Source organism: Trichoplusia ni, chromosome 17 (genome assembly GCF_003590095.1).
Source record: "Trichoplusia ni isolate ovarian cell line Hi5 chromosome 17, tn1, whole genome shotgun sequence".
Lineage (NCBI taxonomy): Eukaryota > Metazoa > Arthropoda > Insecta > Lepidoptera > Noctuidae > Trichoplusia > Trichoplusia ni.
The window spans coordinates 3,638,121-3,694,049 of NC_039494.1; the positions used below are offsets into that span (position 1 = coordinate 3,638,121).

Below are 55,929 nucleotides of genomic sequence, written 5' to 3' on the forward strand. Positions count from 1 at the left end.
TGGGAAATTATAAATATAATTACAATTTTACGAAATATTTTTTATTTATGCTAATTCGATGCAATGCTGACTACATAAGGCAGATGGACTAGGTAGCTAATGACATATTTGACATTTATTTGAATTGAGAAACAGTGTGTAGTGTCTTTGAAGTAAATTACGAGACTCTACTAGAAATTACTAGCGATTTGATGAACATAAATTGGATAGCATGGAAGGCAAACACAGATATTTAAACAAAATCTTTAAATAAAGTCAGAAAATGATATTAAAATACTGTTTATCCACTACCACAAGACAGCTATTTACTGTCTAGTAGACAATGCAATGTATTCGGCGGGAATTAACACCGAGATTATCGATTAAAAAGAACTAAAGAACAAGAGATTATTCTATCGTTTTTTTTTATCAACAAATATGTCATGTAAACTTTAAATCAAAAACGTCTGAGAAACACTTTATAGTTTTCATGGGACCAAATTACAGCTATTTAGCGGAAAAAAGAATCAACAAAATCGGTTTATTCTCATTTTACAAACATAAAAAACAGATTCAGAACCTCCACCGTTTTCAATTCGATTGAGAAAATTAAAAATAGTATTTATTATCATCGGAAAAAAGCTAATCGTAGTATCGAACTTGACAATAACGATGCTTAAACATAAATATAACTAAAAACGCTAAAATAACATAAGTTCTCAAGCTTTAAACGCTTTCAGACTGGCATTCATTAAACACTCAAAGCATGTTAACAATGAGCATTATTAACATTTTGTTAATTACACACACACACAAATAATATAATCACATGTGCTTAAATGCATGTATGGTGTACTGATCTCACGTCTAAGTATCATGCTGTCCCTGTCTTTCTGAAGTGGTTATTGGAGATACATGATATATAAATCTATACTCTATATACTAATATATAAAGCTGAAGAGTTTGTTTGTTTGTTTGAACGCGCTAATCTCAGGAACTACTGGTCCAAATTGAAAAATTCTTTTTGTGTTGAATAGATCATTAATCGAGGAAGGCTTTAGGCTATAAACCATCAAGCTACGACTAATAGGAGCGAAGATACAGTGGAAAATGTGGGAAAAACAGGGCATGTATAAATCAAAACTTATATCTTCTACCCACGGGGACGAAGTCGCGGGCAACAGCTAGTTTAATAATAAATCAGGAGTTATGGTTCTTACAACAAGTCATCGAATGACTATAATATAAGTTCATTTTTCTTTTTCGATTTCCATGATGAGGTACATATTTTAATCTGTGCAAAAAGGTATCTATAGTTGAGTGTTTTCATATAAGGAACGTGAATATGTAAGCTTTTTATCCTACTACTATTATAAAGGCGAAAGTTTGTAAGTATCCATACTTACAAACTTTCGCCTTGTATGGATGTATGGATTTTTGTTACTCTTTCACGTAAAAACTACTGAATGGATTTGAATGAAACTTTACCACAATATAGCTTATACATCAGAATAACACATAGGCTACAATTTTTGAGGTTTCTAATGTGAGGTCGTAAAAAAACACATTTTTTGCGCTTACATTGCAAACGCTGACTGAATCCTACAAGATAGATAGAAGGCAGGTATAAATTATAACTTATATCTTCTAACCACGCGGACGAAGTCGCGGGCAACAGCTAGTAAGTTATATATAAAAGAAAATAGTTTTGTAACCAATTGCTTAGACTGTTCATAAATCTTTGTGACAACGTTACACTAAGATCAAAAATAGACGAATATTTTATTTGCAAGTTATTCACAAATATTACTTAAAGTTTTTTTTATGAATTTCTTGCTGTAAGCCTCGCTTATTATGAAAAAAATATATTTTTTGTGAATTTTACGCTTTTAGTTACACCTATTATAAAAAAATAACTTTCAATTATGATTTTCTTCTGCTCCTATACCCAAGGACTCAGTCCCATCGCCATTGGTCTCCATTCATTATCGACTTAATTAATATAAGCGTCCGGCGTTTGTTTCACTTCCCTGTTCAACAAGCCTTGTGGATGCAGCACAATGCTGTAATAAATGTCTAATTCTGATGAGAGACCTTTGTTGAGAGCGTTTCCATGGTAACGCGGTGTTATTGTAGCGAGGAAAATTAAGAAAATACGTAAATAAAATGTTAAACTGTTTTTTATTTGAGTTCATTTTCTGATTTTTTAGATATTTACTAGCTTTTTCATTAAAAAATTGAGCCTTTATTTATATACTGAGACAACAAAATTTTAGTAGATAGCTAGGTTATTTTCCTATGACAAAAAATATGACTAAGGTTCGATTTTTCAATCATCAGTTAACTTCTATCTGAGGAATAAATTTGACATATTTTCTATACAAAAGCTGTCAGAACGTCAAACATATTCGTCAGATACAGTTATTTGGCGATTGAAAAATCGGCCTTTAAAAATATACGAAGAATTTCAACTTGACGTAAGACAATGGAAACATACAGTCTGATGCTCGTTCCGGTGCGATCATCTCGTATTATAGTGTCGAATTGTACTCGCTGACTTGTGAAGCGAACATGTAACTTGACCTCAGATGCTACACCTAATTGTTCTAACAATTTTTAATGGCAGAGCTCTAGGTATATTGGACCTTAGGTCCTGATTTGCATGTGTCCTTCCACCCGTGCTATTGTTTACTGCGATATATAAGTTTGGCTCGCTTCGGAGATTTATAATGATGGGTAGTATACAATAGCGAATTGCTGGTCAGTAGCGATAATTAAGGGGAAGCTTTGACGGTTCGGCGGTCACTCGGAGATTGGGCTGAAATAAAAACCAGTTAAGTGCGAGTCGGAATCGCAACTTTGGGGTTCCGTACAAAAGGTTTAAAAAGAAACAAGTTTCAAAAAAATCCATCACTTACTATATCTGTGCTCTGAACCCCTGCCAACCGTTGTTTGACTGTAATTATTTTTGGTTATAGCGGCCAAAATACGTATATATATCATCTGTGAAAATTTTCACTATCACGGTTCCGTCTGTACCCGTTGGTTGCGGATCCCTAAATGTAGTGTTCTTACTACGGATATGTCGATACAATAAAGTCATTATGCATGCTAGTATACCATCTGTTTGTGTGCATATGTGAAGTATTTCAATTACCTAACATAATTTTTACTACAAGCTTGTCGGACGATTATCTATTTGACCCCTATTTTCCTGGCTAATATCTATTTAACAAATTCTTAGTTAGCAGAACTTTACTTTTAATGTTCTGTTATCTGTTCGTCGGTCGCCAGGCCGTAACTCACGCGCCGGGATAGCCAGACAGTTGGAATTTTCTCCGATGATGTATTTTTGCCGTCGTTATATCAATAAATAATAAAAAAATATCGAGTTTAAATAAAGTGCGCTAGGTCATCATTTAGTTTATAACCAATTGATGTTAATTTTAATTTATTTTTACGAAACCGTCTGTGTCTTAACTCCGACTCTCACTTGACCGATATTTGCGAAACGTCATTTACGTACACGGCTACTGAAAACACTTTTTATTAATAAGTTAATTGTTCCGGAATTCCAATGGGAAATTCCTTAACGAAAAACCCAGTACAATGTCTGAGATAAACATATTCTTAAAGTCACAGATTCATTGTTAAACTGTTCTTATAGTTTTAATCCTATTTTATTCGTTGCTGGTTAGCTTTATTCTTATTAATTCTTACTTGGGAGTTCAGTTTGAAATTGAAAATAACACAGCATCAACAAATTTACTAGCCTTCCATTCTTGACAAGAGTTGTTCTCTACCTGCTTAAAGCTGATCAAAGCCTGAAATGCATAAAAGCGACAATTCCGCGGGAACATAAACTCGGGATAAAAACTATCCTATGAGTTTATTCTGGTTATAAACTATCTGTGTACCAAGCTTCGTCTAAATCCGTCCAGTGGTTTTTGCGTGAAAGAAGAACAAACATCCATACATACAAACTGTCACGTTTCTAATATTAACAGGATTAATGTCCAAATACCCAAATTTTGTTTACCTACGCCTATAGAAAACAATCTGTAAGAGATGTACGTTGAGTTTGATTCCCACAAAGGACAAGCATTTGCAGTACATTAATACTCGTTAGATTTCACATTATTCGCAGGTTTTTTTAAACTGTAAATCAATTTCCTAATTATTGAGGTACATGTACCACACGTCCAAAATTCCTCACAATTATTATAAGCAGCTCCTGTTACATTGTAAAGAAACAATGCGTGACTTTATACAATGGGAGCCAGTTTCAATTTATCATGAAGCTATCTGCCTCATATTCGGCGTTTGGCAACATCCTTTTGTAACTACCCTCTATTCAATGTTAAATCAACTGCTTAACGGTTGGATGCATTACTTACATATACTAAGTGACTTACCACGAAATTCTAATGTTAGGTTACAGAAAATGTTGAAGAGAGATAGCACGCTATAATATGTAGAGCGTTGTCTCTTTTCCACGCCTGATATTGTTTTGTTGTATGAGGTGATGGTAAGTACCCTGATATTGAAATTCGTTCGGATAACCTTCTGACCTGGATTCTCTTTGTATTGTTTGTAAGTTATCTGTTTATTTATTTACTTATTATACTTTTTCAAACTGTGACGCAGGATAATTTCTTTTATAGGGTTTTTTTTGAGTCAAGCTTTGTATTGAGTAAGCGATAAAGGAAAGTTATGAAATCTGTCCTATGTAAAAATGTCATTTTTGTTTTACTTATGAAAACCAACTGCGGTAGCCATTTAATTAGTTTTTTTTTAAGCTTAATTCTCTGTCAAGACTCACTTGATTATCGGACAAGTTAAAAACCCAATTTTTTCCTATTCTTCTTCTTTATTTCTATTATTTTTATAATGCAAAAAAACTCGAACAGGTTAGGAGTTTAACTATGTTATACTTGTCCAGATTTCTCTCAACCAACCTTCAAGTTACACCAAGAATTTCCCAACATGATGATGCAGTATCGGTTCTAAGGACGGAGGTCTTAGGGCACAATGGCCAGTCTCGAAGGGCATCTCCCATCTTCACAGTGCGTGCACACTGCGCAGGCGCCACTTCTAACGAACACCGGTAGCTGTCAAAACGAAGACTGATTTAAAAGAAACTTTGTGGATTTTGAATGTTTTGTAGAGAACTTTTTGCAGTTAGTTGTTTAAGTTTTCTGATAATATTGCTTTAACAATATAAACATACAATCGAGTTATACTCCTGCGAAAAAATTTGATGATTTTTTTATAGGACCAAATGACAACTTTTCAACTTTAAATGAAAAAACGAATCAACAAACTCCGTTCACTCAGTCCAGAGCTTCGAGGTAACAAATATAAAAAAGTATTTTCTGCATCTTAATATAACGAATTACGTAACATAGTGTAGTAAAATACATATTACTAAGACCATGCATAATTTTAATCAGTTCTCACAAAACAGGAAGTTTACTTATACCAGTTTAAATAAAATACCAGGTATATAATCATTTTATTATGTCCTTAATTCAGTAACTTGTGGACTGTACCTAACTTAGCGTGATTCAGTGGACGTCTTCATAACATCCGCGATTGATGCTTGTATAGATAAGTAGCGGATATGAAAAATCTCAGAATGCAAAAAACTGGACTTATCTTAGTTTTGAAATGAAACTACTTTTACGGATTTTATCGCGGTTTAATTTTAGATTTTAGTTCCCGACGTTTCGAAACCTTTGCAGGTATCATGGTCACGGGCAGACTGAGATGGCGTTCGTCTTGACAGAAGATGTTGCTCGTTCTACCTTCATATTTTAATTAATTATTTGTGGTCCGACCTACGCAGTATGAGCTCACTGTGTCTTGATGTCTTATTTTCCTTCTATCTTAGTTTCCTGAGTTTCTGATGAATTAAGTATTTATGGCTGTATTTCATTGTAATGGCCATAATTAATAAGCAGAAGTTAATGTTCGTAGTTGATAAGATAACAGGCTTTGATTATTTTATATCTAATTTAAATTTTCATACTCTTGTATATGAATGCATGATCTTAAGATTTCTATTACAATTGCTCAAGACTATAAGTTATTTAAAACTGTTTGAAAGCAAGAAATAAACTGAGAATTCATTTATTTTTAATGCCGTTTTTTATGCCTGACAAAGTTAAAAATAAACTCCTGAAAAAATATAATAATTAAAACATTCCATTGCCAGTATGTCGTTACGAAATCTACATATGGTTCTAAAAAAAAGTAAACTGAACAAATTACGGATCTTAAACACTACAAATAAAAATCTATACTTAGTGCTTAACACACAAGAGGCATTAACCACTTAAATACACCACCAACAATCACGAAAAACAAAAGGATTCGTGTAACCAAACAAGCATTGACATACGATCACTAATTAGCGAACACCACAAACTTACGTAGCCATTATTATTTCCCCCAAAATAAAACGAATTCCTGTTTGAAGCATTAGAGTTCAATCAACATAATACACGTTTCCTAGTCATTTATACTAATATATAAGGCTGAAGAGTATGTTTGTTTGAACACATTAATCTCAGGTTGAAATTGAAAAAATATTTTTTTGTTGAATAGACCATTCATCGAGGAAGGTTTTAGGATATATACCATTACGCTGCGACTAATAGGAGCGAAGATACAATGTAAAATGTGAAAAAAACAGAGAAAATTATTCATCTTCGAGGGCTTCCTTTCAATAATTCCTAATTTATACCTTCTAACCAGGCGGACGAAGTCGCGAACAGCTAGTAATATATAAATGCAAAGCTTAAGCAAAATTGATGATTTGTATCTCTTATTGTGTTCATTTTTGGTCACACGTCCTCGAGCGATTCTGCTTAACTACAAAATTCAATTGTACAGATGTGATAAGGTTCACCTTTTGCGTTTGTTAATTATCATAAATGTAGGTTTTTCCTATGTTGTGTTTGTGGGACTGTTTAAGGGTGTTGGGTTGGTATTTCAGACGTTTTCTGTGGGATAATTGATTAAGTTTCAATATGGAAGGTTGGTGATCGTTAAAAATTATATTTATTCTTATTGTAACTAACTTGAAAGACTGCACTCGCTGTGATATTGAGTTTTTTCTTCAAGTGCTCTACACTTTTGGAGCGATAAACGGTGGTCAAATCCGGGTGCCTTCCAAAGTCGAAACTAAAACATGCTGAAATAAATACTTACTAACTAAGTGTCATGTCCGCAACCAAACCAAGAAAAGTTTCACCTGCGAAATTCAATAACGAAACCTTAATGTATTATTTTATTTATTTTACATAGTCTCTGTAGCCAATCAATTCATTAAGCCCTTTCGTAATCTAGCAAAGCATTAGGACTCAATTGTCATTGTTTAAAATTGGCTACATCACCGCTTCTAGCTAATTGGACAGATCTCTCACGATCTCCGTTCGTAGTCCAACAATAAATTATATTTTTAACACGCTATTGATATTTCGAAACAGATAAAGTCAGATTTTATTGAATCAGGAAACAAAAACCTCGTGGGAGACAGATTATGGTTATTAGTAACTTGTTTTGAAATTATCTTAATTCGTTAAATGTGATATACTACTCAGACCTTAATATTTACCTTCCGTATGAGTTGTTCTGTGTAATTACGGAACTAATAATGCAAGTTATACTAAGTACGTAAGTTAAGGTAATCGTGATTAAATTGTAAAAAGCTTAGATGCGTCACAAGAGCCAGAGTTTTTAATATGGTTTGGTGCTTTGGCAAATTAAAATAAATTGCACATGCTGGTCGTAGACTTCAATTTTAATCAATGTTGATATTTTTAAAGATAATCTGTTATTCCCAAAATCGAATTTTATGCATTCATTTGAAACAACTTTTGCTTGTTTTCGTTACCAAAAAGAAGCGAATATCGCACTCATTATTAAATTTTAGAACGCCGGAGCTTCCATAATTATTCAAGTCACATGCACATGACATCCAGACTCATAACAAGTATTCGTGGATCATACAAATGCTAGCAGGGTGCCGAACCCGCGACACTTCGTACCCAGTATGTTTGGAGTTGTGACCTATACTTGGCTATATACTAACATTTCATTTTCATTGTTTATTTTGAACTAAAGTCCAAACAAAATTCACAATGACGCCTCACAATATTTTCATAGCAATAAGTTGATGTTAAGTGTTAAGCAAAACAAGGCAGTATAGAGAACGACCAATTGATTACGTGCTAAGACAGTACCTATCTTATTTATGACTAGCTGTTGCCCGCGACTTCGTCCGCGTGGTTAGAAGATATAAGTTATGTTTTATACCTGCCCTATTTTTTCCACATTTTCCTTTGTATCTTCGCTCCTATTAGTCGGAGCGTGATGGTATATAGCTTATAACCTTCCTTGATGAATGGTCTATTCAACAAAAAAAGAATTTTTCAATTTGGACCAGTAGTTCCTGAGATTAGCGCATTCAAACAAACAAACTCTTCAGCTTTATATATTAGTATCGATTGGACGCCTAAGATAAATGTAGGTTAATTTGGCGAGATGAGTTCAATATCTCCAGCCTATATCAGGCAGGGCATAGGTATATGAGCGATCCCGTGGCTCGGTTGAGGCAGTTCAAAGGGTGTTTTTAGTCGGTGAGAGTTCGACATACGCACTGCCCTCGGCGTGGGTTGAAAAAATAGCTTTTCCCGTGATAAGATCAAGGGATAAGATCAATATTTCTACCATGCAATTATTAATAATGTGTATAAAAATGAGTATAATAATATTTTTGGTATAAATGTTTGGTAAAAAAGATTTAATTCAGGGTTTCTGTCTTCGGATTTAAACAAGAACTATGTGTACAAAAATTCTTCACCACATTTTGCTTAAAAAGAAACACAATTTTAATTAGCATTTGATGTGTTCAGTAATAAAACTACGAGAAGACGTTGTTTGGTTGGTGTGGACGGTATGCAGGAGCGAGGACTATGGTTCAAATACTGAGTCGATATGTCTTTAAAGCGTAGTCGATATCGACTTCTGTTGATGCTTGGAATTTCATTCCTTGGTTGAACCACAGTTTTTCTATAGATAAAGATAAGTTTTAGTTTTTTCTGATAGGTCAAGTAGACAGACCAAGAATTGAAAGTACAATTTAACTTACCTGATCTAAATAAAGGTTTAGACCTAACCTTGAACCCCAGGCATGTTGTCAGTGATTGGTTTTATTCACACGTGTTGTATCTTTTACATCAACGAGTTAAGCTCTTAATAAATTGTATTTATGGTGTTCATTTTTGGTTCATCAGTTTGGTATGAAGGATCTTCAAACATGGGACAGACAATTTGTTTGAAACATCATGAATATTTGAATTAAATAATAAAACAACATATAGTTATATACACCTTTATTACATAAAACTTATGCTATGTTAAGTCTATCAGTTCGTTAAGGATCAGCTAATTTAAGGTATAAAAATAGTCCATATGAAGAAAACCTAGATTTCCTTAAATCTTTTTAATTTTGGATTACATTAAAAGATGGCAATAAGAAAAGTTGTAATTTTCAATATAAAAATGTTCTCATGTTATGGAGAGGGTAACATAAAAGTGTTTTTGAGAATAAAAATCTATGGAGCTACCTTACAACTAAAATTATTGAGCATCACATTTTAGTAAGAATAGTTAATTACAATCTATGTACATCTTATAACTAATGGTTTGTCTCGTATTGGTAACTAATTAAATTTTAAGTTTAACATTAAAATTGAAAAGTAATTTAGTAAAAGGGAAGCCAAGTTAAGAAAATATGAGTATTTTTAAATTTGTCAAATTATTCACAAATTCACAATGAAAGCTAAAAATAAAAAATACATTTGGAATAAAAAGACAAAGACATAATTTTTGACGTTAAAGACGATTTTCAGCTTCTCAAGCCAAGTTCGGTTTAATTTTCATTACAATTTAAACAAATATATAATCTATACAAATGTTTAACATTTACTATCGTGTTACAAACATCGTCGGTTACTCAAGGATAACGTTAAAGCAAATGACCGTTACCTAAACGAAAATCAAATTTAAGACACCCTTAAGACACTCTTAAGGCACCCTTGAGACACTCTTAAGGCACCCTTGAGACACCCTTAAGACATCCGTAAGACACTCTTGAGACATGACTGTCTCCTTTTTGATGTTGCGACGAATAGTCTTCCTTTATATAATTTATTTTTATAAACCTTGCTATGAAAATCCAGTCTGTATCTCAAAGTATGGTTCTATCATTTGTGAACCCATAGATTATAACTATAATTGCTTTATTGGGATTTAGCCTATAGCATGTCAAAGATTTAAACAATAACTCGACACGGCTTAAGACTCGATTCATTATCCAATCAAGTATTTAGGATGTAAGAGTGTCTTAAATTTGAGTATCGTTTAAGTGTAGTCTTATTGTCTGTGCATCGTTAAAGTCCGGCGTTCCCGCAGTACTCGCCGATGCGGTCTGAGATGCACTCGAATATGTCGAATGACACGTCACAGTTGCGACCGTTATCTGAAAAGATAACATTAATATTAATAATGGTGGTTTCCTAGGTTTACGCGAATGTTAGACATTGAAATAAATAGGTATTTTGTTTTAATTAAACCGCGATAAAATCCGTAAAAGTAGTTTTATTTCAATATGAATAATGATTTATTAAAAACAGATAAGTATAGAATAGAATATATACATTTGCTTAGAATGCAGGTCAATGAGGTGGTTATAATAAAATTGAAGTGAAGAGCCTTTATATTCTACGATTTTGGCAACGTCTACACCTTTTACATCTGAACATTTATTATTGTTATTTAACAATTTATGTGTCACACCTGGGCAAAGCCACCCCATTTTGAAAGCAACATAATTAAGTAAATAGCACCCGTATGAACAACTTGTTTTGGAAAATTCTGACAATTATTTCCAAAAACCAAAATTGGACTTACAAAATCAGTCTTTTAAAGGAGGAATTAACGTTACTTCTACCTAATCAGAGTGATGCGAACTCACGTCACACATACTGGGTTGGTTAGACCACCTTAGTACACCCAAAATAATTTATTTTCAAATGCGTGTATGTATGAATTTACTTTATAACCAGGGGAAAGTTTACCGAATCCTATCATTGTTTATTAAGTTACTTTAATTAAAAACGAATAACAATGTTGGTGCTGGGTGGTTGCGGGTTACGGCAATTAAGGAATACAACCGACAAGACTCCATATTCTTGCTTTTAATTGATACGAGGAATTTAGTTGCGTTAAGTAAGTCCAGGTCAATGGACATTTTTGATTTTGTATTAAAAATAACGAGTGTAATGAATCATTGGAGAAATACAATTAAAACGTGAAGTGTCAGGAGAAAAAGTAGAAATACGTGTTGTGAAAGAAGCGAAACAATACTTTGGGGTTTTTGTTATTAAGACTATGTCTTGCCAACATAGTTGGCAAAGGCTTGGACGATAATGATGATGAGTCTATGTATATACGACCTCCGTGGTCGAGTGGCGTACGGACCGGTTTCAAGGTGTCGCTAGCTCTGAGGTAACGGGTTCGATCCCCGGTCGGGTCAATGTAAAAAAAAATATTTCTACATTGTCTCAGGTTTGGGTGTTTGTGGTACCTTCGTTGTATCTGAATTCCATAACACAAGTGCATTAGCAACTTACTTTGGGTTCAGAACAATGTATGTGATGTTGTCCGCATTTATTTATTATAAGTTCCTCACCCATAGGCACACTCCTAGAGAACTTGTCGTGGTTCTTCATAAGGCACTCGCGGGAGGCCTCGAGCACGGCCATGAAGTACCCGCGCTCGTTGACGCCGTCAGAGTACAGCCCCACCAGACCCTCCAGCGTGGGGAACCCGAAGCCGTCCACCTGGAAAACAAATCATTTATTTATTTAAAATAGTTGTAGCCCCTTGGAGTAGATATGCCGTTGCGCATGTAGTAGGCTTTATGCTCTTAGATCTTTATTAGGACTCATGACTCATAACAATAATAGTGTGCTTGTTTTTATAAGCGAATTCCTGCTAATACATTGTCTTTTTGACTATGATAAGTCAATTAATCAATTGGAAAGGTGTTAGCTCACAATTATCAATTTATGGTACCTAACTGGTAATAACTATGGACAGTTTTATGATACTGCCGCACACGTAATAAAGTTAGAGTTAATGCTCATATCGTAATACTGGTGGTTGCATAATATGTTAATGTTTATCCTTATCAAGCTAGGTAACGGGTTTTTTAAATAAAAATACTCTTAACGAAAACATTTGAGTGTTCATCCCCATTTTCAATCGCTAAGTATTATAGTTTAACTGAGTTCACTAAACACATCTAATTACCATCTTAAAGTAACTCGCCTTCACGCTTGACAGTTAAATCTCTATCGAAATCAGTTCATTTTATTCGTGAGTTACAATTACACAGACCAGAACATAGAAAGGCAAGTCAGGCTTAAAGCTTATAGCAGAATGTCATTCGGAATGCCGACAATCGCTTCAGTAATCCTGTCACAAACGCAAATCCCGCACGTAGGACGAACAAATTTATTTCTCATAATAACGCATCCCATTATTATCTTATGGAATCGAAATCGAAAAATCCCCTCGAAAACCTAGTCCACTTAAGTAATAAAATTACGATGATGACCGCCAGGATAAAAATACCATTTATTGAGTTCAATTCATAGCGAGTCGTTTTGTAATTTTATTGTACCGCGCTCCTAACTAGTGTTATACTTGCAATAAAATATTTCATACAAAAGAAATTTATATAGAAAAACGGCCACTACAAGCACATACTGATGGGGTCCGACTATTAAATTGAATACCGCTTTTTGAATATAACACAAATAAAATACAAATTACTGCGTGTACCGAAGGGCTTTTATGGCCGTAATATACTTGTTCAAAAGGATTTCAAGTATAATAAATAAGCAACGAATTTTTCTTTTTCAGATTTACGGCTTTACCCCTCATGTTTTATAGTTAACAAATTGGAGCAATCAGTTCGTGACAGAACTATAAAGCATTAAAACTCGGATTTTAAATTATTTTATTTTTCGTTCAAGCATAGGGCTGACCTCGGCGGTAATGAGAATAGCCACCTAACTTTAAGCGGAGGCTTTTGATCCTTTTAGTGTATTCTCGTTAATGTTACAGCGTTTAAAATGAATTTATTTCTCAGATGAGTTTAAAATGAACATGTAAGTAGAGTTTACTCTGTGTGTTACGTAAATTACTGGTTGGCAAAAGTTCACTTTAGCGTAAATGCAAGCAATTTAAAAGCTAATTTACCAATCATTTTCAACAAAGTAATTTACTTGGTATGTGAAAAAAGTCTTGGTTACCTACATTTGTAATTATAATTATTGGTTTTGCATAAAGTGGTGTGCTTCCAAATATACTTGTACTTTACAAAATTACTTACAATTTTGCTCTTTTTTACATAATTTAAGTTCTCTTACACATGATCTTATTCAAAATAACCGTGCCAAATGCTAATGTCACACGTGAAGCGATCTAAGACACATGCTCTCCAAACCCAGTACCCACGGCCCAGACAATATGGTACACATACACGACACAAACAAAAAACAATCAAGATATTCTCTCCATACATTGTTGCGTACAGAAGTGCTTTATTACGAGTCCGATGCTATAGAGTTGAGTCGTCGCACTAGTAAAGACACTGTTGGTGATTGTAGGGTTGAGAACATTTTGATTTATTTTATAACTAGCTGTTGCCCGCGACTTCGTCCCCGTGGGTAGAAGATATAAGTTATGATTAATACCTTCCCTGTCTTTTCATATTTTCCATTCTACCTATCTGATGGTTTATAGCCTAAAGCCTTCCTCGATGAATGGTCTATTCAACACAAAAAGAATTTTTCAATTTGGACCAATAGTTCCTGAGATTAACGCGTTCAAACAAACAAACAAACTCTTATTATTAGCTTTATATATTAGTATAGAAGTATAGATATAGATTCACTTGGGTATCATGACATCACGTATTAATATTGATTGGTAGGCTTCGGTATATATCAAAAGACATTTGATTGGATTCTTACGACAACGTTTTGATAAAGTTATAGGTGAAATTTAGATCTATCTGCTTTTTTAGGGTTTTATTAAAAAAAAAACATGATTAATATCAGAATGCAATTGGACTGGTTTATAAATAGTTTCGTAATTCCTTTTTCAGTAGCATTTACATATTTCTATAAATTGTGAATCTTGTGTAAGTGAATTTTTTCATGAATATTTAAAACCCCCTTAAATATTCATGAAATCAAAAAAATATAATTGATTGATATAATTGATTCATACCAATAAATAAAGTTTAGATCGACGATAAAAACATACACAAAATAAATTCTATAATATTTACGAATCAATTTAAGTAATTAGAATCATAAATATTAAAATTCGTTAAACCGTAACTATCTAAACCTTGTCAACCCTACAGCTTATCCGTTGAATCGTTGAAGAAGCAACTACTAAGATAAGACAGATGGGAATAGAACTCAGTGGGTTAACACTTACAGCTTTCACTTTCCGGTACACACACTGCAGCAGACACTGGAAGATAGAAAAATGTACTTGTAGTTGATGAAATTAACAGATTAAGGGCAATGTGTAAGAAAGCGTGTGTTTTGTTTGTAATCTTGGTAATGGGAAGCGGAATTGAGGTAGTGAGATATTTAATATGCGTCTAAAACTATGCAAACTTTACGTTAAATCGTTTCTTAGATAACAACTTGATTTCTATAAGCTTTTATTTATATTATTGTAGGCGATATTTTTAACACTATTTACCTACTTTAAATTTAATGAACACACTCGTTCTATGTTAAAAAAAATGATGTCCTTGAAGTTGATATTGAGATATAGAATCTGACAAGAATTTACACTATTATTTTCAAATTAATACTAAACTTAAAAAACTGATTTTCTCTTTAAATTTACATGTTTTGATTATTTTAGAGTAATGTATAACTTACCCCAGCGATTCTCTTCTCGTCGTGTGTGAAGGGCACCTCTCTCTTGTCTCGCCGCCTCTGTGCAGGCATCGTGTGCTCCTCTTTAATCACATCTAGCGCCTCTGAAACGTAATAAAATAAAGATTCATTAGAAAACAAAGATTGACTATTTACGTACTCAAGAATAAAGAAGTAACACCTAAATATATAGGATTTCGTTAATGATATTGCGACACAGAATTGCGACACTGACTCACATTAAGGACAGATAGTATTATAGTAAGGCTTTAACTTAAATTATTGATAATTTTACGACATTATTGTAACAATAAAACAAGAAATCCAATACTGTCGTGCTGACCAGATTTCCACAAAGTACTTAATGAATAACACGAAAACACTTAATCTTAAATGAATTGTAGAGTGAAACTAACATAAAAAGCACATTAACAATATTAAAAACTAATAAACTAAAGATAAATGTTATTTTATTAGTCTAATCTTGCTGTACGTAGTCAGTATTTGCAGTAATTCAATTCAAATTAGTAGGTAACCATGGCTACTAAGATTAATAAGACCAGAAACTCAATAATGTATATTGCTGATAGTAGCAGTAAGTGGCATACAATAATTTTCCATAATAAATAATCGCTTTGAAGAATAAAACGGTTCGTATTATTTGTTTATTTAAATTAATTGCACTAATTGTAACGTTTGAGGCAGCTGACGTCGACGGATTGCTGCTTTTTAATGGGTATTTTATGTGCGATTTTTAATTGAATTTAAGAGTTTTATAAGAGACGCTTTTGAGCGTTGTTCAATTAATAAAATTGGTTTATTCGGTTCGAGGATCATAAAACTAATTAAAGGTGTTCCTTTTCGAAGAAATCATTCTTCGCTCAGTTTGGAATTAAATTGCATTTATACTTTTGCATGTTTTTTTATACTAGTATTACTTCTTGGGTAAATATATATTTACTTGAAACATTCGAAGCAAATCGGAATACTATGCAATTAAAAATAATTCTAGTACAAAAAGCCTACTTCTAGCAAGCACTTGAAGAAAGATTATTGAAGTTGTGGAAGGGTGACACCGCTATACAAAGTGTATTGCGCTATCTCCCTCTTTTAACTGCAAGTCGTCGATGGTAGGCTTTCGGTTAGGCAAAGATTTCGCAAAATGTCCAATGTGTTATGTGCTTAGGTACTTTTGACTAAGTAGGCCAGGCCGGTCACGATCCAGTCGGAGACAACACTCACTTTCAATATCGAGTTACGAGATGTTTCTGGATACCAATTATTTAAATTAAATAGGCTTCAATTTGCGATAGTGATAGCAATCCATTAAAATTGCAAACAAGAGGTTTTTTTGGTAGGTATGAGAAATAATACTATTTTTTAAACGACTCTCGTTTACTGAACAATTCAGGAATTTAACCCTTGTGTTACGGGGGGTTTCACACACATTTAAGCCACATGCATAAAGACACCCAGTCCAGATAAGAAATGACAATGATGAAATGCTTGTCTTACGCGGGGATCGAACCCGCGATACGTCGCGCTCAGTAGGTTTGGTGTGGTGACCTCAACCACTCGGCTATCCGTGCAGTCAGAGTCGAATTACAGTCATTATGCAAAAATATACTCATACAAAGTGTATTGGGGTCATATTAAGGTCATTCCAGATAATGAGCAGCAATCCTTCATTACAAATTCGCATTAAGAACTTTTACAAAACAAAACTAAAAATTGTGATTAGTTCATATTCTTTGTGCAAAGATACATGTTCCGCATAAAGCAAAGTGCGTAAAGTAATTGGCTGGTAATCTATCAGACGCTGTTGCAATCGTTAACTGGAAACATGAATACCTAATTAAAATCTCGTAAGGGAGCGGTATGGGGGCCACAGTCTATAGATAGGAATAGGTATCTACATAGATTGCGTGATTAGCATTTTAGTTCTGTAGTTTTATCATGGCTGCTGCCCGCGACTTCGTTCCCGTGGGTAGAAGATATAAGTTATGATTTATACCTGCCCTGTTTTTTTTCCCATTTTACATTGTACCTATCTTCGCTCCTATTAGTCGCAGCGTGATAGTTTATAGCCTAAAGCCTTCCTCGATGAATGGTCTATTCAACACAAAAATAATGTTTCAATTTGGTCCAGTAGTTCCTTTAGAGATTAGCGCGTTCAAACAAACAAACAAACTCTTCAGCTTTATATATTAGTATATAGATATATAGATAACTAAGGTATTAGATAAGAAACTTGGAAGCATACTGTAGCCACCTGAAGTAATTAAGATTGTAGCAGTTGCAGGATAGAGACGGCGTATTACAATATGTAGAGCGGCATCACTTTCACACAACTGTGACTGTCTTTCTTAAAGATATCGTGGTAGACCCCGTGGCTATGTGGTTTCTCCTCTTGCCAAGTATCATTTCTAAAATCGTAAACATCAATAGAAATACGATAGTGTGGAGACAGATCAAGGTCACGTGACTTATCGCTATTTACATACATTATTCCTGCAACACAGGTTACAACCTAACGTAAGAGTCAGGGACTCCAATTAATAATGTAATATACTTTTATGTAAATAAAGATTATTATTATGTAAGTTAATAAAGGAAAGAGAAAGCGAGACAGCACAATACATGGCGCATTAAGTCGACTCGTGCTTTTACAGCACATAGTAAACCCGCAGAGACTTCTTTGAAATACTCATGCTTGGCAATAACGAAGAGTTAATTGATGACATTTAACTCTAGATCTGTTCAGTCGTGTGATTTGTTAGTTCAGAGTGCAAATCTGTTCAAAAGTTCATGAGAATGTGATATTTTATCTTGCAAACACATTAACATTACTACTAGTAATGATAGCGAAATCTCTGGTACAGGCTGTTTAAAAGTAAGAAAAACACTTCAAATTATTCTACATCATTTAGTAAGGCATCAATTTATTAATTTCTTCTTTACATCAAAAACAAAAAGTTTCACAGCTGATTTAATATATCACCTCGAAAGTTAGCATCACTACTGATAAAATAGCAATTAGCTAGTTAAAAATAATTATGATAAACCAATCTATCAGTCGGAGTTATTAACCAATTAAGTATGTTACAACATCCTTTTGCATAAATCGAAGGAAATATGATTACCACAAGTTTCCTTTACGCCTCTGTAACTAGAAACTTGTGATATATCTGTCTGGAAATATGTGCTGGAGCCATGCTTTCAAGCCACCTCGGAAGAAGGACACCGAGTTGTGAGCTATATCGTTTACACAATGGCAAAATGCGAATGAGCGGGTAACCGAGTTTCTTCTTCAAAATATACGAAAAAGGCAGCATCGGAATTAATTGGGAGGATTATAACCCATCTAAAACGTTTGAAGTAGAAGATCGCGATATTCTACATGAAACGTTGATAATATTCATGACTTGAATCGTTGCTTAATATTAAGGAATAAAAAACGTCACCAAACGGAAAATGTTACAATTTTAGAATATTCCAATGTAAATTTTACACTTGTTGCGAATGCAGTCTGATTGGTTTCACATTCCAATATGGAGCAAGGCAATTTCGTATCAAAAAGTGAAGCTAATATGATTAACTAGACAAGTAGGTACTACGCAATGTTTAATTTCCATATTTTAACTTTAAGTCTAGTCTCGATAAATTTTAAGCAATCGGCACGAATAAATTACTAGCTAAAACTGTTAGGCTTGGACAAACTATGCATAATATATTCGTAAACAACAAATCATGAGTCAAGGAATGGGAAGAATTTGAAACTGGGGCCCGAATTCACTTTCTAAAGTAAGTCTGTAGGAGCTCCAGCGGGATTGTCTGAAGGAGTATCCGCGACATCGGTACACAATGGCAAAATAAGAAATATGGGTGGGTTTAGCAAAGGGCAAAAGAAGGAACATTGTGGACATTGTTTTAATCAATAAAGTCTGCCACTCCTTTCCGCTCAACCCAAAGCGGGTAGTCACAAAAACACTTTTGTACTTGTAAAGACAGCCAAAATCAGCTAACTTACCAAGCGGTAGTAGAGCCCTTTGATGCAGTATCAAGAGATTTTAAAATAGAAGCAGCTTAATATGCATCACATGTGTTCAGTGGCCAAAGGTCACATTATACTTATGTAGGTAGTGCACATTGAGTTGCAAGTCGTTAAATTGTTGCAGTGCCAGTCGATTTGAGAGGACAATCATGTACTGGGTCAATGTGGTACAATATTCTAGTCCTACACTCTTTAGATGATTTGAAAAGTTAATTGTGAAAATTGTAACTGACGTTTGTTACAAATTATACATTATAGATTTTAAAGTTCAAAAAACCCAAATGGGAAAAAAAGAATTGTTTATCTGCTTGTATGTCTGAAATTAATTTAATGGACAAAGACATTGGAAACGTTACTCAAATTGATACACGGGTAACCAAGCCTATTACACAATAGCATATTATTATAAAACATCAACAACCAACAATATTGGCAACGTAATCCAACAAATAGACAGTTTCAGGTACAAGCAGCAACAGTTTCGCAAATCCGCAGGTACAGTCGAGTGCACATCGCATGTCCCCGCGGCGGCAACCTGCGACTTATGCAATGTTACGCAACCAACTGTACGCTGCTATATGGGTCAACGGTTGCTCACACATTCCAACGGATTAGAATGTTGTTTATAGGTTAGTAAATAGAGAAAATTTATTGACTAATTAATAGGAAATTGCATGATTTTGTGTTTTCGTAGTTGGAGTATCATTTTACCTCATTATCTGATAATCTTTAGCCTTATTAATAATGTTTATTTAAATCTAAATGCGGATTGGTAGGAATATAAATTTGAGTTCAATTATTTCGTAATAGCAAAATCATATGTGTAATTAATTTCAACTTTCGTTTCTATTCAAGGATATACACTTGTTAGTACTGTGTATTTAAATTTTCTTTTTATATTTTAACCAAAATAATTATTGGAACGTGGTATTCATTTTGTTACGCTTGATTGTTTCTACGGATTACTTAATTTCAATGCAACGATTGAAAAATCGTGAGAATAACGTAAAATCTGACCATCCATCTAGACGTGCAGTAAGTAGGTAAACATTTATTGAAACATAGGCTAGTGGAAAGGTCAACTGTTTGTAAATTAAAATAAATCGTGATGATTCATAAATGCACTGGCTACTATAATAAAAAGAGTTAACGTTTACAAGGTCATTAAAATATTTGTAAAAAAATATATAAGTTATTACTTAATTACAGGAACTTAAATAATTATTCATTTTGCAAGGATACTGTTTAAAATAGCAATCTTCTGAAAGGAATTGAATGAAAAGAAAATTGCTTGGTTAATGAAACATAAAGCAAATAGTGAATGAGTATATTCTGAATGCTAATTAATTTGTTTTTGTTTTAACTAAATATGGTATCATTGTATTTTTCAGAACTAAGAATTGGATGTCTTTATTTAAAATATTAATTACTTATTGTATTGGTAATTTTAAATTGTATTTAAAAGTGTCTCTGTTATTTTTTATGACTCCCGCATTACGGAGTTTAATCATTGCGTCGAGGGGGATTTCATATACATAGGTACTCACTCAGACTCAGGACAAGCATTTGTAGATTACACAAATGCTTAACAAAACATATATCCACACAACATATGAATCAGAACAAAAAGTTAATAAAACTGTGTTACATGCAGTAACAGCATGCCTTTGCCATACATAAGGTTTTTGGCACTTAGTTAACATTATTAAGGGCGTATTACACAAGCTAATTGCCAGCTAATAACGTGAAATAATGCGAAAATATTTTGTTCCGTAAGAGGCCACTGGTTGCCGGACTCGATCCATTTTTGGTTGCCCACGAGTGCTTGACCTCCACTGTACATATCGAACGAGTTCATGTGGTATCTTGCGACATTTCGTTTATTCGCCGTGTGTGTTTTATGAATTGGACATAGGTTATAACTATTGGTAAATTTTCTTAGAAAACAGGATAAATGAGAAAAGTACATATATCATAATGCTGTGATCGGCAACCGACTGCTCATAATTGCTTAATATTTTAAAATTGTTTTAAAATAACTATACAAATTCTGCACTGAAAGCATCGAGTCTAACAGTCAATCGTCAAAAGAAGTGGAAACCCGTCATAAAAGAACTAGTAATATAAAGTCTTATCGTAAATAGCGATCTCAAACAGAAATCTTCAATTACAAAATACTTAAAAACATTTATTACCACAATAAATACTTAACATTGTCGCCAATTAATCAAAGTAGTATACTACCGTTTAACTGTCCAACTGCTGGGCAAGGACCTATTTCTATAAAATAAAACGTCTTCGATTTTTGACTTGACAACTAGCCGTTCCGTATATCTTATGACTCTACCGGAAATGCGTTCTAGGAATAAATTTTCCAAAATCGATTCAGTGGATCCTGAGACGTCCCCCATCCTCACATCAGAAACTCACCAACTTAACCTCTCCATAATATTAGTAGGGATAGAATTTGAACAAAATTGCTATAGTTAGTCTTCAGCCTTGAATATTTCGTTAAGTAAATATCCGTCAAGTTTAACACTAATTAATATTTTTAAATAAGACATCTCATGTTCAATATCCTTGTTACACAAAACAGCTGTTAAAACACTGCAGACAATGTGTCATAAGACTAGTAATTATTTGTGAAGCATGGTCAATTTTGTTAAATATCGTCGTGAGTCAGAAAATGATCTGATGAGGAGTACAGTTACGAGTTTCAACCTTCCATAAAAGTATTGAAGTGTTTGTAACCGACAGGTAAATGTCAGAAGTGAATTTTTATTTTAGGAATTGGTTTTCGTGATGAAGATTTTCGTTTCATTTTTCTATTGTACTTGGGTATTAGTGTGGATGGCAATTTGGTTTTTAGTTGATAGTCTTTAAATTCTTTAAAGCCGTGATTAAGATTCTAGCTACTTGGAGCTGATAAACTATCGAGAAAAAAATTGCAATAATACTAGTTTTCTCAGTATTATATGATTTGATTTACTGAATCGCTTAGGTCAAATATGAACTGGAATTTTTCGAAATTAAATTGCCAGTACTGTAAATAATATAATGTAAAACACCACAATTAAAATGGTTTGATTGTTGGTATATTTGTCAAATGTACCAACAATCAAACAATTTTAATTACTTCGTATGGATGTTTGAGGAAATGAGTGGCTAAGCTACAACTGCGCAAATTAGTCGATCTCAGGTTAAGTGAATCTTGATACGGTTGGACGGCGGGTGGGTGATCATCTATATCATAACGAGCTCCTCCGAGTTCTAGAAGGCACGTTAAGTTCTGGGCCCCTGTTGTAATTTACACATCTTTGACAGTCGATACGGGTAGTTAGAATCGAGAAAGTTTGTCAACCAGTCTTACTAGGGGTATCATGTTGCCCAGTGGGTTAGATGAAGTCAAATGAGCAGTCGCTTCTTGTAAAATCCCCGATTAGACTTTAAGCCGACCCCATCACAGTTGGGAAAAGGTTACGTTGACGATGATTTGTTTCTTACTCAAAAACAGTATACATATATCCTCATTGAGTGTTCATAAACTTCTGTACTACATCTGTATATTACGTATGCCTTGTCAATATGTATCGAGGCTCCTCGTAGTTTACGTCCGACCTTACAGATTTCGATGCACCGTTACCAAGTCAACCTCATTGTTATGGGGTCTTAGCCCTGTTTTACAATGTATGGAAACAATGGCGTTTCAATTTGTTTCGGGTAATATTTTATCAGTTTTATGGTTTGAGGTTATTTTTTTTTATTTAAAAGTAGAATATTGTTTTGACGATATGCAGGTTAATGGTATTTTGAAAAAGTACGGTGGAGTGTTTTAAGCCTTATTCAGGCAAACTGCCTTTTGAATGCTGAAGTGTAAAAAATAAACTCTAAGGAGAATGCCATGTTCCTCGTGGTATTCGAAGTTTCAATTCGTGTTTTTCATAAATACTTAAACATTCGTTTTATTTAACGAAATTTCTATGGTTACTAATGTGCTGTTTCAACTATGAAATTACTAACAAGCAAATAATTGTGTGTTTTTCGTACTAGTGCCCGCACTGTTACATGTGAATGTCCTATGGGGTATGAGGGTTGATAAATATAAGTTTAGGTATCTACCGCAGTTCCCTGCACGTCTGCACCAGAAAGGCGGCCGTCAGACGGGAATGGCGGCGTATAGTTAGGCGAGCCACTAACAGCTGAAATGACGACCACGACCTCTCTGCCAAGAGTGCAACGACTAAGAAGAAGAATCTACTGCAAAAATATAGGAAACGCTCACATGCTGAACTTATTAGTCTTTTTTCTTCAAATTAAACACAACCTCAGGATGTTTCCTTTGATCATCACTATCGGTCAGTGATGTCTTGAAAGTAAATGTTACTTTAAAAAGCCTGTATAGTACAATGAGGAAATCATTTAAATTCGTATGCAGAAGGTTATCTTTATTGTAATTGTAAGTTAATATCATTATAGCAAGGTTCTATAATTTCAGTCACATTTTAAACTTGTAATGCAGCCTTTAAACTTGATCATTTGAGATAAGGTCATTTGTAAACTAATTTAAATTGATCTACTTTGTGCAAAATGTTAATTTATATTCTGTAAGGTCATTATAATGTTAATTAATACATAAATCTTCATAAGTCTATATATTCATTAATTCGTTCAAGTTTTAATTTCCGTGATCTATATTTATATGATTATTACGGATTTGTATTCAAAACAGTGTTTCACAAATTTTTGCTTCAAGGCATACTTTACAAATGCTGTTTTCATCATATGACATTGAGTTAACAGCCCACAATCGAACATCTTCGTTAGAATGTTTTTAATGATTAAATTCCATATAAGATACGTCTTTAATGAAGTAAGATCATCGATTTAAAATGGATTCTTTAATATGTTAAGAGAATAACGCTCAGTTAAAGAGAATGAAAAAAGTGTTAGATGCGTGTAATTTTTGAGTTCTGCCGTATGGGTGCGTAACTCTGACCTGTGTCAAAAATCAAAACGTGCCAAACTGTTATGTAGAGGAAGATGATGCCTAGCAATTAATACTGACATATAGATAGTCTATACAATGCTGGTATTCTATTCTATATCAACTTATATTACAAGAGCACGCCTCAATTCTCAGAATAAATACACAAGGATACCAACAATTCACAGCCTTTGTAATTAAAGTATTGAAGCGAGGCCACCACACAATACGGTTTACAACAGTATTAGTCTAAGAGCTCACAGACAAATACATTTGCAGTCAAAAACCGTCTCATTGCACAAAACAGCATTCAAATGTTACGATGTTAAGAGTAGAAAGTTTCGAAACATTTTGTTTTAACGTCTCGTTCTTTTTCTTTACAAAATAGTTCGAATACGTTTGGATACTTTACTGATTATATAACTATATGATTTAATTGATTGTTTTATTGTCTGTATGTAATCAAATCTTGCAAGTTGATGATTTAATTTCCCGGTTTCTGTTTGAGCTGAAATTTTGACAGAGAATGGATATTCCGTGACGAGTCTGAAGCTAGAAGGTGGCCATAGTAGCTCCGATAAAAATACTACATTTATATTCATCTCATTTATTTAGTATCAGGCTTAAAGCTAAACATTAGTAGACCCTGTAAGGCACAGCAAACCTTACGAGTTTAGATTCGCTCGAATTGTCTTTTCAGGTATTCAGCAAGCTAAAAAAAGCCTTTTTAAAATAAAGTGCTTTATATAATGTAAGCCTGTTAAAATACAATTCACTTTGCATGAGAAACCAAAATATACATTTTCCTTTAAAATAATTAAAAAATACGTCATTTGAGTTGTAACCTGTATAATATAATTCAGTTGGCTCTATATTATTTACCGATCAATCTCGAGCAAGTGAACGGCATTCAATAGAGAATTGTGTAATACTTGTAGATTTATTGACATAACTTGTATGCGGTATAAATTTGCTAATACAAAATCTATATAAGGTTAGTTTTATTTGAAAGAGATTATTTAATCTGAGAATTACTGATAGCGAATTTTACAATGCTCTTGTACCCAAAATATTAGTCTGTGTGTCACTGTGTATTATCTTGTCGCACTTAGAAAAATGCTATGTAATAACATATCCTACTACTATTATAAAGGCGAAAGTTTGTAAGTATGGATGTATGGATGTTTGTTACTCTTTCACGTAAAAACTACTGAATGGATTTGAATGAAACTTTACCACAATATTGCTTATACATCAGAATAACACATAGGCTACAATTTTTGAGGTTTCTAATGTGAGGTCGTACAAAAACACATTTTTTGCGCTTTCATTGCAAACGCTGACTGAATCCTACAAGATAGATTGAAGGCAGATAGATAGATAGAAGGCAGGTATAAATTATAACTTATATCTTCTAACCACGCGGACGAAGTCGCGGCCAACAGCTAGTGCTAAATAATAATGCTTTAAACACGTGGCTGTAAGCCCCCCTGAACATACCCCCATACACTGAAAGAAGGCTCTTCATATATCTTTTGTGGAAAGTTTCGATTCAGATCAACTCGTTAATTAACACTTTGATCGTAATAAAAATGATTTCAAACAAAATTAATATCGTAAACTTGCATTTTTTTTACATGTCTCATATCGCAATCCATCAATGTCTACATAATCACGTCACATCAAATATTTCTACGATAAAAATAATAAAAAAATGTGATTCCTATACCTTCAACGACGATACGTTTACATTTCTTTCCTAACCAAATTAATACTATCGGATAATACACATTACGTTGCATTTGCTTCTTAATATAATCCGTATTAACACATGTGTATAACAGTTGGTACGATTCGTTACGTAGTGAGCGTTTACTTTCACTGCGCATGCGCTGACCTTGACAGCTCGTGACCGCGACTGATCGAGTCTGATAGCAGCTTCATTGACAACGGGTTTTAGAAGTACAGGAACCAGGGTTGGCAGAATTACGTCATAATATCTAGGTTTTTATTGCCAAAAGAAGTGTATTTTTGAAAAACAAAATACGTTTGTAAGTGTTTTTTTTTAATTCCCGCGGTAGAGGTTTAATCCTTGCGCAAAGCCATCCAGACATAACAAGCATTTTGAGAACCACAAAAACGGTTGCCTTAGGCGACGATCGAACCCGAGACACGTCGCGCACTAATAAGTTTAGTGTGGATACCTCAACCATTTAGCTAATCGTTGCAGGTATGTGATCAATACTCACAAATTCTTGAAATAAGAACTCTGCAGTTGGGTAAACGAAACGACGTTCTCTACAATGTAGAGTTGCTCTCTCTTCTACTAAAACAAGAGACTTATATGGAAAAGGTATGCTAAGTTTAAATACAAGATTATGTAGGTATTATTTGATGTGGGTAAAACTTATTATACTACACCTAGATCACTTCACAGCGTAGAGCGTCTCTCTTTGAGCAAAGAAGCAATATTCATAATTTCCTTATTTTATAACCACAACGGATGTGAAGCAAGTGTTATGCGTTTAAGGTGAAAGGTTAATTGTTTATCTAATCTTATGTCATGACCGGTTCTCACTTACATCCTTTCTTGAGATCCGAACTTTTTATAGCAAGTTTCATTAAAGTCTGCTCTGTTTGTTAGGCGTGAAAGCGGAACATAACAACTATGTAAGTATGAAATACACTTTAGATAGAAGTATAGACCATCTTAAAACCTGTGCTATTCTTAGATTTTATTGCTGTTTTGTGAAGGTTCCGTACCCCTAAATACGATTCCTTCTACTGAGAAGGAATATATCCTATCCATATGTCTGTTCGAGTTTTTGTCTGTAAAAAGGCTGTAATATATTTCTGTCACCGCTAACAACAAATACTTAAAATCAACATCCATTTTTTTGCAAATTTAGTTATATTTTATTAGTTTATTTGTAGAAATTTAATGTCAAAAATTCTAGTATCATTATCAGAAGGACTTAAGTAAGATTTACTTTTGCTTACATCCATTTCGTCGTTACCGATCCCCTTCACTAGAATAACGTTAAGGCTTTAAAATTGTTGTTACGACTGCATGTACAAGGTTTCTCTTTGGCTCTACAATACGATCGGTTTCGTTTACACCTGTTCAATGCATCTGTTATCCGGCTGTCTAGCCCCACGATAATCAACTTGCGAATCTTTTTGTTACTAATCTACATGAAGACCAATTTCGCTTACATTACGTTTGAATTAAGACCTGAAAGAATATTTGCTTGGGGCCCTTGACAACATCACTGAAATGTGTTTATGGATTCTATTAAAACGGCCGAGTATGGCTGTTCTAGCGTTTAGATTTCACAGTTGTTTTTTTTTTAAAGTAAACACTATTCATCTCATATTCTAAACATCTTCAATGGTATTCTTTAGCTTGCAATTAAACTATAAATAAATCTTTTTCTCGTATATATGACTCTTTTTTATTCCACTGATAGTCACAGGCTCTCTTTTTTACGTGCTTCAGTCATCTCACTGCACGTGTATCGAGACTCATTCAGATGCAACTTGAAACTTATGTTATATCGTCAATCAATCGCTCCCTTGAATGGTCAATCCAACCATTCTAGGGAACACCCTTGCAAATGTTCGACTTCTTTGGCACTTAGGCTATGTATTTAACTATATCTAGCTTACCTCTAAGTATGGAGAGTTTTATCTCATCCTGACACAGAGTTATGACTCGCTCTATCTTCTGTGGTGCAGTGGGTGGGTTGCGGCATCTTGACTCCTGGAATCAAAGAAAAAGACGAATAAGTTTTCTATGAATATTTTGCTATTCCTCATTGGAACCATGTTATGATGCTATATAATCGCTTTTACTACGCTTAAAGGCGTAGTTCTTCCTAGTTCTTCCTTACTAATAGGTTAACTAATTTAGATTTGACTGGTTCTCTGATTGATCTCCTTCAGGTCTTCTGCAGTGAACTCTGGAGCAGAATTGAGAGTATTTATTAGAGAGAGATAGAGGAAGATTTCCTTTTCAAGACGGTTTCTAATTAATCTGATCCGAAGAAAGTATGTTACCTACATTTATAAAATGTAAACTAAAGCAACGATGTTATTCAAATTGCTCCTTTTATTATTAAAAACAACACCGGTAGCAAATCGTTAAGATGTAATAAAATTATTTTAGGATATTTTGCTTTTAATCTGAAAATCCATTAGCTTTTAGTAGCTGTTTTTAAATAGTATTCTACGAAGAATAGGTTTATGATTAATTAGATCCTAGATCGAGGTCACGTCAATTAATTTAAAAGCTTGGCGCCAAACTTGTTCTGTTGCATGTTAATGTCGCGAATTCGTTAAGTTTTAGTTAATTTTCAAATTCTCTTATTTTAATTTATTAGCTGACATAATCTGTATGACACTTGTGATCAATTTCTTGAAAAAGTTAATCAATCAATAAAATATTGACGGATTGTTTCACAATTTGCCACCACCAGTTCTTCTTTTAGTATTTTGGTAGTTTGGGACTTAACTACCTAAGTAGACAACATGACGTCTTTATTTACGTGACTTAAAATTGATATAAGTATTAAAAATTTTAGAATTAGTCATTTATTTAGCATGGCTAAAACTTGCAGTATAATCTGAGTCATTTTAGTCCTTCAAAAGAACTGTAGGTGGTAACATCAACATATATTATAGCTACCGTTGTAACATGTAAAAACAAAACGTGTGTAGTAAATTCTAGTAGATATTCATTTAAATACGCATGGGAAAGACTGAACTTTCACTGTAGTAGACAATCGCAGTAGATATCATTGAAACTCTATTGTTGTTGGCAAATTACGTGCCTGCTTGATAAATGCCTGCGTAGTTTGTGCTACCTATATCCTAGGTAGTCATAAACAGGACTTGAGGTATACTTGTGTTAACTTGATGTCCAATTTCAAGGACTGTTTTTAGGCTAAGCTTCTCGTAAATTAATTCCTAAGCCTTAGTCCTGCGCCTTCCGTTTTGCGCGTTTGTAGAGTCTTAACAAGATCGCTTTTCACTGCGCCGTGTCCAAATTACTTTAACTAAGTTGTTATTTACCTCGGGAAGAAGACGGAACTGTAAGAAGTCTATCTAATACTGCTTAATTTTGCAGATTTAAATATGAGTTTGTTTATATTTTATGCCTCAAACGGACAACCGGTATAGAATTCTTTTCTTTTATCAGAAACTACTATAGTATAGGCAGAAGAAATGGCGGTTTGCCGCTTTCTTCCAAATATATTTGGTGCAGCAATTAATAATTACGCTCGAATTTCGAAAGAATTTTTCATTTTCTCGTTACACTTTCACACATTTTTTAATTGCATTTGTAAGTAAAGCCATGCTCATATCTATGAATCATACATACATACGTATATAACGACTGATCTCCTTAACATTTACTTCTCCACATAATATAACATCGATAGGTATATATTAGTCGGAAATAAGGTATTATTTTGTCTATAAGTCTACATGTAGGTATGCATCTTAAGTTAAGGTAATGTGGTGCATAACTTAAAATAAGCAGACTTTTAAGTTTGACAAAATTAAATTGAATAATTATCTTAATTTAGAAATTATACTAGAAATTAAATTAGACTATTTTCTTATATACGGTTTACATGTCATGTTGTTAGAGCCTATTGTTTCAATCTCAATGACTTGAAACTAATTTTCATTGAAGACGCTCGTGTTACTTTTCTTCGCGTTCGAAAAGCACACGCGGTTATGAATTCTATCATGCGATTGATTAATATAAAACTTTAAATTTCTTTTACGAACACGAACTTTATCGTCATAGTATTCATAACGGAAAAAAAACTTCTAGTAGCGTTAACTTTTGTAGAACCACTATTAGAAGAACTCTATGAGTGCAGTCTAATAAATAGATACACGTTGATCTATCTACACCTGCACGGTTGGCCGAATAGTTGAGATCACGCCAAAACTACTGAACGCAAAGTGACGTGGTTTCTATCCCCGCATAGGATAAGCATTCCATTCATGAATGGGTCCTGAGTCTAGGTGTTCTTATGCGATTGACTGTAATATTTGTGAGACCCTCGCGACAAGAGTTTATGTAATTCTTTATTGCGGGAGTCGGTAAACCAAATTTTTGTAGGAGATATGGTTGCAAATTGAACTAAAATCAAACAAAACTCTGTCTATTGTTGTACCGATTGGAAAACAATAGATTACAGTAATCGGTTGAGTGACTGTTTGTTGTTGTGTCAAGGATTCATTTATGGTTGTATGCTTATGTTTGTGAGTCAATTTGTCTGTCTGTGTCTAAATCTACGTTTGGTATAGCAAGTTGCTCGATTAGTCGCGCCTATTCTCAGGTCACAATATATTAACATTTTCTTTTGTTCTTTAAAGGAAAAATAAATTAAGGATTATTACACGACCTTCACATGAAAGGAGATAAGTATGTCTTAAACAGTGGAATGGGAGAAGTTTGTTAATATTATAAAATAGATAAAAGACATGGTTTGACATTCAATAAAATAATTAGAGTGGAATCTTACATTCCGTTCAATGGTTACAAAGCAAAAAATGTTTATCAATGTCACCTAATGTTTAACCATGCGTATTATTAGATAATAGTTGTGATTCATGAATAACAATCGAATATTTTTCTATAAATAATAATCAAGAATGTTAAAAAGTTATTGCAGAACGTAAACAAAATTTAAATTTAAATTCATTTATTTAAGTAGCAGTTCTTGAATGACAAATTACAATAAACAGCATCCCGATTCGCCTACCCTTCACCAATTTCTAAGTTATTTTGCTAGAGAAAGAAGAAACGTCGCAACAAACTCTGAAGCAACACGTTTTCTGAGGATTTCTTTGACAAACTGAAGTATCAATATAAGTAACGTAACTTCGACCTTGGTATAACAAATGTCAAGCATTTCAAGCATTTAAGAAATATCATAGTAAGCAGAGTTCAATTTCTTAACTACGAGTATTTCGACGTTTCTTAAGAAATGTACCCATTGGTTACTACAAAGCAAACATGCCTATTATATGTGGATTAGCATGTAGACTTTAGAAATATTCTTGTTATATTAAGGTTGCTAATTTATAGACAGTTGGTACTAGGACGTATGTTTTGACAACTTATTTCATAACTAAGTACATGATTGCTGTGAACAAATTGATAGCATTGTCTGCAAATCGTGGGAGCCCACTCATGAATGTATACAGATCTTATTTAAATTCTTAATAGACTCCGTGAGAAATGCTGTTATGGTTTTTAAACAATTTTCTTTTTTTAAAGACTCATTGTTGTGTATGAGTGAAGTTTGTAGCAAACTAAAAACAGCAGAAGTTGTTTTGTAAGCAACGAGTTAATAATGACACGTATTAAGATCGACTTTAAGTTTATGAGTCGAAAAAATAAACTCCTACTTTTGTCATTTACGTAAAGAAGGTTCAAGTTTTAATTTAAAAAAGATACTCTGCCCATTGTATAGAGATAGGAGTCGAACATCAAGACTTTATAATCGATTAAGGAATGAATGTGAAATGATGAAACATAGATTGCAAAATTTAAACACTTGGGCTATGGTCGGATTATATTACAACAACGTAAATAGTGTTATGGGTCACATACATGTTCCATACTCATACGACCTACTCTACAAAAGTAGGCTGTGCAATGTAGGCGAGATGCCTAGGTGGAGAAATCATATGACGATATCTAAACTTAACAAGGGACGTACTACGACATCTTGGTGCAGTGTTCCAGTTGTGGAAAAGGGACAATGCTCTACAAAGGATCTTTCCGTCTCCCTTCCACGATTTTCATAGTTTGATTTTATATGGTGGTTGTTTACGACGGTGGTTTGCTACGGTCCCTTTATGTATATCAAATCGAAAGTTGTACCACTTTATGTCGTATGTTTTCTACTATTAAAGTACGGATGTGGCTGTTTAGTTAAATTTATGTTACCGATTTACGAGTATAGGGAAACTGCTAAAGCTGTAGAAAGTGCAGTTGCTTTTACGTTTCAACAACGAAAGTGAAAATATAGAAAAAAAAAATATTTATATCCGACTTCATTAAAGAGAAACTGCTAAAGCTTCTGAATGTGCGATGGCTTTTGCTTTTCAAAAACTAAAGTGGAAAAAAAAATTAACTATTTTTGGCGGATTTTGTTTTTGCAGCTATAACTACAGCTAATAAGTAATCATACAAAAATTAGCAATAAATCGTCGAAACTAAGACTAAGATACATATTATATTCCATTGCAAAATAAAAATAAACAGATCAAAAAAAATTAAACATTTGACACTAATTTCATAAAACATCTAATTGCTTAATAACCCGTGGAGGCTGTGACGCAATGTACTGAACCTTACCTCTTAACCAATAAGTTCAACTTGAGACGGATCGTTGGCAACGTCTAGCGTAAACGACTTATGTAATGTACAATCAACAACAGAAGGTTAACGCAAGACGATTTACAAAGTGTAAGTAATTTAGTGACATATTTTTGGATTTTTTTGACAAGGTACGTGTCAAGCATGTTACCTGATAATAATAGTTTTTATTGAATTTGATTGCATCGGTACAGTTTTGATGATATAATATTGTGTTTATATATCCATTCACGTCAAGGTGTGGGGAGTAGCTGCAAATAAATAGCTTCCTATAATAAATTAAATAACAGCAGCCTAGGTGTTATTTCAAGGTGTTAGCTGTCCTCTCGTTTGTGCGTGATGAGAAATCAAAAATATACACACACACTTTCAGTAATTTTAGACCTTATAATGATGCACAAAACAGTGAAGCTGCATGTACTAACGTTGTGCTTTTTTAACAAAATTTAACAATAAGAAATGACAACATGTTATGGTGTAGGGTTTCATAAGACTAAAATGACATAAATCAAAAAACGTGAGGTACCTAATCAATTGTTCCACAAAGTTTCTAACTATACTGTAGGTACAACATTGACTGACTTCTACTACTATGACTGTACCCTGATACAAATACAACCTAACTTTTTATTAGAAGGAGTAGTTTTGTTAGTTTTGCAAGTCATTTCATTGCTCTATCCTTGATGAGTAGATAGTATTATGAGAATTTCTATTAAATTAACTAGCACTATCAGTCAGTTAATCTTTAGGAGTAAAAAAGGTAGACTTAATTATTTTTTTATTAATAGAATCAAAATTGATTTTAAATGAAGTCGACGCTTCCCGTGTGCATTATAGTTCATGTACTTGTTTCAATTGGTGATAAAAAAGTACTCAAAAACTACACCCCTTTACGTTTTATTTCTATTTCTTTATATGTGTCCGTCAACTATTAAAAATGCCTTAATACTTACATCACGTATAGGAGGAACATCTCTTTAATTTACATTGGCTTCTTTCACGCCTATCCCATAACCAGCTATTGGCTGTAAGAAATACTTGAAGATTGCTGTTCTGTAGTTAATGGCTGCATCTTTATAGACTTTAAGCTTGAAATCGTACAAACACGAGTCATAGTAAACTTCATTTGTATTCTAACTTAACGATCCAGTATATGACCATTTGTAGTCCTGTACAATTGTATTAGTCATCGATAAATAACTTAATGATGTGTGTACGTGTTGTTTAAAGACTTTGTTTCTGGATTTTTTTTTGTATGATATTTAAGCAATATTTTGAGATGCATTTCAGAGTATTCAATAAAATTGTTTCATGCTCTTCGTAGATTTATTCGGTAAAGTGAAAGGTATAGTTTTAAAAGACCAGTTACTACAAACTTTCAGCACTATTAACAAATTATTGTAATAGTTAGCACAATATTACACAGGTTCCAAATTGAGTAACAATATGTAATACTAGTTAAGTTTCACATTCTCATAATTATATTGAACAACCTCCAAAAATGTGATTTTCTAAGCGATATTGTAGCCTTGCATTCATGTTTTCAATACCAACATCAATGAAGTTTATAGTTTCATTATTTTATGAATCTTCTAACAAAAGACGAATGTGAATCAGTCACCTCGGTCCGAGTGGGCGCGGCCTTGCTAAGTAGACTATCTGCACGCTTTATAAGGCATTGTGTGGGTCGTGATGACGACTTGCAAGCCTTTTGGAAACCGCGGCATACTCTCAAACTAAGTTTGAATAAGGTATGGTATTAACTCTCCTTATGATGTTGTATAGAGGAGACAATCGATAGATGTTTGATTTTATTCAAGATGGCTGAATAAAAATATCGGCTTTTCTTATGTTTGTTGTTGGCATATGGGAAACCAGGTTTTAGACCATCCTGTAGGCCTTTGATGTGGCTTAGTGCACCCTTGAACCAAATTTGAGGAATTCTGAACGCTGGCTTTTAAACTCTGATCCTGATGAATTCGTAAATACTTATAGATGTATTCCGAGACTCGAACATACGACTTTTTGGCAGACAACGATCAAACGATCATACCTCTTAGTATTAAAATTACACCTATTTGACTCTCAAACGTAAGTAAAGTGATTGAAATTAAATTCATCAGGAAACAATCTTGTAATAACATTGCGAAGGCTTTCATACCGCAGGTCCTATTCACAGTCATTCATAACATCTAATTTATAAGCAATTTTCTCGTTCCATCAAACATTATACAGATTAAGGCAATAACATTTCCTTTAATAAAATACATTTTAACAACCTGGAAATTGTTTACACAGCGACATCAGAAGTCTGAGATATCAAACATTCGGTTATCAAAAATAAATAAATTATTTTACACTAGCTTTTCGCCAGCAGCTTCGCCCGCGTCGATGTCGGTTATGTCGCGTTTCCAAGAGAACTCTTCAGAAGTCCGGGATAAAAACTATCCTATATTCCTTCTCAAGGTCAACTCTATCTCTGTACCAAATTTCATTAAAATCGATTCAGTGGTTTAGACTTGAAAGCGTAACAGACAGATAGACAGACAGAGTTACTTTCGCATTTATAATATTAGTAGGGATTGTATTAGTCTTAAATAAGACACAGAATGTCGATTCTTTCATCTTGATAATCAGAAATATGTGAGTTAAAAAGAGATTCAAAAGTGGGAACGATTCCTGTGATGTCAAACAACTTTATTGCATTTCGTAAACATGGATGTTAGCTGGTGATTTAAAGGTTTGCCATTTATCAGATCTGTACCTGGGGTCCTCAGATCTCACCAGTATACCCTAAAGTGTAGCTGTTGTTGTTATAAAAACGAGACGGCATTACATGACGTAGAGCGGTGTCTCTCTTCCACAATCGCAACAGTTTTACTCTAAGTAATTGTGGCAGGCATTTTAGGTTCCTCCTAATCAGATGAAGTCGTATCATCAATCAGGGTTGCTCGCAGTGATGTATTTTTGGTGCTTTGAGGTTATTGATTCCCTAAACTTGTGCTGAGAGCGTATTCTTGTTAAATGTTAGCCGTAGATCGTTTTTTTTAATGTTTTTGACTTCAATGTTTCTTTTATTCTTGGGCATGTATGTTGATGAAAAATTTAAAGATCGCCGAGAAAAGTTTGAATAAAAAAATGTAAACAAAAATTCCGGTTAAGAAACATCACAGAGATAACTAGCGTTTATTGACAAGTTACATTTGTCAAAAGACTGATACAAGTTATCATACCTAAGCACTAGTAAATATAGGCAATGTAATCATAAGTAAGAGCACATAGTAATCGTAATAGTATTAGCTAGTATCACACGCAGTTTACCGAGATCTCCTAACTGGGTTGTGTAACGTAATTGATTTGTAGCTCGGTTTACGCGGATTACCGCCGTAATAAGGTACAGCCGGTATTGAAGCAACGTCGGTCGTTAGGTAATCGTACATCGAACTTAAGGGAAATCAGAATAAGGCGTGTGTGTCAAGTTGAGTACGTGTTTAAGTCTTAATTGATTTGTAAGAGGTCTTAAAAATAATGGTATTTTTCCAAGAAATACCTACAACTGGCTTCAAATAAGCCAAACTTGATGAAATTATTGGGCCGAATGACAGCTTTTTCACGATAAGAAAAGAAGAAATACAGACAATTTCAGAACCTCCGACTTTTTAAAGTCGGTTGAAAATTGTTGGTATTGTGAAGGAGAGATTTTGCATGCCTTGTATAGTGTGGTCTTGCTTCCACATTGGCTACTGGCTAACTTTAAAAGATCAAAGCGACAGGAACTACAACTTGCCAGAGTCACGCAGAACCCGTGACTCTGGCTTAGACGATTGAAAGGCCAGGGTGTTTTAGTCTGTGGACTCTGGTATATTAAAGTGTCTGCCCCAGTGTAGTGTAAGCTTTTGTTCAGGAAAAAAAGAGGTCAGCTTCACCTCTTAAATGAAAATAATTGTAAATATAGACATGAGGCATCGCACAAGAAGGCATATCTTAGCCACAGGGGTAACTGTTACTAATGCTCTACAGAACTAGACTATAAATACAAACGTCACTTAATAAAACTACATCACATGATAATGTGACTTGCAAAACTATCTGATTTACATGAACCTGTGATGTTAACATTTATTTCTATAATTGTCAATTTCAAAAGATGCATTTGCTCATCCAATTAAAATGTCCACACTTATATTTTGATATCGTGTTTTTATTACCTATCATTGCTGAATATAGTATATACATATATATTATATTTTGTAACTTAAACCAGGTTACTTCATCTTGTCTCAGATTAACCTTAAGCCCCATAAATTAACTGTTACCCAACTGAAACGCATGTATCTAATGAGAGATTGCCTTATATTTTTATAACGAGTCAAATGCCAATATTTTTGCAATACGATAAAGAGGATGACCTCTAGTTTTGCGTAAACTTATTTAATTAAGTGACAAAAGATGTTACGAATAACATTTTTGTAAAAATCAACAGTTATACGGAAATATTGTTTAAGTTAATTAATACATGCAAGATAGTCTAAAATCGCAATTTTTGGTTTCACAAGGAAAAATAACATTACAAGCACACTTCAAAACCAAAATGTAATTCTCTATTTTTACATATTTCTGACCTATCACGTATGTTACATACCCACTAACATTTCTATCCTCTATTAAGTATTCTATAAGTCCAGTTTTTTATTCTGATAACATTACAATAGCGTTTCGCTAATCGCCCGTGACGAAGACTATCAGTTGTTAACGTCACGAAAATGATCGGAACCGGTTAATCTGTTTATGTGAAAGCATGACAAAAGCCAATACTTTTTAAATAGAATTTATAACATTACCTATTGTTTTGTAGACAACAACAATAACCTAAATCACGGTGAAATGGGGTGAAAAGAGACATTTTCGGAAGATTTTCAAAGATTTGGATATATACCGAAACAAAATAAAATTATTATAGGAAGATTATTTTCAAGCATTTAATTAAATATTATGTGTAAGCATATTATGTAAGTAAATGCATGTGATCTTCCCAAATCACAATTTTTCTATGATGAACCCTTGAAACTCTATTCATTCTTTTTTTGCTGAGGCGTTTCCCTTCAAATAGTCCGAACAAATAAACAAACCTACATTGATATGCAAAAGTATAAAGTAAATAACAAATATACTTGAAAATGTCATTGCAAACCGATAATTTGATTTTATTTAGTTTTATTGAATGCAATACATGTGATGTATGGATTAGATTTTTATTGAAAGTTTCTAACAAGCTGAAATTCAATGTAAGACATAGGTTATACTTAAATTGTCCGTCAGTCGGAAAATATGATAATTACTGTCCAAGGTACTAATGACTTTCTGCTAAAGAAATACCAAGAAAACTTCAATCAGTGGTTACTAACACGAAATTAAAGATTACCAACAAATAAATGATGCTTCTAAATTACCCGTTGTACGTTGTATGTCAATGAACAGTGGCCCATAATTAGCATACGCCATAAGCCTTGTGCGACCACTGGAACACTTTCACCTTATTTCTACTATGCACCAATTGTTGACGACACCTGATATTGGTAAGCATTGCATTACGATTGTTTCCTTCGCTTTTATTGTTAAACAGGTTTTTGAATGTATTTGCTTTATTGTGTGTTTAGCAATGATATTGAATTAATGAATTATTACATATTTTTCAGGGTCTGTCTAGTTATGGTGATTATTTTGGTTGTGAAAGGATGAGGTGACTGTGGAAAGAAGTTTGGTTAAATTAAGTATCATAGATCCTTCAAATACGTAAGTACATAAGTTGGGAAGATTGAAAACCAGGCTAATATATTCTGATTCTGGGGGCAATTAATTACCTACTGCCTCTTTTCTCATAATTATAACATTTTTACAAGTACAAAAACGTAGGTACTGTATATATTATGATGTTTTGTTGATGAAAGTAGCGTTTTCTTTAAACGCTGACGATTAACTAATTTAAGGCTTATCGGAGAAAATTACCTTTGAAAACGATGTAATAAACTTATGATTTTAGATCAAAAATACATCATTATCAATGATGTATTTTTGATCTAAAAAGTCAAGTTGTAATTATATATCCATTGTAACTGAAGCCTTTGAATAATTCGCAATAAACTGGAAAGTCATTTGACAGAAATTTACTATTAGAGAAAATGCCTATAAATGCATAATTTATGAAGTTATTACGTTCTAAATTTGTCCTATAACGAATATGCTAAGACCAATAAGGAAACACTAATCAATGTTTAACGTTACAGACAAGGTATGATTTTAGTAGAGAGTAGAATAAAATATATACGTATTTTCCTGTGTATAATAAAGCAATATTATAAAAGCGAAAGTTGGCGGCACAATAACTTAAACAACTCAAACTATTTTGATAAAACATTGAAGCAAATCACACTCTTTTACATGTAGTCTTCCCTAGGCATGAGCTAATTCCTTCAATTTTTTAGTAACCCCTTAAATCAAGTTTTAATTCAATTTAATTACTGATTGATAAACGATAATGATATATGCGGACAACATCACATACATTGTTCTGAACCCAAAGTAAGTTGCTAAAGCACTTGTGTTACGGAATTCAGATACAACGAAGGTACCACAAACACCCAAACCCGAGGCAATGTAGAAAATGTGCATTTTTACATTGACCCGACCGGGGATCGAAGCCGGGACCTCAGAGCTAGCGACTAGCGACACACTTATAAAATTAAGCATGACTGTAACTACTTATATTAAAATCTGATAACCCAGTTCTTAGAATCTCATACGGTTTCGTCTCATTCGACGCCCATTGTCGTGACGAAAAAAGCAATTATATTACATTCACACGTTAATACTACAAAAAGCTGTTCAAGATATCGATATAGATAGGAATATTGTTCCGGATGTACTGCACTTAGTCAGCCTACAAAACTCTTAAAGTAACTGTTGAAGTGAGATGACACGATACACTGTATAGAGTGTTGTCTCGCTTTCACAACTGAACAGTCTTATTCAATGTATTCGTGGTAGAGCCCCAGTTGTAATTACGACACAGGAAAATCAACTGTATTGCTGAAACTTTAAAGTGCTTTTTTATGGCACAGGGTTATTGGTGATGTAAAGAACATACCTTTTGAAATGTAGTTGAGTTTTTAAACGTGTCGGTGTAGTTTCTTGTAAAAATTAGCACAATTATGTCTGAGGTTTGTATGTGCTATTGTGTATGCTCTACATTTCCATACTTTCAAACATTGGCAGTGTTTGTTAGGATAAAAATGGAATAGTCTTTTATCCGAAACAAATTATTGAAATATCGTCCATTCTACATCTTGTAAAGGAATTATAAAGTTTATTGATAAAGTTCTTGTCATTGTTATACAGATCATGTAATGATTACTTCATCACATTTGATGTTTATTTATTTACCTGTTGAAAAACCTTACTTTGCTCATGTTATAGAATTAAAGTTACATTCCATATTACGAGGAGGCCATAAGTCTTTTATCAATGAATTTAATTAATCCTATTAAATGGTTATTTTCCTAATTTACTCAAAAATAACCTAATTAATTTTCATCCATTTATTCAGATTGTAGAAAACACAAATAATGTTCCAAGTGTATTCTTTTATTTGTAAATGCATTATATAATTTATTAAAGAAGTCTATTTACAAAATCTATAGGTAGTAATTGAATTTTTACGTAAGATAATATCAAGCCATGTTGATTAACTCAAAATGCACAATATAAGAACATTGTTACATTACATTAGTTTTCGTAACAAATCCTAAGTAACTAGTGCCTAACATTTTATAATGTCGACACACCAATTACCGATTTCATAGACCGGATTTCGTACTACTGGTATCGAGGAAAAACTTTGTACTTTATGTACATTCATTAATACATACTGTTTGTATAACATGTATAGTTATGTCCTACAATACTTGTCCACCAGTGTGACAAGTCACATTCAATACTCAAGGCCGCGCTAGAAACTAGAGCAGTTATATGTGCCGAACTAAGGTCAAACAATGTTATTCAAGAGACATAATATTTAACTGATATATAACCTTTTACATTTCAACTGGCTGAATGACTAAACATCTTATTTAAAAAAGAAACGATTTTTGTTTTGAAATTCGAAAGAAAAAAAAAAATTGTACGGATTATTGCAGCATTTTTTTTAATAATAATGTAAGTATCTGAATTAAATCTTAAAAAAAAAAGTATATCGTAAGTAAAAACAGTTAAAATTGTTAATTTAAATTATACGTAAAGTTTATTTCGCAAGTATGTAGCATTCTAAATTTTCCGTGTGATGGATTTATGTTTACTTCACTGTATAACCTACTCATCTATTACAAACTATTAGAGAAAGCAGCTCTATAAATTGCTTCTGCGTGATTCAATTGCATCCTGTCCAATTATTGGGTAGATTTCCTGTATTCGTTCTCGACTAATGGAAACTACTTGCATTAACATTAATTAATTCTAAGGTGCCACTTTTGGTCCATATCTATCAATCAACATACTTAAATCATTTAGTTTGTAATACATACGTTTATTAGTATTCTAACGCAGTTTGAAACTTATAAGTAAATATAGGTCAGTATGTAAACATGTTAAAAAAATGCATGATATATTTTTATAATAATTTTACTTACGCTATCAGCTGATATAGCGCTGTCACTCAATGAAATACCAAAAACGCATAGGCAACACAAAAGTCCACTGATTTTGCGAACCATTTTTCACAATCACTTAATTAATTATTTTAAAAATCAAATTCAAAACTCTTTTTGAAAAAAAACGAAATATGTCTCTATTATTCCAAGTTTCGAAGCTTTATCTTCAAATTTTGGTTGTTCGGAATTTAAATTTGTTTTTTTTTTGTCGTGCAAACGACGTGCGGCGAAAGGTGCGCGGCCAGTATCGGTATGGAACACAACTCGCGAATGTGGTGATTTTTGAAAGGCCCGCGTAGGAGGGTTTCGCGCCGATTTCTGTTCGCGACGCTACGTTCCGTTTCATTCAAACAAACGTTTGTTACTAGTGCATACAGCACAAAATAGGTTTACAGTAAAAATTAATCCGTCAGTAATTTCCTTTTAAAGCCTTTCGTATGTTTTTTTTACTGGTGAATGGAACCTCTTTCAAATGCGATGTAGTTATTTATTATTTATTTATTTATTTATTCAGTTATTACAGGTACACGTTATTCTTATGACATAGTACAGTGTCTCACAAAACAGTACACACTGTTTGTCTGCGAGATCAAAAGTATATAAACTTATAAATAAACTTAAATTATACATATTATTATATAAACTTAACAAGGTGTTACTTAATATTAATTTTATAAAGGAGTGTTATTATGGCAGAGTATTTATTAAATATTTTTTTAATTTAGACTTAAATTTATTTTTATTTTGTTCATCTCTGATGTCCGCAGGTAAACTGTTGAGGATATATGGAATACGTTTCCTTAGCGTCCTGTCTCCATAGACATTGGTAACTCTAGGGACAACAAATTTACCCGAGGTCATCGCTCTCGTATTATAATTATTGTTTACAGTCAGAAGTAATGTTTGCTTTTGATTGCTATGGTTGTTTGTTGCAATTAGATAAGTGTGTTTTAGTTTTACTGGTAATAATTTACATATTTTAAATAGTTTATAGTAGTCGTCTCTGTATTTATGTCTTATTTTCTTGTCTACAATCAATTTAATAAATCTAATTTGTATATTTTCTAGTTTTCCTATATGTGATTTAAATGTAAGACCATAGCAATCAAGAGCATAGTCCAAGATGGGTTCAACTAATGCGTTATATAGGACTTTAAGTGTACCCCTGGGGACACGGTAGCTGAGTTGACAAAACTTGCTTAGTATTATTCTAAGTCTATTAATTATGAGATCAATGTGTTCAGACCAACAGAGGTGCTCATCCACTTTCATACCTAAGTAGGTGACGCTTTTTTCTCTTTGTATTGGTTTGCATTGACAATTAACGAGGTTATTGTGTAAACATTCGAAACTATGAGTAACTATTGGACAGGGTATTTGTTTTAAGGGTAAATAGGGAGAATGTATTATTAATAATCTGGTTTTGTCTGCGTTCAAAACTATGCCGTTGTCATGTGACCACCTGACGACGGCGTCGACGTCCTCCTGCACGGCGCGGCACGTGTCGCGCAGGTCGGTACCGGCGCGTAGCGCGCATAAGTCGTCCGCGAACATATATGCTGAGCAATGCTGTAGCACCCCACACAGACTATTTACATGCATCAGGTAGCAAACCGGACCACATCCTGAGCCCTGCGGTACTCCGCACTTAACTGATTTCTCAAGGCTATATGTGTCTCCAACCCTCACCCGGTAAGAACGTGAATTGAGATAACTTTGAAACCAGCCATTCAAGGGATGCCCCACTCCACACTCTTCTATTGCATTCAGCAAAGTATTGGTTTCTAAAGTGTCAAAAGCTTTTTTATAATCAAAAAATACAGCGACTACAAATTTTTTATCATTCAAGTAATTGTTGATTTCATCCGTAAATTTAGACAATAGTGTGTTCGTACTTTTCCCTTTCTGAAAGCCATGTTGTGATTTATTTAATATGTTGTTTATTTGTAAGTAATCTGATAGTTGGTTGATAATACATTTTTCAATTATTTTATCCATACTCGATAATATTGCTATTGGCCGGTAATTAGAATATATATTACGCTTACCCTTTTTAAAAATAGGACGTATTATTGCCTCTTTTAATTTTTCAGGAAATTTATTTTGTTTGACAGACATATTTATCAGTTTGGAGATCACAGGGCTCAATTTGTCACCTATCATTTTCAGATCAGACATTCGTATCATATCGATGCCAGGTGATTTGTTTGCATTCATATTTCTAATTATTTTACATACATATTCGTCACTCACAGGTTGCCATCGCATACTCCGATCTGGATTTTTGACATAATTCTTCCTATTTAACCACTTTTCATTGCATACATGTTTAATTTGTTGGATGTCCTCGTCAAAAGTAGCCGCAAACCGATTAGTTACATGTTGAATGTTTCCATGCACATTCATATTTGTCAATATTACATTATCTAAGGATTGTTTATTTTTACCTAACAGTGTGTTTAATCTATCCCATATTTTCTTTATATTTTTATTACAGTTAATAATACTCTGTCGGTCATATTCATTACTACATTTAGATATAATTTTAGTAGTTTTATTCCTATATTTTGTGTATTCTAATCTTTTAATCATATTTTTAGGATCATTGCACCATATTGTAAACAGTCTATCTCTCTCCTTAATCATAGTTTTTAGTTTTTCAGTAACCCAACTTTTATTATTTCTTGAAGTACTATTAACGGTTACAGTCTTGTAACACTCGTTATATATGTTATCAAATATTTGTTTAAGGGCATTATACAACTCTATAGGACAATCGATATTCATAAGGCTGCTAAAATCGGTATTTAATAATCGCTCTCTAACTTTGCGGTTATCGAGTACTCTTCGCACGGTAGGTATTGTAATCCGCGAGCGCTCGGCAGCCGCGGCCGCGGCCGCGGCGGCCGTCGCCGTCGCGGGAATACGGACGGACGAAGCGGGGGCGGGGCGGGCTTCGCCGGCCGCTCGCGTTAGCTGTGCACGGTTCCACTGCACTACGGCCGAAACGGGGTAATGATCCGATATTTTTTGTTGTATAACCGCTGAATTAATTTCTGCTAAAGGCGCTCGAATATAAATATGATCTAAACATGATTCTACAATGTTGCCTTTAAGTATTTCTTTGCGTGTTGTTTTATTTATACATTTGATTAATCCGAATTCGGCTAATAAGTTTTCATAATCACTAACACCAGTATCTTGCGGTTTCAGTAAATTTATATTTATATCTCCACATAAAAATAATATACTATCTTTTGGTAAACTTTCTAAAATGTTACGCAGTTCTATTAAAAATTGTTTTATATGATTCTTTCTATTTATTCTCGGTGGTCTGTAAATGGATAGTAGGTTAATCGGATCACTACCGCTCCTGTCGAGTACAACGGAAACGTACTCCGCCGCCCGTGCGAGATTGTTAGGCATATGCGCTGTCTCACTCACTCGAGCTGTCCATTTTACGCGCGTATATACTAAAACACCTCCGCCGGTTCGTTCCGGGCGTGTAAAACTATGAATATCGAATCCCCTTATTTTATACAGACTCAATAGTGAAAAATTAATGTTTGGTTCAGTTAGTACTATTACATCTATATCCTGTAAATTGTTATTTAAAGTTACTATTAATTCGTGGAAATTCTTTTTTATTGATCTTATATTAATATGTAGTATACAAAAGTTATATTTATTTTTATGTGATGAAAGCCATTTGTTCAGGTTTTCGCATTCAACTGAATTAATTGTTTCATCATTAGTTATATTTATAATATTGTCTATGACTGTGAATTTTGATGACAAGATTAAACATAATATTATCTTAGGTAATATGAAAAATAATCACTGAAATTAAAGAATTATTGGATTGTACCTGAGAGTGTATTAGATGTTAGATTTCAATAGATTACTAATGTCCTGTTCTGACCTCACCCAAATTGTTTTTTCTCCGTCGTTTTTCTTTAGTAATATTTTGCCTTTTGATACCCATATGTACTTATAAATGTTATGCAGTTCCTTTTTCGTGTTCCATAGTAAGGTTCGTGTTGTCTTGGTTAAGTCCTCATTTATATATATTTTATTCTTGCTGGTACCGCCTGTTATCTTGTCGCTCGTAACATCTGCTAGTTTGCGTCGTTCCAAAAGCCATGCGTCACGTGATTCGGTGCCCGAGGTTTTGAATCCGACCACTATTGACGCGGATTTAATTCCTTGTTTACGTGGTTGGTTCCGTCGCACCCATTCAATGTCCTGCGTGCTGACTTGAATCATTTGTCCGACTTTTGAGACTATATCCTTCACGCTTTCATCCGGCAGCTGTTCGATACCTACTATTTCGATGTTATGCTTGCGGGTTATGCGGGTAGTTATAATTGGATAGAATGACTTCATTGGTATACTGATTGTAAAGAGTAAGAATTTATTTAATTTGTTTGTTAACGACTAAAAGATGATATTAATTAACCGTTAAGGACCTTAATAAATTTGATTTGATTACAAGTGTATTTATTGCACTTCTTATAAAAACTCGAAAACGCCTGCAGGTTTTTTTATATCATAGTAGCAAGTGAACAATTTGCAATTTGTAGTAACCAAGGATCTCTATTTCATTCGATTCATCTGCATAATATTGATAATTCTGTATAGGTACTGTGCAATAAGTTAATATTAGATAGGATTGCGTTTACTTTATCAATGAGAACGACAATAACACAAACATCACGTTATCTGCAGGTATCAGCTGGGAGAACAATTGACCACGGCTTACGCAAATAAGTAATATTAAGAAAATATATATATGTATTATTATAGTCAACATGACTATCTTACTATCGTAACATCTCATATATAAATTTAAAACACCGCGATCTATCAGTAATGTTAAGACAGTTTACGAGCACACGATTTGAAGAAAATACTTAGGTACATAAAATACATAGATTCTTAATTTACACAACTGATTTACTTTATAAGATATTTTTTTATATTCTTACAAAATTTTAAGGAGAGTCCTACCGAAAATGGACACTAATACTTTTAGAGTTAAAGATTTCCTTGTGTCCAAGAATATAAACAATATTTTGCCTTGTCTGATTTAATTGCACGTAATTCCCCTCATGTCAAGAGCTTGCTACTGCTCCCCATGCTTCCTTTATCAATCATTAATGGAAACACAGAATTAGAATTGATGTGCTAAAAATTCGTTTTAATCTAAAACTTATTTATTTACCAGTGCGGCAAACCATCAAATGACAAATGCATGTCCTGAGACTGGGTGTCTTTATGCATGTGAATGTCGTGAGAGAGCCGCTTTTTTTTTAAAGAGCCTAAACTGAATATTACAAACCGTATGACGTCACTCAATCGTGCACTCATCTCGCAGTATCGCCAAAATAACAAAAGTATCTAAATGCATCACTCCTTTTAAATTTAAGTACTTACCAACTTCAGGTGCATTTACATCGAGTATGCGAGAAGTGTATTTCTAAGTATCAATACAAGAGTTTCATTCATTCATATTCATTCTTAATATTATTAGTTTATTTAATGCTAAGTCAATTGAACGATTCCATTGGTTCTTGCTAATGACTAACTGATAGCAAGTAATTAACCGTTCTCTATTATTAGATAAATTAATTTAATAGATTATTGAATAATAAATGCAGTCACACCGCTGTTTGTTCAATTTATAAACACAAATAAGCAACATAAATAAAATTAAGTCTTTCATAATACAGTATGTTAAGAGAATACAGGTTTTCCGCTATCCTCAAGTGATTAAAAAAACACCATACGGGAATACAGTTACCGGCTATCAAATAAATACGCCGGGGAAAATACTAAGTATGTATAAAATAATAGGTTAGTATATATTGAGTGATATCGCTAATACTTTGTGTGAAGTCAAGCGACTCGGCGGGAGTCCTACCACAGATGATAAAACTATAAACACGGCCAATCTAGTATCAGTTTATAAACAGAACGGTTTACTCGTGCGTGCGTGATATATTTTCTTTTGTTTTTTTTTTAAATAATAGCTGCTATGAGTACTAAGTGGGATGATAATGAGGTGGTGCAAAGGTTTAGGGAGTATTTAAGGATTCCAAGCGTCCATCCCGACCCAGATTACAGTAAGTTATTTCTTTTTTTGGGTAGTTGTAGAGTTTTATACATTTTTTTTCACTGTTTTTAAACGGCTGTTTTTAAAAACAAATCTTTGAAAAAAACCGGATTCGCAATATTTTTGAAAGAGTTCTGTACTCCGTTATATAGTTTTACACTCCGAAATTAATTATTTAACTTCTTTTTCTTCTAACATACTGTAATTATTAAAATATTCTCTTTTCCCTAAAATACTTTTAAATTTTTACACAGTAAACAGCAGAATATTACAGACTTCACATACCGCAGAATACTATTCTTTAAAAAAATACGTTCTATTTTTCTGTTCCATTTGCCGCCAAAATTTATTTTAGTCAAGAATAAGTTTCATACTCAAGTCATCCAGTGAAACAGTTCCCTTGACCCAGTCGATTCACAGCCACATATAAAAAAAAACCTTTTTTACTCCAAATTTACATTCACAGGTATGTTCCATTGACCTCCACATTGTACATTTCAGGCGGCTGTGTAGAGTTCCTGAAGAAAATGGCCGGGGAACTTGGTTTACCAGTAGTCGTATACGAGTTTGTGCCCAAGAAACCAGTGGTGGTGATGTCATGGGTTGGAGAGCAGCCTGACGAGCCCTCCATCTTGCTAAACTCCCATATTGATGTGGTCCCCGTTAATGAGGTAAGCTTACGAAGGATACATCATTTTTTAGCAGTTCTGATAACTTGGAAGGCCATTGTTGCATGAAAAATGTCGTTTATCACTGTAATCATATTTCTTATAATTGTAAAACCTCGTCGAGCTGAAAGAGCAGATTAAAACGTATCAAAATCAAGATGAAAATGTCCTGTGGCTACCTTACGATAAATTATATCGTTATTGGTACACATATAATCGTGTATATTTTTTGCGCCTAAATTGCATTACATAACACAATCATTTCAATGTCACTAGTTTAAATTGAACTTTGATTTGTTTGTAGTTTTCAGGGATCCGTACCCAAAGTGTTAAAACGGAACCCTATTGGTGAGGCTACCCTGTCGTCCGTCTACGCGTCTGTCTATCCGTCCATTTGTCACCAGACTGTCTCATAAACTGTAATAGTTAGACAGTTGAATAGACAGATGATGTACTTTCCCTGCCGCTATAACTAGAAATAAATATCGTTACTTTCATAAATTTGTTGACGAATAACTTGGTTTACCAGTGAGAGAGACCTACTCTCTCACCCACAAGTTTATTTGTCACCCACCCGACATATTTTATTTTAAGTCTATTTTTACGGAACCCTTGACAGGGTTTTTCTTATTTATTGTGAGGCACCGATATATCACCGTAGTATTAACACTCGCACATTATCATGTTAGTAATCCATTTAAACACTGGATTGTAAATTACATTGATTAAACAAGATAGCAGGGACTATTCAACAAAACTGTTGTGAAGATAAACTTTATGACCTACTCTGTTATTCACTTAGTAACAAAGTGAATTACTGTAATGTGTAGGAATAGGAGGATATGAAAATTGAAGAAAAAGTGTCAAAATGATGACAACAGACATTCATATATCAAAAAACCCTATACACCAATAATACCGGAGAGGATTTTTTTTTTAAATCGTAATTTTTGCGGTAAGAAAAACGTTTTGATACGTATTTCTTACCACATAAAATAGGGTTGAAACAACCTTATCCTAAAAATATCCAAATGAGTAATAGAAGTTGAGGACCTTTGAAGGATGGTCCTTTAACGCTAAACCTAATCCATTCTCATAAAATTGCATAAGGTACTTCATTAAAAAAAAATAACAGTTTCAATACAATTTTAGGAAAACTGGCTTTATCCACCATTTTCGGCTCATATCAACGAAGATGGGTACATCTACGCTAGGGGCACTCAAGATATGAAAAGCATCGGGATGATGCATATTGAAGCTGTGAGGAAACTCAAGGAGGCTGGTGTTAAACTAAAGAGAACTTTTCATTTGTCCTTTGTACCGGGTATGTGAAATCCATGGTTTAATTGTAGATTCGTAACCAATCAGTGACGGGATTATCTGATTTCATTTTGAGAGGTATTCAAGTGGAAATTCCAGCTGAAAATTGTATTGAACTTTGAATGAAATTAGCACCTTTTTAAGGGCAGATTATTTTAGGTTATCTAAAATTAGTACTTTATAGTATAATTTATTAAAACGTGCTTATTTCGTTGGTATTTTTCGAATAACGTGACTTACTTATTGAGAAATTTCAAAATAAGTTTATTAGATCTTAAGAGTACCAAGTGACAATTTATTGCTTTTTATGTTTATGTGATAAGATATTGTAATGAATTTTAAACTTCATGAAAGTCTAATTTGATATACTACACTGTTTCAGTTTTATCACATCTATTTTCTTGTACAGAATGAAAAAATATTCATAATTTAATTTTGTTTTTTATTTCCCAGATGAAGAAATTGGTGGTCTCGACGGAATGGCCAAGTTTTCCGAGTCGAATGAGTTTAAAAAACTAAACATTGGTTTTGCTTTAGACGAGAGCGTGTCCAACAAAGATCCGAATGAGATCATAGCTTTCAACAGCGAAAGGACTTCTAGGCGTAAGTTTTGTTGGATAAAATACGATGTCACAAAATTATTACCACAATAACACAACACATACACACATTAATTCAATTTAATAATCTACATTAATCATTTTAAATTTGAAGTAATTCGCGATTCTGCTGTACTTATGGGTTTCTTGTTAGATGCACCATGAAAGAACAAATTATCGTTACTTGCCACTAAACAAATTCTGTGAACTATAATAAATAAAATAATATAAAAGCAGCGGAATTTGCTCACGGACTGGAAAATTTTGAGAAACATACTCATTCTCTTCTTAATTGTTACAGAAATCACTGTATCATGTCCCGGACAACCTGGGCACGGTTCATTGTTAACTTCGAACACAGCTGGAGAAAGGGTACGTTCAATAAATGACAAGATGAGCTAAATCTACGTGACTGGACAAACAGTTTTTTTTTTATCAACTATAGGTAGACGTTATATACATTGAACTATATTATACTAGCTGTTGCCCCCGGGGCCACCCGTTACCTGTCGAGAATCAACCCACAGGAACATAATATGAGTATAAGAACTATCCTATATGTTAATCTTGGTTATAAAATATCCACGTACCAAGTTTCATCTAAATCCGTTCAGTGTTCTCCGCGAGAAAGAGTAAGAAACATCCATACATACAAACTTTTTCGTTTATAATATTAGTCGGATATATTTGCAGCTTCACCACATAATATCTCAGTTCATGGGTTTTCGAGCTCAGGAGAAGAAGAAGGTAGAAGAAGATGGAGTCTGGATAGGAGATGTCACTACTATTAACTTAACACAGATATCGGTACGTCACAGTTATTTCAATATAATAAGTAGTTTTGTAAGGAATTATTAGAACAAGTAACTACTAAGAGTGCTATGCTATAATGTATATGTTATAACTTAGTATATAAGTAATATATAAGTTTATGTTGTAAGTCACCACTTCAATGGCCACTGTGCGTGGCATGTCACAGGTTCAATCCCCATAAAGTTAAATATTAGTGTGAACCTTAAATGGTGGTTCTAAATTCGGAAGAACGACTTACTTTTTGGATGTGATTAAAAAATATTATATTAAGTTGAGTTCATAGTGCGGGAATCTTAAGAAAATAATAATCTTATCATATTATACTTTTTGAAGAGTGAAATATACAGCTACATTAAAAAGTCTCCCACATCATTCAAGTCACAGGACATTCATTCCCACATGAACGTTAAAGTTTGTCCTACGTGGGGATCGAAGCGGTGACCAGTCGCGCACAGTGGGCTTGGCGTGGTGCCCTCAACCACTCGGCTATCCGTGCTGTCAAAACATATTTATGTATTATCCATGTTTTTCAGGGTGGGGTCCAGATAAATGTGTTGCCAGATAACTTAACAGTATCGTTTGACATCAGAATCGCACCACAAGTCGATCACGATGAATTTGAAGCGATGGTAAGTGCGCAATATTCCATAGTTTTAAACACAACTGTCTAAGAAGGTATAAAATATATAATTACGTGTACATCTACATTTTAAATGTTTTGTTGTCTTCCTATTAGCTATTCCTATTTATATATTATACCTTCTATTGTAAAGTCTTATTTGGCCAGGTTTGCAACTAGAGTCCAATTTTGTATTTATTTGTTAATAACCTCAGGAATCCTGATTTCCTCACGAAGTCCTTCAACGTTTTAGCAAGTACGTAATTCAATTTGTAAAGATATTGGTTCGTACCGGGTTTCGGTTTGGACGTCTAACAGTCTTTCTACTAGCCTACCATTACTACCCAATAGCTAGTAGGTACGTTTCAACTCAAGTATGTTCATTTGGTAACTGAACAAACGTTTCAATAAACAAGGTCCTAACGCGATTACACTCAATTAATATATTTTTTTTATTATCCTTAGTTATCAAGATGGTGCACAGAAGCGGGCTCTGGCGTCACGTTTGAGTACATCGTTAAAAACCCACAGGTCAAGAGTACACCGTTAGAAGGAAATATATACTGGGAGACGATACAACAAGTTGTTGGAAGCTTGTAAGTACAATTTATCTTGTATGATTTTTAGATGTCGATGGTGAAGCTAATGAACAATACGACATAAAATAATTGCTGTCAAAAAACTCGCATTTCGCCGACGTCGTCGCGTCGGTTTAATGTATTACAAACCTTTTATAAGAAAAATTCAACAAATCTTCGAAACGACAACAAGGAAAATAATTATTTGCTTTGTTAAAGAAGATTCAAAAAATATTTTACTTCACTTTAATAGCGGAAACCGAAATTATAAACTGAATTTAAATAAATTTCAGTATATATCGTACTCTTCTGACTTTAGAAACATATCACAACTTCTTAAAGCAAGATGCTCTACGCCATTTCAGTATTCAGACATCGGTTCAGATATCGATGCTGTATTGACTCTTGACACTCAGACTCAGAAAGAGCATTTGCGGATCACGAATGTGAATGGTTATACCACGAAATGTCGCACACGATGGGTTTGGCGTATTGTCCAATACCACGCGGCTATAAGTAATTCAGTTATCAACTAAGTATATGAACCTAATTAAATTCCCACTTTTGACACTTCCAGTGGCGTCAAGATCAGATGTGTGACGTGTCCGGGGGCGACGGACGCTCGCTACGTGCGGCGCCAGGGCATCCCTGCCATCAACTTCTCTCCCATCATGAACTCTGAGTTACTCCTCCACTGCAATAACGAGACGATACATGTCGACGTTTACCTGAAAGGGGTCGATATTATGACGGAAGTTGTGCGAGCACTTGGGGATTTGTAACGTCATGTAAACCATATATTGTTTTGTAACTTTTGTTAGGATCCAACTGGATGAGGAACAGACTATTTACTCTTGCATAGTTTTGGACTTAATCGGAGTATTTAATCATGAGCTATCTCTTATTAAATAATGCAAAGTTTTACTCTCGCGTGTTTACCCTTACTGCCCGACTAGTTTCGGGCCCAACCGGAGTTCTTAAGCCTAACTCCTTGAAACAAAATCTTTTATAATATCGACCCTTCATTGTTTAGTAAAACATTTACAACAAATTGTCTGTAATTTTAACAAAGTAGTTATAATTGATAGATTAATTTCTATTTAACCTAAGAATTACTATTTACCTTCATTCTATGACTATACTGAGTAGATATTTTGTTCCAGAATTTTAAAATTAGTTCAAGAAATTCCAAATTTTGTTTAAGAATAGGATTTCTCAAAGAACTTTAGTGTTTTTGGTGATGGCGTTGTAGTGTACAATAGCATTTATTAAATGTAAATAATTAGTGAACAAATCTTCAATAATTTACTATTATAGTTTTCATAGATCCTCTATGTTTTTATTCCGCCTGGTCCAATATACAAACTTTCCCTTCTTTTCAACACATAAAACTCCAAAAAAACATTCATCATTATGCAAGTTAAGATAAAATTCACAAATTAAGGTTTTCTTTCAAAAACCGGCATTGTTTAAATATGTAATTGGGGCGCTCGAATATAAATTACCTGCTGATAAAATTAGCGATGCGGGAGCAGTGTACAAAAAAAATGATAGATATAATGAATTCACAAATACCTAAACATTATAACAAGTTATAATGCATCTAATAGAGAGCGTTAGAGGAAAATTAAACTGTAAATTTATACTGTTTAAGTCTATTTTTGAGTTACTAATGTGAAGCCTTTAGTAGCAAGTGGTATGACAATGAATCTGTGCAAATGTTCAGGTATCTGAAGATCCCGACACCTCTCGTAGCACAATGAGAGTTGCCAACGTGTTTTTATAAAAATGTTATCAGGACAACGCTACACGCTTGTAAATTAGTTATAGCAGTAGCGCGTTAGTGCCAACATTATATAGACAAAACATCATCAACAAACATCAACAAGACAACTACTTAATATGTCAAAATACTATGGGGATCCATAGAATTTTAACACCATTTACCTATAGCAAGAACAACAACTTAGCTAACTGAATTTGAAAAAGAGAAATCTTTATAAAATTATGCAACGGTGTACTCACCCGACTAGTTTCGGATCCGACCAGAGTCCTTAATCATGAGCTGACGCAGCGGGGTCGCGAGTCGAACAGTCTAACAATAGTCACTATAGAGAAATCTTTGTTTTGTTGACGATTTCCAACAAATTTCAGAATTATAAATGGGTCATGATTCAATTTCACGAATTTGAATTTCTATCTTATGATGAAGTTGCTTTAAACGTCCTCATTGCACCAATCACCTTGTTGCATAGATGAATATTAAGGTAAACGCTCCTAATACGGCGGTAGTCAAAATCGCTTCCTATTACGGTGGTATTTATATTTTCGCGTTTTATTCCCGTTTTATTCAGTGTAGGTAGACCAAAACCGAAACTATTTATTCTAAATCTTTTACTTTATGACTTAACTGACATTTGCAATTATAGCACTTAGACAACACAACAAAATCAATCAGTCTCTGTAACGTAATCGACGTGAGACGTGTTTCCATACAAACGCGGAACAACAAAAGTAAATACACAAATATTTAGAAACTAAGTTTTTCGTATTAAGATGCCGTTCGAGTTTGTTCTTTTGTTATTTATAGCATTTTCTTATTATTACACTCACTATTTAAATAGCTTATTTTATATTTGTAAGTCATTTTTTACCAAAAAATTTAAAAATAAAACACCGCCGTAATGCGATACAAATTTTAAAAATTAATCCTTATACGGTGTTATGACTCCGAAATAGGAAAAGTACTGGTCATGTTTAATTGTTTATAACTTTCAATTGATTAACTTATTCAATTAGTTTCAAGTTTAGTTGAAATAATTATTAATCACATAACTTAAAAACCATATTCTGTGGTATGTGTTCTTAATTGGAAATCTAGTTAAATATGAAAACTGTCGAGTACAAAATGTTAGTTTCTTAGAAGAGGCAAAAATGGGAAGGTGTATTTTGATTTATCACAAAACATTTATTTTGTATACATTTTGACTTGAGTTTTACAAATCTGAGCCAAAAAACTGTTAATGTTTGATTAGGCATTTTTACTCTTTTGTTTATCGAAATAATTATGGGTCAGAATTAGGATTATCGAAAACATGAGTAGTTTTCCTATTACGGAGGTAATTATTTCCAGGTAACTCCGTGTAGGGTTCTAAGATCTCCTATTACGGTTCTATTCATTTCTATAAATTTAATAAATCTGTAGAAGGGTCAATTCTGTACACTGAAAATATTGAAAAAATAAACAGCAGCGAGTGACCAAACCCAAATATGTGATTAAAATTTATTTTGTCTGTCTGTATGTGCAGGCATCACGAGAAAAATAACTGTTCGATTTCGATGAAACTTGGTATAATTATACCTTATTTTTCAGTTTTATCCATAGACGTTGTTCTGTAGAACTGCGGGTGCCGGGGAAAGTGATTTAATCCCTCGAATGCTATTGATTCTCAACAATTTCAGATCAGGTCAGATCAAGGTCAGAATTACTATGAAAAAAATACTACAGAACGCGATCTCAACAACAGTAGCTCTATAGAGGGATGTCCGTAATTATTATAGGCCTAGCCGTATTTGGGCCCCATACATATTAGATGTCATTGTCAGAGTTACTCAAAATGGAAATAATTCATTCACCATTAATTTGATTACGCAATTTAATAAAATCAATTTTCAATAAAAAGGAAAAACTTTTACTAACACATAACTATTATTAAATAAATATTATTTGTACGGAACTTTAATGAATATAAGTTCTGACCCTCCGTATTGGGAGCCGTCTACCGCAGTAATAGGATCAGAGCAAAATTTTACCTCCGTATAAGGGAAAATCGACCAGACTATTTAAATATTTCTTTAAAATAAGAAATATCATCATCAGAATCATAGTCTCAACGGCAATACAAAATATAAATTCCACTTTTAACGATAGATTTTTTTTCCACCTTTAGAAATACCTATAAATTCTTATTTTTGTTTCTTAGTTTCAAATGTTGCGAAATACCTCCGTAATAGGTGCTTTTACCTTAGTATGCTCTATAATC

The 55,929-nt window shown here is 33.6% G+C and overlaps 2 protein-coding genes across 2 annotated transcripts; one reads left to right on the forward strand and one right to left on the reverse strand.

Annotated features, from left to right (window-relative positions):
- Nucleotides 1-9,366: 9,366 nt before the first annotated feature.
- Nucleotides 9,367-41,633, reverse strand: LOC113502478 (general odorant-binding protein 70). Its single transcript, XM_026884062.1, has 6 exons — nt 41,154-41,633; nt 27,732-27,825; nt 15,028-15,128; nt 14,570-14,605; nt 11,742-11,892; nt 9,367-10,529 (listed from the first exon to the last, which is right to left on the reverse strand). The coding sequence occupies exons 1-6, from the start codon at nt 41,235-41,237 to the stop codon at nt 10,441-10,443; spliced, it is 555 nt and encodes a 184-aa protein (XP_026739863.1). The 5' UTR covers nt 41,238-41,633; the 3' UTR covers nt 9,367-10,440.
- Nucleotides 41,634-47,052: 5,419 nt separating this feature from the next.
- On the forward strand, nt 47,053-53,215 carry LOC113502487 (aminoacylase-1-like). Its single transcript, XM_026884075.1, has 9 exons — nt 47,053-47,299; nt 47,791-47,960; nt 49,110-49,281; nt 49,731-49,880; nt 50,178-50,248; nt 50,570-50,683; nt 51,223-51,318; nt 51,774-51,904; nt 52,464-53,215. Exons 1-9 carry the CDS (start codon nt 47,212-47,214, stop codon nt 52,666-52,668), a joined length of 1,197 nt encoding a protein of 398 aa, XP_026739876.1. The 5' UTR covers nt 47,053-47,211; the 3' UTR covers nt 52,669-53,215.
- Nucleotides 53,216-55,929: the final 2,714 nt, after the last annotated feature.

What these genes read in the sequence shown, in the direction of transcription:
- LOC113502478 (XM_026884062.1), bottom strand. Translation starts at nt 41,237, where the DNA reads ATGGTTCGCAAAATCAGTGGACTTTTGTGTTGCCTATGCGTTTTTGGT. An exon ending in AAAACTCTCCATACTTAGAG is followed by an intron (nt 15,129 to 27,731) that starts GTAAGCTAGATA and finishes ATTACGTTTCAG; the next exon opens with AGGCGCTAGATGTGATTAAA. An exon ending in ACGAGAAGAGAATCGCTGGG is followed by an intron (nt 14,606 to 15,027) that starts GTAAGTTATACA and finishes TCTATCTTCCAG; the next exon opens with TGTCTGCTGCAGTGTGTGTA.
- LOC113502487 (XM_026884075.1), top strand. Translation starts at nt 47,212, where the DNA reads ATGAGTACTAAGTGGGATGATAATGAGGTGGTGCAAAGGTTTAGGGAG. An exon ending in TCATTTGTCCTTTGTACCGG is followed by an intron (nt 49,282 to 49,730) that starts GTATGTGAAATC and finishes TTTATTTCCCAG; the next exon opens with ATGAAGAAATTGGTGGTCTC. An exon ending in TTAACTTAACACAGATATCG is followed by an intron (nt 50,684 to 51,222) that starts GTACGTCACAGT and finishes CATGTTTTTCAG; the next exon opens with GGTGGGGTCCAGATAAATGT.